Genomic DNA, 71,234 nt, shown 5'->3' with positions numbered 1-71,234 from the left:
GACCCTTTCACAAACCTACTGTTTATATTGTAGATAATTGAACTCACCATTTCTGCATATTGTGACAAAACTGTAAACATTTTAATAAAACTATTTGGTTTAAGGTTGTGTATTGTTTGTATTGGGATCTGTTAATATTGCTCTCCCCTTAAAGGAGAGGATTTAGGAAACTGCAGGGCACTAGAAGCCTATAGGGTAGAAACTGTAACACCTCAGGTCCACAGAGCTGGAAGGGAGGACACATGAACAACATGAACACACAAGGGAAGAAAGGCCCCCAACAAACCAGGACACTACATCATCACAACCCATGGCAGCCCCGCAGGAGAAGTGACAGAGAAGGAGTCAGGATGTGCATAATCAAAACATTCTGTGAACTAAAGGATGATGTAAGAGAGCAAATACAGGCAGCAAAAGATCATTTCAATAAAGAGCTACATAAGCAAATAAAGGAAGCAAAAGATGACTTCAATAAGGAGATAGAGGTTCTGAAAAGAAAACCAGAAATCCTTAAAATGAAAGAAATAATAAACCAAATTAAAAACTCAATAGAAAGCCCCACCAACAGATTAGATCACTTGGAAGACAGGACCTCAGACAATGAAGACAAAATATATAATCCTGAAAAGAATGTTGACCACACAGTGAAGATGGTAAGATACCATGAGCAGAACATTCAAGAATTATGGGATAGCATAAAAAGGCCAAATTTAAGAATTATTGGGATAGAGGAAGGCATAGAGTTACAAACCAAAGGAATACACACTCTATTCAATGAAATAATATCAGAAAATTTTCCAAACATGAAGAATGGATTGGAAAATCAAATACAAGAGGCTTACAGGACACCAAATGTACAAAATCACAACAGATTCACACCAAGGCACCTTATAATGAAAATGCCTAACATACAGAATAAGGAGAAAATTTTAAAGGCAACAAGAGAAAGGAACCAGATTACATATAGGGGGAAACTGATTAGAATATGTGCAGATTGTTCAACCCAGACCCTGAAAGCTAGAAGATCCTGGAACAGCATATACCAAGCTCTGAAAGAAAATGGGTGCCAACCAAGAATCTTATATCCAGCAAAATTAAGCTGTAGATTTGATGACAAAATAAAAGCCTTCTATGATAAGCAAAAGTTAAAAGAATTTACAACTAGAAAGTCTGCACTACAGAACATCATCGTCAAAATATTCCATGAGGAAGAAATGAAAATCAGCAAAGGGAGGTGTTACACTAAAGGAAAAAATCAATCAAAGGAGAAACCAAGTCAAGTTAAATAACAAAAATAAACAAAAATGACCAGGAAAACAAATTATGCTTCAATAATAACACTGAATGTTAATGTCCTAAACTCATCAATCAAAAGACATAGACTGGCAGATTGAAATTTCAAAAAAGACCCAACAATATGCTGCTTTCAAGGGACTCATAGGAAAAGACATCCACAGACTGAAGGTAAAAGGTTGGGAGAAAACATACCACTCACGTGGACTGTGGAAACAAGCAGGGGTTTCCATCCTTTATGGAATAGCATAAAAAGGCCAAATTTAAGAATTATTGGGATAGAGGAAGGCATAGAGTTACAAACCAAAAAAATACACAATCTATTCAATGAAATAAGAAAGTAGACTTCAAGCCAAAGTTAATCAAAAGGGATAAAAAAGGACACTTCATACTGCTCAAGGGAACATACACCAACAAGACGTAACAATTATAAATATATATGCCCTAAACAAGGGAGCATCTATGTTAGTCAAACAAACTCTTCTCAAGTTCAAGAGTCAAATAGACACAACAAAATAATTCTGGGTGACTTTAACACACCTCTTTCACCAATGGATAGATCTTCCAAAAAAAGCTAAACAAACTATAGAACTCAATATTATGATCAATAACTTAGACTTAACTGACATATATAGAATATTTTATCCTTCAACAAGCAAATACACGTTCTTCTCAGCAGCACATGGATCCTTCTCTAAAATAGACCATACATTATGCCACAAAGCAACTCTTAGCAAATACAAAAAAAAAGTAGAGATACTACCCTGCATCATACTATCCAAATCATAATGAAGTAAAATCAGAAAACAATGATTCAATAAAAAAAAGAAGCTACTCCAACACCTAGAGACTAAATAATATGCTATTGGATGAACAATGGGTTGCAAAATACATCAAAGAAGAGATTTAAAAATTCTTAAAGGTGAATGAGAACACTGATACAACATATCAAAATCTCTGGGACACTATGAAAGCAGTACTAATAGGAAAATTCATTGCATGGAGTTCATTCCTTACAAGAAGAAAAAGTCAATAAATAAATGACCTAACATTACATCTCAAAGCCCTAGCAAAAAAAGACCAAATCAACAGGAAATAACTAAAATCAGAGCTGAAATCAATTAAATTGAAACAAAACAATTAAAAATTGACAAAACCAAAAGTTGGTTCTTTGGAAAAATAAATAAAATTGATAAACCCTTAGCCATGCTAATGAAGAAAAGGAGAGAGAAAACTCAAATTACTAATATCTGTGATGAAAAAGGAAATATCATGACAGACACTACAGAAATACAGAAGATAATTAGAAATTATTTTGAAAATTTTTACTCCAATAAAATAGAAAATATCAAAGTCATCAATAAATTTCTAGAGTCATATGATTTGACAAAATTGAATCAGGATGATATCCACAAGATAAACAGATCAATTTCAAGCAATGAAATAGAAGATGCCATCAAAGCCTACCAATCAAGAAAAGCCCAGGACCCAATGGATACACAGCTGAGTTCTACAAGACCTTCAAAGAACTAATACCAATACTCCTCAAATTATTTCATGAAATAGAAAAAGAGGGAGCACTTCCAAACTCATTCTATGAGGCCAATATCACCCTGATTCCAAAACAGACAAAGATACATCAAAGAAAGAAAACTTCAGATCAATATCTCTAGTTAACACAGATGCAAAAATTCTCAATAAAATGCTAGCAAATCAAATACAAAAACATATCAAAATGAAAGTGCACCACAATCAAGTGGGGTTCATCCTAGGGATGCAAGGTTGGCTCAACATATGGAAATCAATAAATATAATTCATCACATCAATAGACTTAAAGAATCATATGATCATCTTAATAGATGCAGAAAAGGCATTCAACAAAATACAGCACCCCTTCATGTTCAAAACACTAGCAAAACTAGGGATAACAGGAACTTATCTCAACATCATAAAAGCTATCTTTGCTAAGCCCCAGGCCAACATCATTCTAAACAGAGAAAAACTGAAGGCATTCTCTCTAAAAACTGGAACAAGACAGAGATGCCCTCTTTCACCACTTCTTTTTAACATAGTTCTTGAAACTCTAGCCAGAACAATTAGACACACAAAAGAAATTAAAGGGATATGGATAGGAAAAGAAGAATTCAAACTATCACTATTTGACAATGATATGATTCTATACCTAGAAGATCAAAAAAATTCCACCAGAAAATTTCTAGAACTAGTAAATGAATTCAGCAAAGTAGCAGGATACAAAATCAATACTCATAAATCAAAGGCATTTCTGTATATCAGTGACAAATCCTCTGAAAGGGAAATGAAGAAAACTACCCCATTTACAATAGAATCAAAAAATACTTGGGAATCAACTTAACAAAAGAGGTGAAAAGACCTCTATGATAAAAACCACAGAATGCTAAAGAAAGAAATTAAAGATGACCTTAGAAGATGGAAAGGTCTCCCTTGTTCTTGGATAGACAGAATTAATATTGTCAAAATGACCATACTACCAAGAGCATTACACAGATTTAATGCAATTCCAATTAAAATCCCAATGACATTCCTCATAGAAATAGAAAAAGCAGTCATGAAATTCATCTGGAAAATAAGAGTCCCAGAATGGCTAAAGTAATCCTTAGCAAGAAGAGTGAAGCAGGTGGCATCACTATACCAGACCTTAAACTATACTACAGAACAACAACAAAAACAGCATGGTATTGGTACCAAAATAGACTGGTAGACCAATGGTACAGAATAGAGGACACAGGGACTAATCCACATAAATACAGTTATCTCATATTAGACAAAGGCGCCAAAAACATATATTGGAGAAAAGATAGCCTCTTCAACAAATGGTGCTGGGAAAACTGGAAATCCATATGCAGCAATATGAAATTAATCTCCTATGTCTCACCATGGACAAAACTCAACTCAAAGTGGATTAGGGACCTAGGAATTAAACCAGAGACACTGTGCCAAATAGAAGAAAAAGTAGGCCCAAATCTTCATCATGTCAGATTAGGCCCCAAATTCCTTAATAAGACTCCTATAGAACCAGAAATAAAATTAAGAATCAATAAATGGGATGGATTCAAACTAAAAAGCTTCTTCTCAGCAAAAGAAACAATCAGTGAGGTGAATTAGAGAGACTACAGACTGAGAACAAATTTTTTACCACACGTACATCAAATAGAGCACTAACCTCTAGAATATATAAAGAACTCAAAAATCTTAACCCCCCAAAACAAATAACTCAACCAATAGATGGGCCTAGGAACCTAACAGACACTTCTCAAAAGAGGATATACAATCAATCAACAAATACATGAAAAAATGTTGAACATCTCCGTAATTAGAGAAATGCAAATCAAAACTACTCTAAGATTTCATCTCGCTCCAGTCAGAATAGCAGCTATGAAGACAAACAATAATAAGTGTTGGTGAGGATGTGTGGGGGGGGGGAGGTACACTCATACATTGCTGGTGGGACTGCAAATTAATGCAGCCCATATGGAAAGCAGTATGAAGATTCCTTGGAAAATTGGGAATGGAACCACCGTTTGACCCAGCTATCCCACTCCATAGTTTATACCCAAAGGACTTAAAAAGAGCATACTACAGGGACACAGCCACATCAATGTTTATTGCAGCACAATTCACAATAGCCAAACTGTAGAACCAACCTAGATGCCCTTCAGCAGATAAATGGACAAGGAAACTGTGGTGTATATACACAATGAAGTACAACTCAGCATTAAAAGAGAATAAATCATGGCATTTGCAGGTAAATGGATGGAGTTGGAGATTATGCTAAGTGAAGTTAGCTAATCCCAAGAAGCCAAATGCCAAATGTTTTCTCTGATGTGTGGCTGCTGATCCATAATGGGAATGCAGGGGAGCATGGGAAGAATGAAGGAACTCTAGACGGGGCAAAGGGGAGGGAGGGGAAGGGAGGGGGCACGGGGGTAGGAAAGATGGTGGAATGAGATGGGCATCATGACCCTAAGTACATGTATGAAGACACAAATGGCGTGACTCTACTTTTTCTACACCCAGAGATATGAAAAATTGTGCTGTGTATGTGTAATGAGAATCGTAATGCATCCTGCTGTCACATGTAACAAATTAGGATAAATAATTTAAAAAAAAAAAGAACAAAGGTGAGCTGACAGACTGGACTAGTGACTGAGCCACGCAAGCCATAGAGTATTATCTGGCCACCTGCTTCACTCTCATGGCTAGATTTTGAGAAGCTGGTCCCGGTTCCCCGTGGGCGTCAGAAGCACCATCCTGCAGGTGTCTTCTCAGACTCAAAGCCTGAACTAACTCTGTGACACCAGTACCCTGCTCTTGCCCTCCTTGCAGACCAGTGAGCCACATTCAAGCAGGTCAGGTCTTTTCTTGTGACCCAAAGCAAGGTCCAGGGCCTGGCACACAGTAGGTGGCTCAGCAGATGGTTACTGTGTAACACACAAGCCCATTTAGGAATTAAGAAACACAGACCTCTTGATTCATATCTCTTAGAAATTTTATTGATTTGATCTAGAACTTAAGGTTATAGCTCATATTATGTTTACATTTTGAATTACATTTATATCCATGTGATTTTCAAATCAAAATTTCTATGATTGATTTTTCAGACTTCATGTGGATTTTATTTTCTGGCTTTCATGATTTTAACTAAAAACCCCAGAACTTTCCTTGAACTTGTATTGCCAACATAATGGAGTTTTTTCCTGGCATAGGAAGGTCGGCAGAGGCCTGGCTTTAGGGGATCTCCTCGGGTGGGCAGTTGCAGGCTCAAAATTGAAGCACTAAGCCCCAATTCCAATCTCCCTTGAGCCCTGAAAACCCTGTCTCCTGCTCAGCCCGGTGGCACCCCCAATACTGTCACACACACACACACACACACACACACACACACACACACCCTGCCCCAGCTCACACTCATCCTCATCTTTGTGGGGCGCCTCTCCAGAGGAACAGAGGAGACACTCTGGGCTCTCCAGGACTAGAGTAGGCTGCCGGGCAGTGTGAGGCCCAGAGAGGGACCAGGTGGGAAAAACGCCCGCCCGTGTCCCAGTTGGAGGAAACTCCTGTAGTTTCAAGAGGTATTTCAGGAAATTCCTCCTCATCAGGAGACGTCTCCTCACCGCCCCCTGGTGGCTGTTCCAAGCACTGCTCCCCTGCCTGTTCTTCATCTGTGACATTCTCCCCTTCCTCCCGCCTCCAGCCAGGGAGCCGACTCAAACCACTGGGAACAACAGGCTTCATGGGAGGAGTGGGGAGGAGGAGGAAACAGCATCCCAAGGCTGGGAGAAGGCAGAGTTTGCTGTCTTTAGCAATAAAGATGTGGTCAGGGAGGTGATGTGAATCAGGTCAGAAAAAAATAATTAAGATCATCATCTCACTGCCCTGAGAAATCTGGGAAGAAAGAAACTTGGGATTTCCCACTTTTTAAAGTCAAGATACTTTAACACATATTGGCTTCTCAAAATCTCAAAGAACAATTGGAAAAGGGCAGGATGCAAGCCAGAAAGAGCGCTCCCCTCATTCCAGTGATCTTCTCAAGCCCACAGAAGCAGTAGGCTAGGAACCAGCAGCTGGAAACGCTGGCCTGCCCCGGCCACACAAACCAAAAGGCCCCAGGGAAGGCCTCTGTTCTCTGTTGGTTTCTAGAGGCTGAAGCTCCGAGGGGTCCATTGATTAGCTGCAAGAAAGTCTGTGAATGAGGTGTCATTCTCGTTGGATCCGTGGAGAGTAGATCCTCCTGAGTCTGTTGCTCCCTACAGTCGCTGGAAAGGAGGGCGGGGGTGGGCAGAGAGAGGAGTTGTCATCTTCGTGTCCAGGTTGAGGGTGTCACTTCTGCTTTGGTGGGCATTTCTGCTGGCAGGGAGGATGCTGCACAGTAGGGCACTTCTGCTGGCTCAGGCACCTTGGGAGGACAAGGTTGTGGGACCTGGGGAGGACAGGGCTCAGGGACCAGTGGAGGAGGCTGGCAGGGGACTTTGCACTGTTGCTGCTGCTGAGAAGACATCCTTCCTGAGTGGACAAAAGACTGCAAGAAACAGGAAACACGCATTTTTAGCTGCGACAGCTGCATATGCCAACCATTCCCAGGAATTACCTCTGCTTCTACCTACCCTGGCCTTCATTCCCGGCCTTCCCGTCTTGCTTACTGCCACGATGCCCAGACCCAGAGCGTAATCACGGTTGACAACAAAATGTTCACAAGTGGTCTGCCTATAGACAAACCTCACCCAGAGAACTGGGGCCCTCCTGGGCATTGTCTTTTTAAGAACATGCTCACAATAGATCAGGGGAAGGAAAATAGGAATGGCCTGAAAATAAAATACTAGATCATGAAAGACATGGGGATGCTCATCTTGGGAAGAAAATTGGGGGAGGCAATAGTGCAGGTGTGTTCTCTGCGAGGGCTGCCCCTCATGGGGAGCAAGACCAGCCCTTGGTCGGCAGCATGGGAGGGGGCAGTCAGGAAGGAGGTCTGTCCATCCTGGGCTGGCCCAACATGCGGTCCCTGTGCAGGAATTATTTTTCTAGGCCCAAAAAAATTCAATGATGTGCTAATTGGCCTTAAAGTCCATTGACACAGAGATTCCAGCTCAGCAGAACTGACACTGTGTTCTACAAGTTTTTCCACTCTTTGGAAATTTTTTTGGAAGTTTTTGCAGGCCCACAATCCACAGCAGACATTTCTCTCTCCCTGCTGAATGTCTCTGCTCTGTGTCTCCCCTCTGTACTCTCTGGTCTCAGTAGTAAGTGCCCATAGTACTGGCCAAGTACTCAGAAGTAAGGACCAAAGGCGATAGATCCCGGCCTCTCTGTCCAGATGCCAAGAACACATCGCATCCCTTCATAACCAATGTCTGATGCCATCTCATGCTGCGGACAGGGGCAAGAAGCTCTATGGAAAACCACCATCCAGGGATGAAATGGGGTCTACGAAAGAGACATTACTTGTCCAATCTAACCCCTGTGATGTGGTACACAGCCTTACTAAATGGGACTTCTCTCACATTAAAAACAAGACCTCCCTCACATTCCATCCATCAGGTGATTTGCTCACCTACTGCACGCTCACCACCTCTCTTTCTTTCTGTAACTATTCTCCTGTGGATTCACTGGGTCTTCCCATCCCAGCCTGTCTGTCAATCTGTCTCTCCCTCCTACTCCACATCCATAAATCCTCTGTTTCCGTAAATCCTCTCCACCTATGAAATCGCTTCATTGTCAAAAAAAAAAAAAAAACCAACAATGTCAGTCCATAGGCCGTGGTTAGGTCAATTCACTCACCTGCTTCTCCTCCTGCTCCAGGACCAGGGATCCAAGTGACACAGATAGGGCCACATTGGTCCCTTTTATTTTAGGTATAGCTGGGGAAAAGGAAATAGAGGGGGATGTCCTAACAGATTCCTAGTTCTTCTAGATCTCACTGTCTTCCTGAAAACAGCTGCAAAATCCCCACACAGACACTAAAAATTCCAGTTTGGTGGCTATCTGGCAATTAACCACATTTTCAAGCACCCGGAAGTACTTCCTCGGGGTGTGAGAGAATTAGATTCTCACAACTTTCCTCAGTTGTCCCTGGAATCATCAGTCATCAGGAAGGATGGGTGTGGGGACATAAGTCAAAGAGTCCTAGAGTTCCGATCCCTGGGGGCTTAGGACTGGGTTTCCCCATCTCTCTCTCTCTCTCTCTCTCTCTCTCTCTCTGCCCCTTCGTCCCCTTCCCCTTCCTTGGTGCATCATTCTCAGAAGCTTTCCCTGCCTTCCCAGCATTCTGTGGATAGTAATACCTTCTCCTTCCTCTTATTTCCAGGGTCTTCCAGGCCTCAAATTTTAAGTCTCATAGAGAAAGGAACAATTGTCATTTTTTGCTAGTTTTTAGTCCAGCCAGGAGGAAGTCAGTGGTCAGCCCACAAATATTTATGAACTCTCTTCTATGTGCTGATTACTGTTCCAAACACTGGAACACACAGCATCTAACTTTAAGGCATTTGTATTTCAATGCGGAGGGCAGAACATAAACATGACATACATAAAGAATAAGCCATGCCGTGTAAGGCACCTTCCGTTGTTTCTGATTGCAGGATATTACTTCCCAGACCAGCAAACACTTGACAAAACCAGACGCTGAGCTGAAAAGTCAAGTTGGCAGCTTCCCCTTAGTGACAAGCCTCGTATTTCCCCTGGAAGGTCCTTCTGCAGGCAGAGATCTCCGAGGAGTTGAAGAGATGTGAAGGAAGAAGGGGGTGTCCTGGGGGCCTGAGCCTTCTGGCACCAAGACCCATTTTTCACTCTCATACTATCTTCTCAGAATCAATAAGGTCACAGACAACCCCAAACTTCTGCACCTCTGACACCGAGCTTGATGTAAGTGTTCATCTGGGTCATTTTGGAAACGGTTCATGGCCAAGAGATGGGCCAAGAGTGAGCACAGGGATGTGAGGGCAGCCCAGCCCCTGGCCAGAACCCACAGGCCAGTAGGAGGATCGCAGAGAGAAGTTAACACACAGTAAGATGAGACAAGGACAAACCATAAAATTATTCTAACCAAAGAACCAACCTCAGCATGGGGCAGGGGGCCACTTCTGGAGCAGATTTGCCCTGAGGAGGGTGCGAAAGGATGAACGGCCTTGGACATGGCACTGCTGCCTACCTAGGCCTCCCTCAGGGCAGCAATGCCCTGCAGAGCTGGCCCAGGTTTCAGAGCCCAGCCTCCGTCCTTCCTCGGAGCCCACGTGTCTCTCGCCTCCTCTGCAGCCACCCCTCAGGTGAATTCCCCCTTTCATCCTTCTTCCTTCAAAGCCTCCCTGGACGGATCCAAGGAGCTGGACCGACCCCTCTTCTCACAGCTTTGTGGTCATGCAGCAAAGGAAGCCAGCACTTTCCACTGACCTTGCTGAGCCTTGTAACTGCCTTCTGGCTCCCAGCTGCAGGCTCAGAGCCACACCCTTCCTGGGAGGATCTTGCAGGAGTGCAGGAGGAGGAGAGGGGAGACTGTCCTGGCCTGCTCTGAGAAGAGCATTGAGTCAAAAGTGATCCGAAAATCTGGGGCCAAAATCTCTACAGACTCCTGAGCTTCATGAATAGTTCTTAATCATTGAAAATCATAAAGAAAATCAACTCTGAAAGGTCAAAATTGGGTGACTCATACCAAGTATCAGAAGAAGACAGAGAAGAGACGGCACCTTGTTTTTGTACTTCTCTATGTTGTCAGGTCATAAAACCAAAGACCAGAGCTGTCCCTGGAATTAAGAACCCCAAATGCTTCTGCAGTGTCAATAAGGAAAAGGAAAAAGTGCAGGGCAGGCCCAGAGTCACTTCCAGAAGTTATACATTTCAGTCTTGCTGTTCCACTAGGCTTGACCCTGGAATTCGTGGTGTGTGTGTGTGTGTGTGTGTGTGTGTGCATTTAGCAGGGGGAGGCTTAGGTCACAGTAGCCAGCTATTTGGTCAAACATTACTCTAGATGTTTCTGTGAAGTTATTTTAGATGGGATTAACATTTATATCAGTAGAGTTTGAGTAAAGCAGATTGCTCTCCCTAATGCCGGTGGTCCCTGTCCAGTCAGCTGAAGACCTGCATAGAAAAGACTGACCTCCCCCAGGGGAATTCTGTCAGCAGACCAGCTCTGGATTTGAACTGCTACTCTTCCCTGGGCCTCTAGCTTATCAGTGTACCCTCAAGATTTTGGACTTGACAGCCTCCACAATCATGTAAGGCTGATTCATTGATCATTCATTCCTTACAATGGATCAATAAGAAACTATACGTATATAATATATATGCCAATCTATATGCACATACATCATATTGGCCCTATTTCTCTGGAGGACCCCAACTAATACACCACTGGAAATAAAAGATGGAGAGGCAGGTGTTTGTCGAGTGATTACAAAGGAGACTTGGTCACCACACAGAGGCAGCAGCGCGGGACGTGGAGAGATGAGTAAGTTGAGGATATGGCCCAACTTCCAGGAGCCCATCACTTGATGACCTTTCGTCTGGGGTTTCAACACTCAAGCAAACTGCTTTTCTGTAGCCTCAGAGGATAGATGGAGGCTGACACATGTGAAACCTTTCTCTCTCCCAACGTGTCCTTCCCGAGGAGAAGGAAACGCCATTAGTCACCAGGCAGTACCAAACACGAGTTTTCTGCACAGAGGAGTTTGACAGGTGTTTCCAGATCTAGAGAGCTACACCTAGAGCCAGGAAGCTGGGAGAAGGGGGGTCCCTGTGGTCCCCCAGCCCAGGCTGAATTCATAACAAAAGGGCCAGGGACAAACTATCCCAATCCACTTGGAACCATCTTCTCAGGACAGTTGTGCTGGGAGAGGAGGTGAGTGACATGGCTCAGCCCTGTACCTGCCCACGGCCTTTGGAACTGCAGACAGAGTTGCAGATGGTGGGCCTGAACTGTTTACCAAGCGTTTAAGGGAATGGAACCGTTAATTTTGGTAAAAAAATGGATGAAATTAATGGATAGATACTCATGCATCTTATGAATGGAACTAACAGAGATTTTTCCCTGAGAAACTTAAAGATCATTTACTCTCATTAAAAGTGTTTCAGGTGAGAAAAATGCACACTAGAAATGCAAAGCAATTTATCCAAAGTCCCAGGGAGAATACATGGCAGTTTGGGACATAACCAGTGGCTAAATGTCCCCATTTTCAATCCAGGGCTCCTTCTTTTTTGCTTAGCTTAGATAGCAGCACATGAAAAACAATAAAATGGACTTAAGGATAACCAATAAGTTTAAAAATTAATAATAATGTTAAAAAAACCGAGATCATGGACTAACACTCCTTCATTCCAGGGTTAGGAGGTCAGTTATGAGGCTTCCTTACAGCCTGGTTGAGGGGAGGGGAGGACAGAAGTGAGAGCAGCCTCATCAATTGTAAGCTTCCTGGAAAATGAGCAGAGGAGGATGTGGGGATGTAACAACAGGGGAAAGGGGACAGAGACTGGACAAGAGGAGGAGGTGGGCACTGGATTGATGAGGGCAGACCCAGAGACTCCTCAGTCAGGACAACCAGGAGCCCCCTGGGGACCTGATAACACCCCACCCTCCTCAACAGAAAGAAGCTTAATGGGTCTCCATCAAGGGGTGCAAATCAGAGTTGGGGAACCTTCCTCTGTCCTCAATCCCATGGAAGACATTTCTGATCACATCTAATGTAGGTTGCTCTGATCTTTCTGCTGGAAATGTCCACACAAACACATGTATTATTTCTGTTTCTAAAGTGGGCAGACTTCCAGGTATGGACAGGACGCTCTTCCCTGGCCCCCGCCCCCAGCCACACCACCTTCTCCACCCCTGGGTGGCCCATGGCTCTTCAGTCCCCACACACACCATGGTACAATTTCTGATTCGTTTCTCGGTGTCTTCTTCCTTTGGACGGGCAATGAGCCCCCACTACCACCTGCCTCCCTGGGAAATTCATCCCTTTAATTCTGACAATGTTGGGACTGGTCACTGTTAAGCCCACTTACAGGAGAAGTCGGCCTCTCTTCACACAGCACAACTTGGGGCCAGAAGTCTCTCTGACGTAAACCCTCTGCCTCCTGCTCCACCCTGGCACCCTGAAGCTGAGCTCCTAGTCCCCCTCCCCTGAACTAAGCACCATGCAAGTGGCAGGGCCCCGTGGGCCACACCTGGAGTGTTCCGCTGAGGCAGAGGGTCCTAAGGGATTTCCTCCCGTGGCAGCTGCTGCCATTGCTGGGTGCTGCAGAGGTCGCATCTGTACCAGAAAGTTTAGTGGGAAAGTCGGCCCTGAGGGACAGGATAGAGCTGAGGGGGGTAATTGAGAAGCTACCAAAACAGAGCAAACAACACTGTTGAAAACTTTTATATGCTATTTCCTACAGATTCTCTTCAACCAAGAAAGGATGTCCTGCCGGCAACAGCAACAATGCAAAATCCCCTGCCAGCCCCTCCCAGGGTGCCTGAGCCATGTCCCCCCAAGATGCCTGAGCCCTGTCCTCCCAAGGTTCCTGAGCCCTGTCCGCCAACCCCCCCCAAGCCAGAAGAAGTGCCCCTCTATGCAACATCCCCCATGCCAGCAAGAATGCCCACCAAAGCAGAAGTGACACCTTTGAAGCCACCCTCATCCCGACCTGGACATGAGGCAGCTGGATTCTCTCCCCCTCACTGCGACTCTACTTCCACCCAAATCGTGAAACGATATACAGCCCAGAAAAGGTTACTTCTCCTCCCACTCCAGGTGAATTCTGAAGCCTCCACAGTTCATCAACCAGATTGTCCCCTCTACCCCACAGACAGCAGATTGGACAGCTGTGGCACGTTCTTGGGGCGCTCCTTCCAGCCAGGACAGGCCTGTGCTTCTCTCCTTGCCACCTCCTGCAGACCCACCCTTCCATGGCTGCACCCTTTACCCACAATGCTGCGGGTCCTTCCCTAGGGCATCCACCCCAGGAGACTGAAAGGAACCCACGTGGGGAGAACAAACAAGGAGATCTTCAGATTTCCTGCAGAAAGACAGGACTCGCCTAAAGGAGTTCACAGTTCATCTGAGAAGTCACTCTCCCCTCCTACAGGTCACAGAGAAGGCATCCAAGCCCCTGCCTGTCTGCCCCTTAACTTCACCTCCTCCCATCTTAGCGCTGGTTACACCAACGCTCCTCCTGCAACGCCCACCCCCGGTCCTCAGAAACAGGCTGCGGTTTCTTTGATCCTTTAAAGACGTTAACGTAGAGGAATCTTGATTGTGTACAGTTAATGCCCAGGCTGTTATAGGGGCACAGGGTGGGGGGCAACTAGGGAACAGCAAGTTACAGGAAAGGGACCCAGGGAACTGAGAAGGAGCCCCTTTCCCTCGCCAACCCCTTTCCCTGGTCACCGGGCTGTGAGCTGCTTCCCTCGGCCACCCTCTCCCTCCACGATGTTCAGCCTCACCTTGAGCCCTGAGGAATGGAGCCCCCCTTCTATGGACTAAGACCTCTGAATCTGTGACCCTCCAATAAACTTTTCCTTCTTTAAAAATATTCTGGTCAGATCCTTTGGTACAAAAGCAAGAAAGCTAAAAGACCTTTGAATGGTATTGAAGTACTTAGGCCATGCTTGAGCTTCAGTACTAAATGAAACAGGGGATTCCAACAGCACGTGGGCTCCGTGGTACACACACCTTCCTTCCCCCATACTCCCTCCCTGGGCGCCCCACAGCCTTCGAGACTCCAGCTCTTCCAAGCTCCAATATTAAAACCATCGCAGACCACTGGTTTCCACAGTGGTGGGTGATCCTTCCCAGATCTCTCCCAGGAAAAGCAGGGATCAGACAAACGTACTCTCGGGATCTCCCTGGAAGCCGAGGGTCCCATCCTTCCCCTTCTCTGCTCTCTTTCCCGGTCGTGGTAAGAACACGTAAGGTGAGATCCAGCCTGTTGACAAAATTTAAGTATGCACTGCATTATCGATGACTCTTGGCACGATGATCTCTAGAGCTTATTCATTTTACCTAACTGAAAAATTTCCCACTCCCTGAAACCCCTGGTAACCACCATTCCAGTCTTTGATTTTATGAATTTGATTATTTTAGGCTGCTCATACAAGAGGAATCATCATCATCTTTCTGTGTCTGATTTCTTTCACTTTGAAAAAGATCCTCAAGGTCCCTCCACGTCATTGAATATGACAGAATTTCCCCCTCTTTTAAGGCTGAATGGTATTCCATTCCCTGTTAAACCCCACATTTCCTCATCCCTCCACCTGCAGGTGAACATTCAGGCTGTTTCCACCTATTAGCTACTGTCTGAACTCCTGCTGCCTCCTGGTGGCAAAAGCAGATCATTACAAAAACCAAGCTCCTTTTGTTAGAAACAGGGAGATCTCAAGCAAAGCTGTTGAAGAAACTGACCAGAACTCTCCTAATCACCTGAAAATCCCTCCAGAATCTCCTCACTTTGCAATTTTACATTTAAGGCAGGAAACAGGCCCGCTTTTTCATCCTCCCTGCATGCACAAAGATTTCTCCCTTTGCACTCTCAACCTGCTGAAAGTACTTGCAACATGTTCAGGGATTTCCTCTTCATCTCTGCTCTCTCTATTAAAGCATTTCCCCAGATAATATCCCAGCTTATCCCCCTTGCTGGAAGATAGGAAAGTAATAGAGCCACAAGAAGATAAAGCAAGCAGGAGCATCCTGGGAAGCCTTAGGGAGCACCTTGAAGTAGAGTGTGAATCTCAGCTTCCCTCAACAGAAGGACCCCCATCTCCCCAGTACATGCCTTCCTCTCAGGTCCCTGGCCCAACTGCCTCCCTTCCAAGTCCACAATCCTAAGTCTTCCCTTGCTCCTGAAGAAGTTCTCACCAAGCAGAAAATGTGTGTGTGTGTGTGTGTGTGCGTGTGCGTGTGCGCGCGCGCACACATATGTGTTGGGGGACAGACTGAAGATTCAGGGCAAAGGGACACTAGGCCCAGAGAAGGGGAGATTGATTCTCAGGCCTGAAGCTTAACACATGAGACCATCTCTGCTTGGAACCCCAAATCTGATGGGGGCTATATTTTGGACAAATTCAGCATGATCTAAGATTCCTAGCCTACAAGACTTGATAGTGTCCATCCTGGGCTTTGTGGGCCTCATGGAGATATACTGATGATGAGAGCTGATCCTAGGGACAGATCTCCACCTACATGAGCTCAGATCTCCATCCTCTGATAGACAGTTATTTGATTCTCAACGCCTCTGCTAACTTCTGTCTTGCATATCCATTCATGTACTCCCCAAACATTCATTGAGCATCTCTTATCTATCAGGCCCTGGGCCAGCACTGAAGATGCAGAGAACAAGAAGTCCCTTCCTTGGAGTAGGGCACTATGTGAGGCAAGAGACAAATGGACACAGCCACTGCTTCCCAGCTGGATACGCAGGGGAGAATCTGGCTTTTAGGAGTGGGGTGGGGATGTTCAGAGATGGTATCTCTTAACTACAAAGGGGTAGGGGATTGTACCTACTGTATTCCAGGGAGTTCTGCATGGAAGGCGGGGTTTCCAAGTTGTGCCTAGAAGATGAGAAAATAGATATGATCAAACAAAAGATGGGAGGACATTCCAGTTAGAAAGAAGAAGAATTGCAAAGCTATCAAGATAGTATTATTTCACCTCCTCATTGACAATAAGCACTCACTGTTGAGTGAGTAACATGCTGGATCATGCACTGGAAACTGGGGGTACAGAGATAAAAATAAGTGGCTACTGATCTCTGGGCCAACCCATCAGGTGGGGTAAATAGATTGGGAAGTAAATAACTACAAAGCATGGGACAAATATCTCAAAATGCACTTGGCTAAGGAACTAACAGCCTGGGGAAGTCAGATAAGTCATGTTCAGGTAAATTCCCTATGAGTTCAAGGTTGAGGAAGGAGGAGGAAGAATGTGAGTGGCAAAGAAAAACTACAGGGTTCCTTAAAAAAATTTTTTTTAATTTATTTTGGGAACTACAAGTTATTCAACACCAGAATCAATGGCAAACGTAGAAGACCAAGCTGAAAGCAGGAGCCAGATTAGTGAGGGTTTTGTAGACCTACTTTGACCTCATCTTCAATTTGAGAGTAAAATTATATTTTCGTAAACTAGGAACAAAGCCACCATAGGATCCAGCTATGCCACTCCACAGTATTTATCCAAAAGAACTAAAGTCAGAAACTCCACATCATTTACAACCACAAGAATGGGGTACTAAATCATACTCCATATATGCATAACATGCCAGAATACACTATGCTATCATGCATATCTGAAAAGAACAAGTAGAATTTTAAATTTTTTTTAAAAAAGAACTGAAGTCAGCATTCCACAGGGATTTATACATACGCCTATAGCAGCACAACTCACAGTAGCTAAGTTATAGAAACAGCACAAATGTCCATCAACAAATGGACAAAGAGAATGTGGTATGTGTGCACAACAGAGTTTTATTCATCCATAAAGGAGAATGAAATTATATCATCAATGAAGATGGATGGGAACAAAGTATCATATCATTAAAACAGACTCAGAAAACATCCTGCCCTTGGTTTGGGGGGATTGGCTTATTTTGCTTAGTGTGATATTCTCCAGCTCCATCCATTTACTGGCAAATGCCATAATTTCATTCTTCTTTTTTTTAAAAAAAAAAAAAAGAAAAAGAAAAACCATACTCAGAAAGTCAAGGGTTGTATGTTCTCTATCATATGTGGAAGCCAAAGAGAAAAAAGGGGAAAAGTGTATGAGGGGAAATATTCTGAAAACAAGAGGCAGACCTGTCGAGGGGAGGGGGGGGNTGGTGAGGAGTCGCAGAGACGCAATCACCTGCCCAGGCCCAGAGAATGAGCTCAGAGACACAAGGTACAGGGGGAAAAAAAATGAGACTTTAATGATGGTCTTGCAGGATCAGGTGCCTGGTGGTGAGGCACGCCCCTGGTGGTCACAATCGGTATTTTCTCCCCTAGTTGGCAAGGCTACCTCCCCCAGTTCCATGTACTCATTGGCTGAGTACTATGAGGTACAGGCTTCCAGAATGTCGCCTAGGTTTTACTGTCTCTTATTGGGTTACTTAAAGAAATATACCTTTAACTGTCCCCACCTCCCTTTGTGGTGGGAAAGATCCCTAGGGTGAGTGCATTCTGACATGTATGCAGCTCTCTACCTAAATTACTATTTCTTAATAGAGAGATTCCTGTCTCTGTCAGTCACACCGACTGACCCACCTCCTGTTTGTCAAGGGGCCATTCAGGTGCACAGACTGTGGATCTGCCACATCCATAGGCTGTGGGGCTATTGTGTGAGCTAACTGCTTGGCACTTTTCATTCTGCTCTACGTCCTCTCTGGATGCCTTTCTTACATCTCAATTTCATGTTTAAGGCTCAATACCGTCTATTCTGAAAATGGACCACCAGACTTCCTATTTCTCACAGAGCCTACTACGGTTTAGGAAGTAAAATTGGCAAAATTTTACTGGATGGAATACTTAGTGTGGGGCTGAGTGGGAGGCAGGAGGCTGCAATAATCCCAGGTTTCTGGTTTAGACGGCTTAGCGAATGGAGATGCATGCTATTCACAGAGTTGGGGCTCACAAAAGGATCCTGTTAAGAAAGATACTGAAAATGATGAACTCTGATTTTGTTAAATGGGTTGAAGATACCCGTGTACATCCAGCGGACGTTAACATTTGAACCCAGAGGACAAGGAAGAGTATGGGCTTTGGAATTCTTGGGTGTAAAGGTGATAGTTGCTGCAGGGTGGAGAATGAGGTCAGCAACACGTGGGTAAGGAGCACGGAACCCAGAGAAGTTGAAAGGCTTCGGCAGAGGAGGCAGAGCTCAGGAAGGAGAGTAGAAGAGGGAGGGAAGCACTAGGCCATTTAGGCCACAGAAGACGTAAAGAGAGGAGGAAAAAGGAGCCTCAACACCCTCAGGCACTGCAGGAAAGCCAAACAGAGTCAACACCAAACCGCATCCTGAGGGTGTCCTGGGCCTCCTCCCCTGTACATAAGGAATGAGCGTAACTGTTGGGGGAAAATCTCTAGTGGTGATTGATGAGGGATGAAAAGGGAAACCACTACTGGTCCCCATGGTCCACATATGGGCTGTAGGGGAGGAAGAAGAGCCTTCCCACCATGTTTTAAAAAATCCTGTCCAAGGGACCCCCACAGACGAGTCAGTCCCAGTCCCGAGAAGCTGGAGAAGAACCTCTGAATGCCCAGGCACTGCAGGAGACAGCTACGAAGCAGACACGTCGGCCAGTGATAAAGAACCAGTCAAAACCCCTGCAAGGCCTGGGACAGGATTGGCAGGGGAAGCTACCCTGAAGATGACATCCTTCAAAAGAAAAAGGTCCGCTGAGAGCACCTGCCAAGCCCACAGAGGCCCCAGGTCCATTCAGAACATCTTGGATCCTTCTCTCTCACCCTGTTCAGGTCTTACCCCAAAGAACCAGTGGCCCCCAGGGGACAGAGCGAAGGATTATAGAGACCCCAAGCAGCAGAAAGGATGCCCTTTTCCCATGGAGGTTTCCTGCCTGCAGGGGTCCCAGTGGGGAAAAGGAAATCCAACACCCAATAAAATCAACCTTCTAATTAGTGAAATAAGATTGGTCATGCAATCACAAGTGACCAGAGAACATATTTCCTAAAAGTCGATGACTTCTGCTAAAACTTTCCTCCCAAGAGAAAAAGAAGAGCCAACCCCTCAGAGGAGGTTTTATTTTTTTTTATTATTTTTTTTTTTAATATTTATTTTTTAGTTTTTGGCGGACACAACATCTTTGTTTGTATGTGGTGCTGAGGATCGAACCCGGGCTGCACGCATGCCAGGCGAATGCGCTACCGCTTGAGCCACATCTCCAGCCCTCAGAGGAGGTTTTAAAAAGCATCAAAAGAAGGACTAAAATTGTCTTCTGACTTTACCCTTCAAGTGCTGCTTGTTCAACAAGAGTTACTCAGAACAAGAGTTATACAGAAAACCAGAGAAAGACTTTGCCAAACACAGAGGGAAATACCAGGGAAGTTAAAACCGTTGCCGAGCAATGATGCACGCCTGTAATCCCAGGGGCTCAAGAGACTGGGGCAGGAGGATCACAAGTTCAAAGCCAGCCTCAGCAACTTAACAAGACCTTGTCTCAAATAAGAATTTTTTTTTAAAGGGTTGGAGATGTGAGTTGAGCACACCTGAAGTCAATCCCTGGTACCCACCGCCCAAAAAAAAATTGCTGATATTTGAATCTCCTTGGTCTCATAAAATATTGACACATGCACAGGGCCTTTGGGTTTATACAGAAAAACCAATGAATAATTCAATATGGTTTTGGTCTTAATGTTTAAATTAGTACTTTTATTAATAACATATCAATTCACCCTACTCAGAACTGAAATCTTCCACTAACAGTTAATATTGAAATATCTAACCTTGCTCTGAACGCTAGAAAGCAGCAGAGAAATGATATGAAGAAGAGGTTCAAGGAAAAGTGGGATTTCGTAGCCAAGATCAGAAAATGAGAAATGGAGACAGAGACAGCCAGCAAGCGGAAGGATGAAGAAGCCTGGCCAACTCTGTCAAAAACAATAACTCATATGTACAGCGAACATGGAGCCTCATCATGCATAGTATCTCTAATCTTTACAACAGCCCTGTGGATACCGTGAGGTAGTGCAGCGGAGGAGGCACAGGATTTACACTTGGAAATGTGCTTGGCGTGTTATAAGGACTCAATGTATTATCCTAAGACATTTTACAGATAGAGAATTGAGACTTAGAATGGTTAAATAAATGACCCGAAGGTCATTAGATAAGTAAAGGATGAAAGCAAGATTGGAACCCAGGAATCTGACACTTGGGTCCCTGCTCTTAGCCCCTGATCTAAGCGAGGCTTTGATGCTCACTCATCTCCCTTTGCAGCGTCTGCCCTCTGACCCAGACACCTCAGAAGCCCGTTCTGTGTTTTATCTCAGTAGTGCTTTGCTGCCAACCAGCTGTCCATCAAACCATATGTGAGACCGATAGCCAGGATACTAAGAAAGGAGTGTTTGAAAGACTGAGAAGATGTTGGACAAATTATGTTCCGTTGAAAGCCCAGTGGGTGATGAACTGTCATTGAAAACTTCTTGAGCAAGAAAGAGGAGAGGGAGGGAAGGAGAGAGGAAGAGATGACTAGTAGAAATCATCTCTTATGACATTGCTGTCAAAAATGGCTGCCCTCTGCATATCCAGATGGGTAGTTTGGGTTCAGAGATGCACAGTAGGTGGAGCTGGGTCTCCTAAGTTGGTTGCAATGATTTCTTTTCAACAGCTTTGGGAAGACAGAGCTCAGGAACAAAATTACAGAGGAAAGAACATGAGAAATGGTTTGCGCCCAACTTTGGCTCTAACACCAATTATCCTAGGAAGTTAAATTCTGGCTCATTCTCCATTACCGTTTAGGTTCATTGGGTTTTTTTAGTTGTATACAGCCATCTTCACTCTCTGTGAATACCAAGTAGCTTCTTTGTTAGGATTCTACATCTATGTCTAAGTCCCCACTTAATTTTCCACCCTGACCTCCCCTCACCACCCAGAAGCATCCCCATTACAATCACAAAAATCTAGTGCCCAGCCTGTGGAAAGTTCAGGAAGGAACTCTGAGAAGCAAAGCTTTCTGTCCTAAGGCAGCACCTGGGTTTACCTCACTGATCAGGAGCAGTCGGAGAGCATCAGACCGGTTTTCTACAACACAGAACATTTACCTTGGATTTCAAGGAGCGGACACTTGATTGAAAAGATGATCAGTAAGTGACCCCCACCCCACACACACAAAAAAAAATGAAACAATTTGTTCAGGGACATTTTTTAAAAATGTGCTAATCCTTAGAATCTCACATTGGAAAAACTGGGAAAAAAGGAGAGTCAGAATGGCTGTGAGCAATCCAGAGGGATTTTTCCAGAAGGTTGCAAGAGGATCAAGGGTCTTGGGAGGCTGGGGAGGCAACAGAGGCCATGGGTAAAGAGTGAGCCAACTTTCCTGCTCCCAGAAATAACGATCCCCTGACCTTGGAGCTCCGGAGTCTTCCCTGCTGCTGCCTGGTTTTTCCAGCACCGATCTTGAGGAACCCAGGAGTGGGTGGGAGAGTCAAAGGGTGATCAATCCTGGCTCTATTCTCAGACAAGGGCTTGAGGTGAACTTCGAACCCTGGAGTGACCCAACAATCGCTACTTGTGATGCTATGATGAGGTCGCAATGGAGCCTGCCCCTATCCCATCCGCTCAGTTCCTAGAGCTGCACAGAGGAACGAGGGGGAAAATTGACCTTCCCCGTCACATCAGTCGCCTACTTCTCAAGTTCACTACCAACACAAAGGGGTGAGTGGCATCAGGACAACTGGAAACGGCTGCTCTTTTTGCCCCTCCTGTTCTGACAGTGACCTGCAGCACCCCAGGCAGCGAGCAGGGTTGGGAGGGATTTGTTTGGTGACAGTTTCCTGTCCCTTGCAGTAGCAAGAAATTCACCTTGGAATAGAGAGCCTGAACAATTTTTAGAGTTCGGCCTCCCCCAGAGAGCCGAACTTTTGGGGAAAAGAAAGCTAAGTTAGATACAAATTTTATTTTTTATTTTATGTTTATTTTTATTTTCTTTACAGGAACTCAAAGGCATACCAATTAGATCCGATTCGAAGTACTGTCAAAGATTGGAACGCCCTATCCATATCCAGAAACTAAACTTTCCTTAGACAAACACCTAGCTAGGGGCAAACCCAACAGAGGAGGAAAGGAATTCCCGTCTGGAAATCACACTCTGTGGTTCTAACATTCATGTTTTTGAGAAATTAAACTTTCCTTATCCCTCTCCTTCTCTCTTCTTCTTCCCTTATCCTAACTCACTGAGCGGAATCTGGGTGGAGGCCGGGGAGGGGGCCCATCTAGAGTGGCCATGGGGTTTGATTACCTTCCCTGGCTCAGTCTTCCAGAGAAGAAATTAATTTTCAAGATTTGGGCAGCTTAAGTAGGACACAGAATTGAAAGAAGAGTCTTGAATTCCAAAGTCCACTAGTGAACTTTCCATTTATCTCCCGAGGGATGGGGAAGTGGCCTTCCAGAAGTTCTTTAAAATCTTTGCTGTGCCAGGAAGACTTTAGAAGGACCATCAGACTTATGGATCCTTGAAATAATGGTTTAAGTGAATTCCCTAAAACACATGATACCAACTATGTGGAAATATAGTTCTCTTCATGGTACTGGGAACTGAACCCAGGGCACTTGACCACTGAGCTTGATCACCAGCCCTTTTTTTTCTTTTTTCTTTTTTACATTTTGAGACCTGGTTTGCTAAGTTGCTGGAGCTGGGGGCTGCGGGTGTGTAACACTGCACCCACCCAGCTGGAAGTACAGTTCTCGTGGAGGTGGGGTGTGGCACATCTCAGCACCCCAGGTTAAGAACTCCCACTAGAGTCTCTGAAATGGAAACAGGATAAGAAAAAGCAATCCGAGTCTGCGACGAGGGTGAGGACAGCTCTTAAACGAGAGGTTCTAGAGCCCCGGCCCAGGCAGGAAGAGTCCTTCAGAACCAGGTGGGAGGAGGTGTACGGGAGCTGTGCCAGTCCTCTCCTGCCGACAACCTGTCTCGTGTTTCTTTGCAGGGCCTACCTACTCAAGAAACCATGTCGAATGATGATAAGCATAGATCTAGCGAACCCAAGTACTGCGATCCCAGGTGTGAACCAAAGTGTGAGTCCAAATGCCAGCCCAGCTGTCTAAAGAAGCTGCTGCAACGCTGCTCCGACAAGTGCCCGCGAGAAAAGTGCTCACCACCGCCAAAGTGCCCGTGCCCCCCGCCATGCCCCCCGCCATGTCCTCCGCCATGCCCCCCACCATGTCCTCCACCATGTCCTCCCAAGCCCTGTCCCAAGCCCTGCTCTCCCAAGTGCCCACCTCCTTGCCCACCTCCTTGCCCACCTCCTTGCCCACCTCCTTGCCCACCCTCAGACTGAAGCACTGTGGGCACCACTAACACCACCACCACCACCACCATCACCATGTGCAATGATCTGGGCTGGACCTGAAACCATGAAGTGATGACGTGACCAGTAAACTTGTTCCTCTGCTGCACAAGGTGTCTCGGTGTTTGGTGGACGTCAGTCTAGCTTGCTGCTGTTTTAAAGCACAGAGCTACCAAGAGGCAATCCCTGGGGAATGAGGCCAGAACCCCAGACCCTCCACTGCCATGCAACCTTCAAGGACCAGCCCCCTCTTTGTCCCTACCCATCTGTGCTTAGAGAGAGGCGCCTCTTCTGAAGGGTGTCCCCAGGGAACACCAGCCAAGAGTGGGAGAATCGTAGACATGGCAGAGGCTGGTAGAGAGTGTAACCCCAGGAAGCAAAAAAGAGAGGTATGAGGAGGAGAAAGGGGTGGGATGTTGGCAAAAGATCCAGGAAGGCTCAGGAAAAGACCTGGTACCACTTTTGCTGTTGGTGGTCCCACTGCCTAGTGCAGGGATAACACTCATCACACCTGTACTTGACTTCTCTGTACTCCTCTTCTTGGTGAGGCTGTGAGTCTTCTGAGCACACTGGTCATGTTCTAATGCACCGCTGTGCACACACAAATAGACAGTCTTTAAAAAAAAAAAAGAAAGAAAGAAAAGGAGTTGTGTTAGTTGCCTAGATTTGGTACTGAACTATATTTATGTAACATGTCACTATGGAGAGAATTTTTCAGTGAAGGGTACATGGGACCTCTCTATTTGCAATTTTCTGTGAATCCATAATATTTCAAAATAAAAACTCAAATACAAAAAAAAATAGCTTTGCATTTGGGTAGACCCCAATTAGGGATAAACAGGGAAGGCATTCACAGCCGCCATGTTAGTAGGGATCATTTACAAGGAGTTAAAGTCCATGCCAAACTGGCTTAATTCACAAAAGGGAATCTATTGGTCCATATTACCGAGAATGATATTGGAGGAGGACGTAGAATGAGAACTGCAGAAGCCAGGGCTTCAGGGCCTGGGTGAGTGGATTCACCCTGCCATTTCAGTCTCCCTCGTCCTCCTCAGGTGCTTCCCATTGTCTTCTAGTGCCCCCGTCCTACGGTAAGGTCCTTGACCAGCTGCAGACCCAACGTGTGGACAGGCCGAACACCAGGATGCTTTCCTCCAGGAAAGGAACCTGACCACCTAGAAGGTCATGAGCCCACCCATGACCAAGATAAAACCAGCCATGAATCACTGCAGCCCACAGTATTTAACAGGAAAAAGGATTCTCTGCTGTCATGGTAAGAGGTCATGAAAGAGCCCGCTGGTTCTCCATGGAATCAAGGCACATCAATAGCTCTCCATGCTTCTGAGAAGAGTGGACACCTGCGAATGGTTCAGGACAGCACAGAGTGTGCTGGGGACAGATGGTCCAAACTGTGCCTAAGAAAAAGATAGCAGAGACCCCTCCTGACCCAGGTCATGGAATCAGCTAGTTGCAGAAGACAATTTTAGCACAAGAAAGCTAGACAAGGTCTTCAGGATGCTGCCCCCTTGTTTTCTAGATGTGAAAACTAGTAGTCACTTTCACTACCATGAAGAGACCCTGGGCTTCAGGGTCTCCTGGCACAGATGGGGGCTGGACCCCCAGGTCCCCATACTCCAGAGCCACATGAAAAGGACTGCTGGAGGTTGGGGACCTCTGGCTACCTGGGTTAGGGCACTGCAGGACTGTGGTCAACTGTTGATAATAACAGGAGGAAAACACACCTACCCCAAAGGAAATCAAAAAGAAGGAAAGAGGAAGGAGGGGAAGGGAGGAAATGGTAGAGGGGAGGAGGAAGGAGGAGGAAGAGAGAAGAGAATAATGTGACATCCTTTAGCATCTGTTAAATCACTTTTAAATAATAACCCCAGCCCCCAGTGTCTAAAAAGTGGGCCACTGTTGAGTGGCATGTAAACAAATCCTTTTAGAAAACTCTCAGGCAGAGTGTGGCCCATGGCTGTAATCCCAGCAACTCAGGAGGCTGAGGCAGGAGGAGCTCAAGTTTAAGGTGAGCCTCTGCAATTTAGAGAGACCCTGTCTCAAAATAAAAAAAATAAAAAATAAAAGGACTGGAGCTGTGGCTCAGAGGCAAAGCACCTCTGGGCTCCATCCACAGTGCCAGAAGAAAAAAAAAATCATTTAGGAAACAATTTGGCAAATATGGGAATGAATATTAAGAGCATACCACAATCCAGTCTTTGGTTCCCACTTCATTAAACCTAGGCAAACAAAATAATAATAATTTCAAAATGCAGGGGAACTATATTTAAAAAGGTGATCATCATCAAGTAACTTAGAAACAATTTAAATATCATGGTTTGATTACATAAACTTGGACCTGTTATTTAATAGAATATTTCATGGTTGTTAAAAATGTTCTAAAGAGAAAAAAGTAAGACCTCAACTGGACATACAGCATATAGCAATTATCTTTAGCCAGAACTTCTGTCAATAATAGCAACAAGGAAATTTGTGGGTGTTCTCATTATTGGAGGGTTGTAGGTTATGGATGACAAGTATTTTCACTTTCACCGATTCCTGGATTCTCATCAATGTGCTTTCATTTGTTTTGTAACATGGATACTTCAGAGGGGTCCCCCAGGAGTCCTGGAAAGACTTGGGGAAGAAGATCACCTAGGGAGCATGCACCCTGGGGAAGGGACCTCACCCTGGCTCCCTCCTTCCTGGCATAGGATCTCAGCCCCGGGCCTCCAGGGGGGTTCCCTGAGAACACGGGTCAGAGGCTGAGGCCTTCCGGGTCTGAGAACTCCGGGCACAGACTGGGAGGAAGCCAGTTCTAAGAACATGAAAGTGCTCCTTGCCAATGTCGTTCTTATTTCTCTCTCCCGTGTCCATGAAACCAAAGATAGACATCTTCTAATGGCTACTTTCCCAGGAAAGAACTGGATCAAAGGCAATTCTGGGGAAGATGGCTAGAATGCGATGAGGGCTCCACCTCTCCACAGAATGCTGTAATTACTCCAAGCCCCAGCGGCGGTCACCAGGGCTCCGCCTCAAACAGTAAAGGTTGTGTAAATAAGCAACACCTGAAGAGTGACATCACCAGATCTGTGTAGCACCAACCGGATGGTGCCCAGATAACGAGGCAAGGCAGGACTAGGCTCCTCCTCGCGTGGCAAAGCAGTCGTGAGGGTCCAGCCAGACAGTCCCGAAAGGAGACACCACCATAGGATCCCCTGGACTGTACCTTCTCAAGAATCGGCAAGAATAGAGCTGGCCTGGATGAGAGGCCTTCCAGGCTTTTCCAAACCTGGACAGCTGGAGGCAACCGGCTTAGAGGTGAGCCAAGGCTCTCATAGGGCTGGGCACAGTGTCACGAGAATGTCTGGCTTTGAAGCTGAAAGAGACCTTAGTGGCATCTGCGAGGTCCACATGCGAATGGCACCTGGGGAGATGGCAAGATAGAGGTCATTATCACACCAGCCCCTAGTTTTCCTGCCCTGCTTCCACATGACCCAAGGTCCCAGCTCAGGGACACAAGCAAAGGCCCATTCTGGAAGACTTCACTGATAATCAGTCATACCTGCTTCTATGTCACAGCTGTTGGTGCTCAGCTAAAAAAAAAAAAAAAATCGGTAAATATGGCAAAGCCATTTGCCAAACACAAAGATTCTTCAAGTCTCAGAAGGTTTGAACTGATGGTAAAATATAGGCCAGGATATGTCTTCCAGATGTATGAAACCTACATCCTCCTCTCACCTCCTGAGCCATGTGCTCTCTCCTGGGCTCAAAGGGAATTCCACTCAGACAGAGGATCGGTGGCTTCTTCCAACAGGAATGCCCTCGTCGTCTCTCACCCACACCACTGGAAGCTCTTACCGGCTTTCAGTGCTCACCTTCCTCCAGCTCTAGCTCCACTGAGTCCAACCAAGAAGCATTGCTAAGGCTCAAAACCAAGCACAACACTCTCCTCCTAAATTTTTAAGGAGGCCCCCTCCCCTTTGCCTACAGAGCACTTCAAATGACCTGACCCGGCCTACAAAAGTCTTCAGGCGAGGGCCCCAGCCTCCTTCCACAGCCTTAGCTCACCACTTCCCCATCTCCTTCTAGAACTTGGCAGGCCAGGGGCAGGTTTCTGCTGACATTTCAGACCCACGGCAGAGTCTCTGGCCTTCCTGACTTTATATGTGCTTCTCCAATTCTTCCTCCACTGAGTCCTCCTGTAAATGATCCAGATGAGCAAATCCTCATCTTTTAACTCAATTCGGGGGTCCCTTGCTCCAAGAAGCTTCTCCGCCTCCCACCCCCAGGGCAGGCAAGAGGTCCCTTCCTGAGCCCTGACAGCATCCACACCTTCCTCCCTGGGATGCTTCTCATACCACGTTCTGGTCACCTGTTGATCATCTGACTCTCTCCCTAGACCTAACCTCTCCAAGATGACAGCCAGGCACAGGAAGCCGACAGTCAGTAACAGTAAATGAGTAGGTTCTCAGTGGCACTGGGGGGCACTTTCCCAAAAAGGGGTGAGTGGCCCTGGACTAAGCTTCTGTCCCCTGTGCTCCCCGACCTGACTACATGGTCATCCTCAGAATCTGGCAGTGGGAAGACAGGGGAAGGAACTGACTATGGGGGCCTGAGGCTGAAAGAAAGGCAGCCTAGTCTTGGTCCCAGTCCTGTCCTTGGCCACCTTCTCGTTAGGCCACAAGATGCTGGTCCTGCCTGGCCCTCTCCAGGGACGACCGTGCAGGCTTCCCAGAGCCCTTTCTCCCCTGGGAAGGCAGCAGGGTGAAGGGAAAGAGCGTGACATCACACAGGTATCAAGTTAGCTCTGCACTGACCCACTGTGTAGCCCCGGAAAGTTGTTCAGCCTCAGTGAGAGGAAAGGTCTCAGCTTCTTCACCTGAAGGATGAGACAGAAGTTCCATCGAGGGACGAGAGTGGAGTGATCGTGTGAAAAAAAAAATTATGCACGGGAAACTGAGCTTAGAACGCCAGGTGCCAATGGTACCTGAAAACCTGAGTCAACGCAAAGTCCTGCCCCGTCTACCTAAGCAAGAGCTTCTTGCCATCTGCTGTGCGAAGCCACAGGTTGGAGGAGGAGGGAATTCCAGGAAGGGGTGACAAATGTCTTTGAAGGCAAATAGAGAGCCCTTCCCTCTACTCCATTCCCAAGTTAGGCTCCTTGAGGAGCCAGAGGGAGACTTTTGCATCTCTGAATTATCAGAGCTGCATGTGGCATTTAGGACTCTCTGTGACCGAGGGAGGAAGCTAAGATCCAGAGAGGGAGACAACTAAGTCACCGGGGAGTTGGTTGTCAGAAGAGTCTAAGATTTCTAACCCAGATTTAAGATGATCAAAAGGGAAAAGAACGAAGTCCAACAGCAAACCTAAGCCATTTGGAAATATCATTTCGCCCCTTTGCCTGTCTCAGGGGCCCTTAACCTGGGGTCCCTGGTCCCCTGAAGGTGAAGACATGTACATATGTTTATCTTCTCATGTTCCCCAAACTGTTAGGAGCCACGGTTGGTCTGCATCCTTGATGTCTTTTTGAAACTTAAGACTCCCCAACTTAGCGATGCCCGTTGTCCAAACCAGACACGAGCTCTCGACAGGACCTTGAACGAGGCCTCAGCATTTGCGGTGATGGCTCGTTCTGTGCCTCTCGTATAAAGCACGTGCTGGGATTGCAACAAGGAAGTGGAATCAGGTGGCCTCTTATATCCCCCCTGGCCCCAGGAGCCTGTGACCCGCGGCTGTGACTCACACCCCCTGTGTAGGTGACACAAAGAGAAGGGAAGGGAGAGGAACAGTGGATTCTCGCCCAGGAATTCACAAGCTGGGTAAGCTCTCCAGAGGCACCTGCTCCCCGGGAGACAGGATGAGCGGCATTCTGTGCGGTTCGGCTTCATCAGCCCACTACCCTGTAATATGCAGCCAAGTGAATCAGAGGAGTCTGGGAACGTTTATGATCTCAACAAAGCAGATTTGATGGGAACAGGGGGGAAAACAATGTCCTGCATACACCTGAGTCTATTCTGCTGACCCTAATTAGGCCCTGGCTCCCAGTAATGACAGCTCCAGAGTCTGAAATCTGAAATCTCAGATGGCATTAAATCAGATTATCCCAAATCTCCCTGGAGGGCTGGGGACAGCCAGAGAAACTAATTAGTCATCTCATCTTAAGATGTTGGGGGCAGGGCGATCTCCCCAAAGCTATTCAAGCCACAGCCCCGATACTGGGCCACTAAGATTGATTCTTGAGGGGCTTAAATCCCAAATACTCCCGTTCTGTACCTAGGAAAAGCCACCTGGCTGGGCCCCTGCTGCATACAGAGGATGAAAGACTGGGTCTTTCTGTGGGAACATTATAACCCCATCAAGGAGGAAGGGGCCATACACACACGCATCCACGTACAAAGTCACACAGATACCTGGGTTCGCCATTCATGACCACCTTGTAGTGTCACAGAATGTCAGAGCTGGAATGGATCCTTCTAAAACTTTTGTATTTGAATAACAATAAAACTGCGGGTGTAGCTCAGTGGCAGAGCGCTTGCCTACCTTGCACAAGGCCCTGAGTTTTATTCCTAGTACTAAAGGGGAAAGAAAATCCAGACCAGAGAGGATCAGGAGCTGGCAAGAGTTCATACATCTTACACCGATAGAGCCAGGTCATACACTGTCTAGGCATCACATTGATTAGAAAAGTACAAGTCAAAGACCAAATGTTGAAGTGACAGTAAAGGACATAGAACAAGGAGAACTGGGGCAATCAAGACAGACTTCACGGAGGAGGTGAGTCCTGAACCAATAAGATTGCACTAACATCCTGTATGTAGCTCTATGGCCTGAGTGTCAGTGTATATGTTCTCTAATTGATTGCTCACAAAAAAATCTATGAAATGGTATTTTACCTTCTCCAAAGGAAGAAATTGAGGCTCTGGGAAGCTATATTCAGTATTACACATACTCTATGTAATAGAGCCAGTCCTGGGCCCAGAATTCAGTTATTTTTCAAGATGCCTGTGTCTCCTTTACCAAAAGCTAGCCTTTGACTGAGGGTACTGCTGTGACAATAGAAAATCTACTTAACTGAGGGAATGCTAAGATGAGATTTCACTTGTTTACTGACTTCCCCCTTCAGAGTTCCCAAGAGCCTCAGACACTGAAGATGTATGTGTTCTTACTGCTGCTATAACAAGTTATCACAAAGGGAAGGGCTTGAAACAACAAGAAGGTACAGTATTATAGCTCTAGAGGTCAGAATGCTGCTGCGGCTTCTGGAGATCCATGCTGTCCTTCCATTTTCAAAGTCCGCAGTAGCCAGTCAAGTACGTCTTTCACATTGGACACTGACTCTTATGCCCCCTCTTTCCACTCTATTTTCCTTTTTGTTAATCAGCGCATCTCAGTTAGACATAATTGTGGGATTCATTTTGACATATTTATAAATGCATATAACAGAATTTGCTTCGTTCCAGTCCCCAGTATGACCCCTTCCCTCTCCTCTTCCGATTCCCTTCCTCTATTCCACTAGTCTTCCTTCTATTAATTTTTTAACATTATAGTTGTACATCAAAGTGGAATCTGTTGTGGTCTGCTCATTCCTGCACATAGCACAGTTTGGTCAGCCCCCTCCCACAGTTCCCCCCTTTCCCATCCCTCCTCCCTCTCCCTCGTTCCTCTTTCTTGACTCCCTGTTCTCCCTTCTGTCTTCCTGGGACACCCCCCCCCTTTTTTTTAATTCCTTATTTCCCTCTAGCTTCCTCATATAAGAGAAAATGTCGACCCCTTGGCTTTATAAATCTGGCTTCGTTCACTCAGCATGGTGTTCTCAGTTCCATCCACTCACCAGCAAGTAACACATTTCATTCTTCCTTATGTCCAAGTAAAACTCATTTTAAGGATCTTTGTGAGTACACTGGTCCCTCCTAGATAATCCAGGATAATCTCTCTATTTCAAGGTCATAACACATTCACAGATTCTAGGGACTAGTGTGCGGACAACTTTGGGAGGCCACTATTCTGCCTTCCACAGGACTTTTGGGGTCAATTTTAAGAATGTTCCATCATTAATCAATTCAATGCGAGGCAGGGAAGCCTTCTAGAGAAGTCACACTCTGGGTTTTATCTAACTGGATTCACCCCACGACCTGAGCACATGAGACCTGGTTGCTCCATTGTTCTGCTCATCACTCCTTCGCCTACTTTTCCTTGGGCTCAACCAAAGCCACAGAAGTGTATGTGACACAGCAAGGTCATCTCTCTTATGCATCTGCTTCAGAAAATTCTGGAAATCCTAATCAGGCCTCCCCCACTCATCACCCATGCCTTTCCGAAGTCAGCCTCGGATTCTCGTTTCCTCTCACCTGGGCCTCGGTACTTCAACAGCCTCCTGACAAGACTCCTTCCTTCTTCGAGGCTGATTGGAATGCCCTTGTCCGCGGTCCTTGCCTAGGTGATTCCTACTGTCCAGTAAGACATAGCGCATATTTCTTCTCCTGAAGTCTTCCGGGACCTTCCACTCAAGATCAATGAGGGGTTTTCCTTCTGAGACGTGGGGACTGGCCTCTTCCTATCTTCTTCAGGAAACTGTGAACTGCTTAAAACCCAGGCCACGAATGACTGAAAGAATAAATTAATAAATTCAGTGGTAAAGAATCTCCTGCCCTCTAGGACCCAGGAGAGTTGCTCTGTGTCTTAAACCCCATTCCACAGAAAAGACAAAGGAGACAGTGAGGGAGAGAAAGAATAGGGGAAAACAGGAAAAGGATGGGAGGGAGGGAGAGAAAAGAGAAAGGAGAAGAACCTCTCCACCCTGTGCAGCACCCCGAGTCCCCAGCTGACCTTGGATCTTCAGATGGACCCACAGGAATTCCACATTCTTCCCCAGGCCTCTGTCTCCCACCGGGTCACCAAGCGCGGCCCATCAATCCTACCTGCACCAGTCCTAAAAGCCCAAAGTACCACTTGGTCTCCCCACCTTTTAAGAACTTTTCAGTCATCACGCATCCCAAACCAATAAAAACGTTCAAAGGCACTCCTTATTTTACCTATTTCTTAGGAAACGACCTAAACCGACCTCTTTCAAGTTAAGGTTTTAATTGGACCTAAAGTTCATGGGAGGAGTGGAGCATCATCATTTATAAAGTCCCTGGGATTTGGTCAAAGTTAGCAAACACAAAGCCTCTACTTTGTGGACGAGGGGCGTCTTTCATTACTAATCTTTAACCATTTTCCATTAAAGGAGAAAGTCCCCTATTCCCCACTGTCTCCCACACCCTCCCATTCCTTCATTAATGCTAACCACATCAGTACTCATCTGCCTTCCATCCTCTTCCACTGACTATACCCAGGGCATAGCTTCTACGCTCTGGAAACTTACAACCCAGGAAAATAATACGATCTTGCACACAAATGACCGGAATTCCTAATAGCAACAATGCATGGCATAAAAATAGCACAAACACGAGATGCTCTAGGAGTTCGTGAAGACAGGAATTTATTTCTGGTTTACAGAAACCAGAAAAGGCTCTTGGGTGATGATAGACCCGAGTGGAACTTTCAGAATGCTCAGCGTTTCAGCAGACACAGGGAAGGACAGCACCTCGGGTGGACTCAACCAGGGTGTAGAGGTGGAGAAAACTGGGTGTGTTTGCTTTGAAACTTTTCCTTTCATCCCTTGGATTTTATTGACCTGAATTCCAAGAAAAAGCTTTCCAGAAAGTAAGGAGACAGACTGACCTTGTTCCAACCTGTCTTCTGGGTCACTATGAAAACTCCGTGAGCAACTCCACTTTCAGAAGTCTGTCATAAATCAAGGTTGAGAAGATGACGATGGCCTGCCCTCTCCCGCCTTTCTCATCCCCTCCACCCCACTTCCCAGCCCAAGAGCAACAAATCACTCCAACTTCCCTCAGGACCTTTATGCAGAAAAAGCACTCTATCCAGAAGACTGTCGGCCCCTGGTTTGCTTGGAACCTTTGGGTCTGGAAGAATAACTTTCCAGGCTCCATGAAGAGGCATCCAATGGATAGGCCATGTAATCCCCTGGCCCAGACAGACCCCGGGCCTTAGAAAAGTCTTCCCATTGGTGAAGATGAGATGAGCAAGGTGGATCTTATCTTTCACCACATCCGGAGCCAGTTTGGGCAGACCAAGAACTTCAACCCTGGTTTAACAGACTGAGATAACATTTGATGAACATTCTTTTCCTGCTGCCACTGATGGAAAAGATCTGAGAGGTGCCCCTCCCTGCTGAGGTCTGGTGAGGACCCAGAGGCCAAAATGCAGGCTGATTAACAGGCATCCCAAGCAGTGACTCAAACCGTTCGTGATTTCAGAGGAAGCTCGTTATGGTGACTCCACAATTAGGACCTCAACCCACGTGGCCTGTCGGTCCTGCAGGAAGCCAGACCAAGGACTATATAAACGTCCCCATCTTGCCTGGTTCTGCCATCCAGATCCTTGGTTGAGTCTCGTTGAAGACAGGTAAGTGGGGGTATCTGTGCGCTCGCTCTCTCTCTCTCTCTCTCTCTCTCTCTCTCTCTCTCTCCCCCCTACTGCATCTTTGGGAAGCCCCTGTTCTGCTCCTCCCTTGCAGGGTATTTTCTTCTGATTTTTGAAGTGGTTTGCCATTTCTTGGGCTTCTCAAACCATTCTGTCTAGTCTCTTTCACCTGACTCCAAAAGGATCAGTCAAGTTGAATAGAAAGGTAAGTTCTATGGGGAGACTAGGGTTTCGGGGTATGACTATCCAAACAAAAATCTGTTTCCAGCTCAGAGACAGGTGTCACAAGGAACTGAGACCTCGATAGAAGGAGAAATAAGGATTAATGATCATTCATTCCCCGTCACTGTCTCAACTTTTTATGCCTCGCCTGTTTCCAGTCTGGGACTTTTAATGCAGAGCATTTCAAAGCTGGTGTTTGTTTCAGATCCTACAAATCACCCTAAAATGTCCTTCAGTGGCCAGCAGTGCAAGCAGCCGTGTGCACCCCCTCCGTGTCTGCAAAAGACCCAAGAGCGGTGCCAGGCCCAGGCTGAGGTGGTGTGCCTCCCCCCACGCCAGGACCCCTGCCAAGAGAAGTGCCCAGCACAAGCTCAGGATGTGTGTCTTCCTCAGTGCCAGGAGTTAAGCCAAGAAAATTGCCCACAACAAGGCCAAGACCCATGCCTACCTCCATGCCAAGACCAGTGTCTGCCTCAGTGCGTGGAGCCGTGCCAGGAGCCTGCCCAGACGAAGTGTGTGGAGGTCTGCCCACAGAAGGTCCAGGAGAAGTGCTCATCCCCTGGCAAGGGGAAGTAGCTGCTCCTATGCCATCTGGGGCCAAGAAGATGGCCCACAGAAAAAATCCAACCCCAGCCCCTGCTCTGGTGACCTTCTCCTGTGGGTGTCCCTGTGGGCAATGTACCCTCTGGCCTTCTGGCCTCCTCAGTATTCCAGGACTTGATCCCTGTCTCTGAAGACAGTTCTCTCCGTGTTTCATCAGCCTCCATGAATAAGTATTGTTCTCGGCCATCGTGGAAGGGCTCAAATGTAGAAAAGGTGTAGTTAACAAGGGACACCACTGAAGCCAAGCACAGTCCTTTGAGCCAAAAATCCACCTAAACCTGGGCTTGTAATGACCAAGAACTCCTTCGTCTTCCACAGCGGCAGGCACTCATTCAAGCCTCAAAACCATCTGAACTTGACGGACTTTGCACTTATCATCACCACCACGACCATGGGTGTCCCGAAGAGGAGGTTGGTGGTGGTGCAGAGATCAAAAACTAAGTCATTTTGTCTCTGCATCCTGAGAGCCAGTGATTGGACATTGCAATGTTGGGTGTGTTTTTTTTAAAAAAAAAATGAAACAAAAGTATGTAAACGATTGAGTCCAAATAGCCCAAAAAGAAATACAAATGGGATGTTTGGGTCCTTGCCAATCTTTGAGCTTCCTAGCAGGTCTGTTTGGGGCCCTTGATTTTCACCATGTACACTCTTTACGGATGTGATTTGTGTCCCTCTGATATGAGCTGGTCTGCTCTCCAGCTTCCTTACCTTCTTCTCCCTGGTGAAGGTAACGTACATACAATAAAGCTGATCCTGAGTCTGATTCTGACTTGACACGTGCTCGTTCCTTTCTACCTCCCATCGCCTGATGTCCCTGTGGTCATCATTGTATTCCATTTGGGAGGGAAATCCAAGTGGGAATAAAAAGTAGACATCACAGGGACAACAAAAGGCCTTCCTCCAGGTCCCTGGCCACCCCACAGAGCCTTCCTCCAGGTCCCTGGCCACCCCACAGAGCCTTCCTCCAGGTCCCTGGCCACCCACTCACCTCCTCTTCAAGGCTCACCCATGAGGAAGCTCAGCATGAGGCTGGGACCAGCCACCCTCAGCCCAGACCCAGGGTCATTTCTTCTACAACATCTTCCCTCTCTGAGTCTTGATTTTCCGAGGAAAGGGCTGACATGGGGAGGAGGGAAATGGCAGGGAAGCGGCACCCCAAATCCACCCACACACCTACACGCACAGCATCAGTGTGAGAGGGAAGAACTAAACATGCCTCTGGGGAGAACAGGCTTGAGGACCAAAGTGGTCTGCCCTGCCATCTGGCCAGCTTTCAGAAAAGCCAGACAGCCTAGGTCACCTGGCTGTACCCTGTCACTCTTCTGCCTGGGGAGGAAGCATAGGCTGCGACCTCGGGTTGTGTGAAAGGGCTGAGAAGTTCAGGCCTGACCTGAAAGAGCCAAATATCTGCCTCCTCAGCAGTGTCCACAGGTGTGACCTGGGCCCAGAGGAAGGGCCAGGTCAAGGGCCAGCCTCCTGAGGGGTGAAGGGGCCCTCCTGATCCATCCCCTGGCCACACTCCCTACCCAGTCCATGTGAGGAGAAACCGCAGGTCAGCCTCTCCCTGAAGGCTCCTGAAGCCCACGTCTCAGAGGTTTGGCTGAACTGAGGACCTTTCAGCTCTGAGTCAGACTGGCCTCCCCATCTTAGAGATCATTCTGGAATAAGATAGAACCGTGGCATTCTTTGGGGGAAGATTTCAAAAGGCAACACGGAGCATCCCACACTCCCTGAGTCTGCGGGTGGCCGGGCCAGGCCCTGAGCTCTGGGGACATCCTCTAAGGGAATCCTAACAGCGGCTTCAGGGAGTTCCGCTGGTCTGGTTCAGGGGTTTGACTGGCCTCATAAAGCCAGGGAGTGATGAAACCACGTTGCTATGACTCCTCCGCAGAGCCCTTCCTTGCCTGACAAAAGTGCCCATGACACACAGAAGAGGTTCACAGTAACTGTCTCCTCATTGGCTCATTCTTCCACCCAACAAGTTCCCTGATCACTCGCCAAATGCCAGGCACGGTTCCAGGTGCTGGAGATGGTGAACCAGGTGGCCAGCATCCCTGTGCAGAGCCAAAAGCTCTATTTTCTGCAGGCCACACCTTTCCTCAAATCTCTGGGATATCTCAAATCCCTGAGTCATTCTTCTCTGGCCTCCCTGGCTGGTGGGAATTGGTTTTTCCATTCATTTTCCAACCTCCGAATAAGCCTGTTGCTCTCCAGGACCTAGCTGCTCCCAAGGTCCAGCTACTCCTCGGGGCCCAGCTACTCCACAGGATCAAGACCTGCAGAAAGACTCTCCTCTCAGTGAAGCTTCTCATTGGGCTAAGGGAGGCTCATAGACCCAGTCTCTAGCTTAGCTCAAGCCCAAAAAATGTCTTTGTTCTCTGACACTAAAGACAGATTGGAGCCCAAGATCACACAACCACAGTGGAGAGAAGTGTAGACTGATGGGCAGGGAGAATCTAGCCGTATCAGATAGAGGGGCAACCTGGTGATTACGGAGGAGGCCTCAGCAGATGGAAGGGGACGGGCCTGCTGATGGCAGATAGGAGAACAGACTCCAAGCGGCCAGCTGTCCTGGGAACTCCCCCACCTCCCTGCGCTCACAGAGCTCTGACCCAGCCCCTGCCCAGACTACTGCTGCAGGTCTGACTCTAATGACATAGACTCAGACCACAGCTACAAAGTCCAGAGGCCACAGGTGACAGCTGGAGCCCTTAAGGGGGAAGGAGCATTACCAGGAGAGTCCCAGAGGTCAAAGGTTCTAGTTGACAGTTGATCCAGTAGGTGATCAATAGCGGACCGTGGGCTCCGCGTACCAAGAGAGAGAAATACAGACGGACACAAGTTCAAAGGAGGGCGACATGGATTCACCCATCCATTCAGCAGGTATCTATGAAGAACCCCCTGGGCCACGGCACCCTGCCCCCTCTAGAGCCCCGTGACAGCATGGGAGGGGCAGACAAGTAGCACAATGGCCTGAAAGATCTTCATCTCAGAAACTGCTGAAATATATTTAGTCTGAAGAAGAAAATATCCTAGGGAGCATGAGAGTTGTCCTCAAATATTTCTAGTGCCTTTTATTTCTGTGACATGCTAAAGGACAATGTTTTGGTCAGCTGTTTCACTTCTGTGACTAAGAGACCTGACCAGACCAATTGTAGAGGAGGGAAAGTGTATTTGGGGGCTCACAGTTTCAGAGGTCCATACCTCAAGGCTGGAGGTGAGGCTGAACATCATGGCAGGGAAACAGCTCAGATGAGGATCAGGAAGCAGAGAGAGACTCTACTTGCCAGGGGGAGAAGACATACCCCACCGCCACATCCCCGGTGACCCACCCCTCCAGCCCACCCTACCCGCCTTCAGTTACCACTCAGTTGATCCCATTAGAGGGGTAACTCACTGATTGGGTTAGGGCTTTCGTAACCCAATCATCTCTCCTCTAAACCTTCTTGCTTTGTCTCTCACGTGAGCTCCTGGGGAACTCCTCCATCAAACCATAACAGAGTTGGGACCCATGGGCAGATGTCATAAATTTTTATTCAGTTTAAGAATTTCCTTATAAATGAGATCCGTTTGATGGTGGCAGGAGCTGCTTATAGAAGCAGTACCCCATGAACAGGAGTGTTCCCCAAAGTCAGGACACAGAAGGTTCATAGGCTTCTAGAATACTCCTGGGAAGCTCTTCGGAGGGCCCAAATTTAAGACCGTGTGACCAACAACTTGAACACTAAAAAGTAAGAAGGACAAGTCAGTGAAGTAACTCCCCCGGTTTTGAGCTTTCCTAATATGTTTGGGGCAACCACAAATATTTCAGCCTTAAATAGCACCTTAGGTTAATTCCTCACTGCCTTCCAAGACCAATCTTCTCAGCGGGGGTCCATCTTAGCCTCTTCACCCTTTATTTCTGTTTCTCTGTCATCTCGGTCTCCTTCCTCCTCTGTGCCCAAGGGACCCACCTCTTTTTCCACCCAACAACCCACTTCAGCCTCCTTCAGCCTGCCGCTCTCCAACCCAGGGATCACACCCCCACACATGTCTTGTGTCTGCGAACCCACAGGTTTCAGAGTTGCCTCCTCCAGAGAGCCTTCCATGATGTCCAGCCCATTTCCTAGGTATACAGGAAGGCAGGTCCCTGTGCCTGTCGCTTGGGCTCCATGCACCTGCTCTATTCCTGGAGGTCTATGCACCCCCCCCCAAAACTGCGTATGTGTGGATGACAAGGACAAAGGAAAATTCTCATCTGTGGAGTCACCTGGGAACCTCTCTTATTAATAAGGCAACCAACTCATCTCGGTTTGTCTGGGGCTGTCCCAATTTTCACACTGAAATTCCTGCATCCTAGGGACCCACTCACCCCGACACACTGAGGTGACTGGTTGCCCTAATCTCATGCCTGTGTACGAGACATGATGCTGGAGCACAGAGGGAAAGCAGGCTACGCTCCCTCTGGGGAAAGAATTAATAGCCCCTGCAACTCTTCTGTAACATTGCCGTCCCAGAGGGGTTAGTGCCCAGGTGCTGGACCATTCAGAGCCCCATTTACCATGGGTATGGGGAAGGGGACACTAGATGAGCAGGCAGGTCCTGTGGAACATGCACTGGCAGATCCCAACTCAGACAGGGGGGATACTCAAGGATATTCCCACTTTTTCTACCCCACTGCCATCGTTAACCTCAGAACATATGGGCAGCATATCTGGACTTGTCCACTCTTGCTCTTCTTTCTCTCCTGGAGATGCTGGGGAAAGAGGCAGGTAGCTGCATGGTCTCCTCATTCCCCAGCTGGTTGCTCTCCTATGGAAACCACTGGGAATGCTTTTCTCTTCCCAACAGCGCCCCCTAATGGCCATAGATATACTCTGCCTTCTACTGGCCACTCCCAGCCTGGCCTGGTCAGAGGCAGCTGCACACACTGGGGCCAATGTAGGGCACTTGCAGAGGCAGGGCAGCAGAGATATGGAATCTGCCACAGTAGAGAGGAAGGATATATGCGCAAAACAGAGTTCAGGAAGTGATGACAGGGAGCAATGAGCATGAAGGCTCGGACCGACACAGGCTCAGGAATCAGGTTGCAGAATTTAAATCTAGACTCCACCACCTCAGGATTTTCCTTAAAAGTGGGCAGGGGGGTTGAGAGCCTTCTGTGTGCCAACCTCTGTACCCAGCACTGGAGGTGGAGTGGTGGACCAGATGCACGGTCCCTGTCTCCCAAGGCTTGCGTAAGCAGGGAAGGCAGTCGAGAAGCAACTAAGGAGGTTCATAAATAAGAAATGAAGCAAACAAAATAAGGTGGTCAGAGCAGCCAGAGAAGAAACTGAGTCGAAATGTGATTGATAGAATAAAAAAGAGATGCATTAAAAATCATCAGGATGAACCATATGAAATTCCCTTTTATGGAGGTCAGAGCCAGCCATTTGAGGGTCTAGGCAAGTGTGAGCAGAGAGAATAGCAATGACAAGGAAGTCCTGTGGATCAGATGGCCTTGGGAGCCCCACTCCAGATGCTACAGCGTAAGGTGGACACTGACCAACTTTCAGTGCATCCAAATGAGTGTGAGCAAAAGGGCAAGACCCCCAGGTGCCTTGTCGTGTAAGCAATGGCTAAAGGATGGGATATTTCATTCAGAGATAAGAAGATGTAAAGAGGCACACAGCGCTGCCCTCAGACTTCCCAAAATGTTAAAGAAGCAGCAGTGGACTTCGTGATCAGAGAAGACTGTGGATCAATGGTTGAGGGCACAGAAAAGCAGTTTTCTGCTCATATCGGGAATAAATCAACCCAGGAAATGAAATGGGGTGCTCATGCTTGAATGAGTTCATCATTACTGAAAGTGTACCAACCGAGGACAAATGTCTAGCCAAAAAGATTATAGGAAGTTTGGGCCGGATTTCTTTTTAAATCTTTTAAGTCTCACACACTCTTGTGCTTGAACTGCTTACAGATTACCACCGGCTTCCTTTCTCTCTGAATGCTGTGAAATAGTCTCAGTTGACCAATCGGTAAAGGGATGGCAGGGTCTAGAAACATCACACAGGGCAGGAGAGAACTGGTCCTGGGCACAGCAGAAGCTTCTCCTCAAACCTTGGACAGAACCAGCAAGGTCCTCACCTGCCCCTCCATTTGCCCCTACTTCCAGAATCCTGTCCAGCACAAAAGAACGAAATTTCTTCTCCCACAAGTGGTCTCAGAAGAAAAGTGGTCTAAGTGATCAGAAAGAAATCTGTACTCTTCCCAAGCCCCAAGTTTTTATGTTGCACAGCCTAGTAATAAAAATATTTCAGCATGAAGATCAAATAGTGGTCATCCTGTGTTGGGCATGGGATGGTAGCAGGTAGAGGGAATAGGAAGGGGACAATTGTCCCAGGGGAAAGTTCTGATTCCTCACATTGGGGGGGGCTACTTACCTCATATGTCAGCTTGTGACAATTATTGAACAGTATACTTAGATATGTCCACTTTTCTGAATATACTTTAATAAAAGAGTTGAAAGGTTTATTTAAGAACATTCAAATAATAACTAGACTTTAAAAAAACAATAGATATACACTAGCATCCTAACATTGTATAAGTTAGAAAACAAACATGAAATACAGAAAAGTTTTCCATTTTTTCCTGTTCACAGTGGATATTCATATGCACCCTCCATGCCAAGCAGCTCCCTCTGGACCTTTCTCTTTTTCATGGAGAACTGGGTTACTTAATAGCTTCATGATCTTGGGCAAATCTCCCAGCCTCAACTTCTGCATCTGTGAAACTAAACTGATGCTCACCCACTCACGCTCGTCCTACATGGAGCAAATATTTGTGGAAGTAGGTAGTGACTGGTAAAATATGGAAGGTTAATCTGATGATTACTACTAGTAGAGAGTTACTGTTGACATTGAGCTACATGCCAAAGAAGGCAATTCTAAAAGAAATGGATTAGAATGTCATTAGCAGTGACTCATGATTTCAGGGGAAATATTCCCTGTTGCTAGAATTGCAAGACTTTCTGCCCAAGATGTTGCAGTGACTCCTGCACCCAGGAGAGAGCAGAGACAATAATCAAAATAACAGTGATAATGATGGTGGTGGCAAATACTAAGTAGCTGATATTCTCTAAGCACTTTGTGTATATTGGCTTCTATTATAATCCTCCCAACAAGCAAAAGAAGTAGATCATATTAGTATGATTATTTTAGAGACAAGAAACCTAAAAAGGAAATAACTTATGATTTCACAGATAACAATTCAGAAAGCTGAGCCTCAAATCCAGGCAGTTTTCAGAGTCTGTATTATACTTGAAATCACTTAAAATCTCCCCCCCCCTTTGATAAAATTTGGTCTAATAGTGAGGCAAGCTTCCTGCATCAATCTATTGCTCAATATGCATTTTTGAGCAAATATTGCATGCCAAACTTCATCCCAGGTATTAGTATGCAGTGGTAAATGGGCAAACACCGTTCTGCACTCAGAGCACACAATCTGGCAAAATATACAATCAGTATAACAAACACCAGTAAAAGTAAAAACATAATTCTAAATGCTGTCACATTGGATGAAGGGGCATTCCAGGGTGTAGAAAACAGTGAATTTAGGAATTGCCTAAGTGAAAAGAAGATGAAAAAATTACAAACAGAAAACAAAGCATTCCAAGGTACTGATATGGGAGGAAAGTCTGCTTTTTGTAAAGGAACAAAGAGAAAGAGAATGAGACCCAAGATGGTGGCAGGAGGTCTGTAGATGGACACAGACCCCACATGGCCTCAGAGACCACAGTAAGGAAATTTTTTTTTTTTTTTTGGACTAGGGATTTAACCCACCTCTACCACTGAGCCACATCCCCAGCCCTTTTTAAGACAGGTTCGCACTAAATTGCTTTGGGCCTCGATATGTTGCTCAGGCTGGCCTTGAACTTGTGATTCTCCTGCCTCAGCCTCCCAAGCCACTGGGATTACAGACATGCACCATGGCACCTGGCACAGTAAGAATCTTAACTTTTGACCTAAGAGTAATACGAAGCCTCAAAGATTTTTAAGAAGAGTGTCACGTTCAGATTTGCATATTTGAAATCCTACTCCAGTGAAAGTGTGGAGACTGGATAGAGAAACAGGCAAGAAGGGGAGCAGGAAACCGCTGAGGACCACGTTGCTGTAGTTCAGGTTTCTAAGACAATCACTGCAGATCAGCAGCTGCCATTTGTGGAACTAGAGAAGACTCAGGTAGGAACTGGTTGGGGAACAGCAGGCTAAGGAGAAGACCAGGGGCTTGAACACATTAATTTTGAGATGTTTATACAGCATCCAAGCCAATATAGAACATGTTCAGCTCTATGATTCAGGAACTCAGGAGAAAGTCAGAATGGAGATCTAGATTTGGAAACCATCACAATACGGGGTAGCATGAATGCTTTGGGGGTGGGTAGATCATCCAACCACAGAGGAGGAAAAAAAGAAGACGGAAGAGCCTGCCCTCCGAACTCCAACACTACAGGCTGAGTAGGAGAAATGACCTTGACAAAAAGATTGAGAAGAAGCATGAATGGCTTAAGAGAAAATTCAAGGACAGTCTGAGTGTCACTGAGGATCAGGAAGGGCTCACACAGAGTGGGAATTCTGAGTGGAGGTGTCATGGAAGAAAATCCAGCCAGGCCAGTCATCCAGAGGTTTCTCAAGTACAAACACCATGCACAATCCTTGCCACAGTCAATACTGCCTCAGATTCGGGTCGATGGTAATGAGTTTAAAAAAAAAAAAAAAAGGATGAATGAACTCCTTTTTTAAAATGAAGATTTTATCCAGCCAGTGAGTACCAGTGTCAGAGCTTAAATCCAGCCCATCTTATCCCAAAGCCCATATTCTTCATCTAAATCTACAAGCTTGAGCCAGGGACAAATAGATCTGATGATACATTCTCAGCCAGATTCAACACCATACTTTGAGAATGATTACATTCATCTCTAAAACTGAATTTGCTGCTCAGGAATTGAGGAAAGGGAACCGGGCACAGTGATACACGTCTGCAATCCCAGTGACTAGGGAGGCTGAAGCAGGAAAAATTGCAAGTTCCAAACCCCAACAATTTTAATGAGGCCCTAAGGACTTAGTGAGAACCTGTCTTCAAAAAAAATAATAATAATAAAACAGGCTGGGGATGTGGCTCAGTGGTTAAGCGTCGCTGGGTTCAATCCCTGGTACAAAAAGAGAAGAAGAAAAAAGAATCTGGGAAAGGAAGTGAATCTCATTGTTAGGTATAATTATAATTTGCCAATTAAAACACTGGAGCCGGGGAGTAGGTAGTGATAGTCATCCCCTCATATAACTTGTCCAGAGTGTAATACACCTATGAATAGCCCCTGATGCTAAGTGTATGGTTTGGGTTACCTCCTTGAGATCCTGTCTCAATGTGGGAGAATGAGAATGTGGCAACTCAGAGGGGAGCGCAGCATTTGAAGCTGTGGATCAGGGTCACCCCTGGTGAGTTACCTACTGGTGCGTGTGATCAGGGTCAGGGCAACAGAGATGATGGGTGACATGATCATAATAACGAAAGGACATGAGAGGTGAGACGGGGTCCTGAGGAACCCCGTCTTTTCTTGGACATGAATTGGCTGGCAAAATGTATTGTACCTTGCCATGTTGGCCTGTCACTAGATTCTCCACCTGAGGCCTTTGATTTCTAAATAGCCAGAATGGCGTAGCCTATCTATAGATTACTTATTGTAATTGCTTCATGTATTCATTCTTTCACTCAACAAATCTTTTTTGAGCAGCTATTCTATGCCAGCTCCTCCTTAAGGATCTGGAGATTTGGCAAGAAACAGACCAAAAACTCTACCTTTGAGGAGCTCAAGTTTTAGAGAACATGAAAGGTCTCTCTGTTGCTCCACTGAGGTCTCACTGAGCACCTGTTTAAAAACAGCTCTGTGCCAGACATGAATGGGTCCCAGTCCCCAACGATAAGGCTGACCAAGAGCAGAGACACATGACCAAGGTGAACATGGACCCACACACGTAGAGGCTTGCTCACGTGAATAAACACGTGCCTGCCCACCACGTATTCCACCAGACTTCAAACAGCATGCATACAATTTTAAAATATTTAGAATATTCAAAGTGCACCTGGAAGATCATAAAGGGTTTTAAGCAGAGAAGAGTTGCTTTATTTAATTTGAAGTTTCAAAATATCAGCCCACTGAAAAGTGAATAAAGAGCAAGGAAGAGTGGGGAGGAAGGATTCGTTACCTGGTTCCAGCTAACCGTAGTAGATGGCAGCAGTGGAGACAGAGAGAAGAGTGACCTAAGTATTCTGGAGGACCCTAACAGGAGGAGCAAGTGAGTCGGTGCACAGGGAGAAGGAGGAGAGAGAAAGCAGAGGTACTCCCAGGGTCCTGACTTGGCCTACGAGGTGGGTGGTGGTGCATTGACAGAGAGTTCCATTCGAGTCTGGAAGAGGGGACAGGTGGACTATTTGGACATATAAGTCGAGAGCATGGTGATATTTGGTCCAGCAATAAGCACGTGTGAGGGTTGTCATCCCATAGAAGATATTAAATATATGAGAGTGGCTGAGATGACCCCAGTCAAAGAAAAGAGAGTCCCGCCGAGCCAAGGACGTCAGGGGATCTCAAGTTGAGCAGTGGGGAAGGAGCCCAGGGAAGGAGAAAACAAAGAGGGTCAAGTCTGCAAAGAGAGAAGAAAGGTGTTCAAGAAAGAAAGGAGAATCAGTCGAGTCCAACAATCTGACAGATCAAGAAACACAGAGCGGCCCGTGACCTTAATGAGAGTAGTCTGTCTGGTGGGTCAGAGTCAGAGCAGAGTGGAGTAGGCGGAGCATCCCAAGGAGGTGCCAAGGGGGGTTCTGGATTCAGCTGGACTGAAAATCCCAGACCGGACCTACTCAGGGATGTAAGGGGCTTCGAGGGAGAACCTGTGGCTGCAGGGCTCTGGGTGTGGGCAGGCTGGGGGAAGGAGCACGGCTGAGCATCAGCTTCCCAAAACCAGGAGAGAAGCTGACCCTGAAGCCCAGGCTTCCATTTATAGGGCTTCCATGGGTGGACCTGGACTACTCACATGAACACCCTGCCCCAGTTACAAAAGTCACCGCGCCTGAGCCTCTGCACCACAGAGGCTGAATCAGGTCCAAATGGCAATTGCACAGTAGGCCAGGTCAGATCCCATGTGGCCCTGTTCCATAAAGTTCACTGAGCCCAGACTTACCTCTCTGACCCTACCACATGTTCCTGGTGAAGGAAGCAACCCCTCTGAATTACCCTCTAGAACCTTACATGCATGCAATGTGCACATGACACCCTCTCTCACCATAAGCCACACACACACACACACACACACAGCCACTGTGATGACCGCTGATGCTGGGACCATGCCTCTCCCTGAGCCCCTACCAAGTGCTGGGCCGGAAGCACAGGTGGTGCTAGAGCCACAAGGCAGAAGAATAATGACATTCTTCCCTTGGTTAACATACCTTGCCATGTTTGCGTATCACTAGATTCTCCACCTGAGGCCTCAGTGCCCATAATTTCATCTGGTACTGGGGGAAGCCCCACCAGATGATTCAGCCCCTACCATCAGGGAACCCCCAGTTTGGAGATGGGACATAGCTAACTTCAGGGAGAGCCCGATGAAAAGAAGAGAGACCCAGTGTTATCCCTAAGATCAGCCCCGACTTGAGGGACAAGGAAAAGCCCCCGGCCACAGAAGACCCATACACACCCACGGATACCCCACAAAATCTGAGGATCCATCCCACACATCCTCGACCTCACTCTTTCCAGACTTTGGTTTTTAAAAGAATCTTTTTAAAGCTAAGTAACTTATTCACATTTAAAGAGCTCTGTCCAAAATATGGCAAGTGTATTTTCCACTCTGAGTGTTCCACTGAGGTCTAACCCAGGCTAAAACGAGAATTAAAACATTGACTCTGACCAGTTGCAGCCTAACATATCTGCCTCTGAAACTGTCATCCCATTTACCTGCCCCCAGTTTCAAGTGCGGGAATTTGAGGTTCAGAGGAGGCTCCGGGGTCAAGAACAGGGATGTGCCAGATCCCCAGAATGTGGGCCCGTGCCATGTTCACACAGCCCTAGGAAAGCCTCGCCAAGCCACCACACTGCAGGTCCCCACCCTTGCCCCCAGCTCTCCAAACCCAGGTGACATTCCTCATGCCACGCCTGCCTGAGAGATGACAGGGCTTGGTGGAGCTGACTCGTGGAAAGAGCCGCCCAGTAGGGCAGTTTCACAAGGTGTTTTGACAGGCTGTGAGGAGGCCGGATGGGAGGCGAGGAGGCCGGGCTCTCTGAGTGATCATTATCATACTTCTGCTAGAATCTCCAGAGGACAAGTGCCCCTTGTGTCCACAGCCCCAGATGTTGCTAAAGCCAAAGATGGGTGGGTCTCATTGACTAGTCTACCCAAGGCCACAAGCAGTATAAAGGGTCACTGTGCTGTGTGCCAGCCTCCTATGAAATCAAATCACCAGTCCCATCTGTCCTCTGGGTACCAACTCCAAGGTAGGTGCATGAGCTAGGGGTCAGAGTTCATCCAGGCCCCCATCTGTGAAAGGATGGAGTTGGACTAGAGGCTTTTTAAGGTCCCTTCCAGCTCTGACATCCAGTAGCTCTGAACAGGAGTCACAGGGACCTCAGGAAACCACCCCCCTACATATGTGAAACAAGAGAGGAAATCACCCAAGACAAGGAAGAAGGCTCAATCACCAGCTCCACACTACAGACTAGCGGCCGATCCCCGGTATAAAGAAGCTTGGCAGCTGAATACAGATGAGACGTCTACTCATCAGACTGGCATGGTGTGTCCTATCATCTGCTCATTCACTCAATAAGCATGTGATGGAATTCTTCTGGGCCTGGTATTGAGCCAGGCCCTAGAAATGCAGAAAATAAGATACAGTCACTGCCCTCAAGGGCCTCAAAGCTTACAAGGAGAAGCAGATGCAGAAATAGAAGGAAAAAAATTACAGCATGATGAAAGAAACATGTTTGAAAAATGTGTCACCTAGAAGGTGGCCAGCAGAGGGAGCGAGATCTCTGTCCAAGCAGAAATGACATCTCTCAATTAGGACGAGAAAGAAACTGGACTTGGGATCCTTGCTTCAACTTGGCCTCGAATTCAGGGTATATATAATGTTTGTGTTCTCAGTCTCCTGATTAATAAAAATGAAAGTAATGAAATACATACTCACAAGCTTCTATCCAACTCACAAAATTCTATATATCAAAAAAATCAGTGCAATGACTCCAAGTCCAGATAAGGAGTCAAAGATAGAATCAGAACTCATGTTGATTACAATAGAACTCAGCCCTCGGTGTTTGGCAATAATCACATCGCAATACAGCAGTAATATTTTAGATAGTAGGACATTTCCAAGTATTAGCAAATATGGCCCTGTTTTCACACAAAATGAATTTATGCCTTCCCATAAGAATTGAAAGATGGATGTAATTCTATATCAGGATTCAAGTAAAGCCCTAAAGGACTGGGTCCTAGAATCTAATTATTATCAGAGGGTATGGATCAACATTAATTAACCATTCATGAAAATGATTATCTTTGGCAAATTTCTTCCAAAATTCAGCAGACTCAATAATTCCATGATGCAAGTTTGTATATTATCCTGGAAAGGGATAGTGATAGAGATGGGAACAGGAGACCATTTTGCAGTTAATTCAGAACAAAGAGTCCTGAGACAAGCCAGATACTTATGGAAGAGTCTTACAGAAATTTTTTTCAGTAACCAAGAAACCTTTTTGTTTCAGGATCTAATAACCCACTTGTGCTACGGGACACAAGACTAGGGCCTCAGCTAAAGACCTATAAGGGATAAAGCTGATCCTAAGAAGCTTCCTAGAGAAAACCCAGCCTTACCTGTGGTGACCCTAAGGCCTGGTTCCATTCAGAGGCAATTAGCCTTCCATCTAGGTTAGAGCTCCAGCTTGACATCTTAATTTGCATACTAGATTATCAACCCTGCTACCTACCGATCTGTGTTCAGAATATTTGCAAATACACTCAACAATGCCTCAGGCTTGTATCTGAGAGAATAACTTCTAACCCTCAAGGAATCAGAGTCCATCAGAAGACTCAACGTAAAGAATAACAATTCCCATAACTCACACCGTTACTGGTTTATGGTGTACCATCTCATCTAACCCACACAACAGCTCTCCCCAGTAACTGCTCTTTTCCACCATCCTGAGACTGGGAGTTAAAAGTGTAGAATGGCAGGGCCAGAGAACTAGCGAAGAAGTGGAGCCAGGATTTGAACCCAGGCAGTTTGACTCTAAACCTGTCCTCCTAAACATTGGGAAAGATAGTCTGAGCGTGTCACTATCTACCACTCTTCCCCTTTAAGTTCTATCTGCAGGACAAATTGGACCTCTGTAAGACTAAATAATCAAATGCATTAATCCAGATGCTCAAAAACAAATCTTCTTGGACTATACATAACACACCATACGTTGACCTGGGATCTGATGCAGATCGTATGAAAGTTGTCCATGACCGGCTCTTTCCATGTATTTCCCACGGTCTTGATGGAGTCTTGATGTTCGCCGTGTCCCTCAATGTCTCTCAATGTCTTTTCTTCAAGGTCATACCATACCGATAGATGTTTCCCCCCACCCCACCCCCTTTCTATTCATCTATTCTATTTACTCTGTCTATCTATCTCTGTCTCTCTCTCTCTTCCAGTACTGGAGATTAAACCTAGGGGTACTTTACCACTGAGCCACATCCCCAGCCCTTTTTTTATTTTTTTATTTTGAGACAGGATCTTGCTAAACTGCTAGGCTGGCATGCAATCCTCCTGCCTCAGCCTCCTGAGTCTCTGGGATTACAGACACGTGCCACCACTCCAGACCTAATAGATAATTCTTAGGGGGAAAAAATGTCTCCCTTGAGGAAGACAATCTTTCTTTCTGCCCTAGCTGCATTAGAACAATGTCTGATCTGCTATTGAGAAAAACATCAGACCTGAGGAACATTCTGAAAGACCTGAGCAGCACTCCTCAAGACGGTCAAGATCATCACAAACAAGAAAAGTCTGAGAAACTGCCACAGTCTAGCAGAACCTCAGGAGACATAACGACTAACGTGGTGACCTGGATGGGAGGCTGGGACCGAAAAGGGGCATTAAGGCCAGGCATGTTGGCTCATGCCTGTAACCCCAGCAGCTCAGGAGGCTGAGGCAGGAGGATTGTGAGTTCAAAGCCAGCCTCAGCAATGGCAAGGCACTAAGCAACTCGGTGAGACCCTGTTCTGAATAAAATACAAAATAGGGCTGGGGATGTGTGTGGCTCAGAGGTTGAGAGCCCCTGAGTTCAATCCCCGGTACCCACCTCCAAAAAAAGGGGACAGTTAGAGAAAACTAATCAAATTCAAATAAAGTAAGGATGAAGCAGAATACAACAGACACTAGGATGGCAATATGTAAATCAATGGATGTGTAACTGATGTGATTCTGCAATCTGTATATGGGGTAAAAATGGGAGTTCATAACCCACTTGAATCAAAGTGTGAAATATGATATATCAAGAACTATGTAATGTTTTGAACAACCAACAATAAAAAATTTAAAAAAAAAAAAAGATCAATTGAGATTGAAAATTGCGAATGCCAACAGACTGTTCACTATTGCCAGGGAGTTTTATGTGTATGAAAATAATGAAATGATACCTTAAAATCTTCCCTCTGTCACAGGTAGGTGACTTTACAACATCTGTTGTGTGTCTCAGCCTACATTTGTGTCAGTGAATTTGAACACCCAGGAAAAATTGCCTCCTCTTAGAAGCCAACCTTAAAATTCTCCTAATCTCAACTACAGGTCTATTTGGCAGATATTATAGGTTTGGTAAAGAGAATATTGCAATAAAATGAGTCACATCAAAATAAATAAATAAAGTAAGGATGTTAGTTAACAATAATATATATCAATATATTATTATAGATCAATTTTGACTCAATGATTGTGACAAATGTACTACAATAATGTAAGATGCTATTTAATACTGGGTGTGGGGTCTTCTGGGACACTTTACTTAAGTTTGCAACTTTTCTGTAATTCTGAAACTATTCTAAAATAAAAAATGGTTTTAAAGTGTCTTGATTAAGTGAGAAAGAACTGTTATGTTTCTAGATAGGAAAGTATAAAAGTGGTAAAAATATCAATTTTCCCCAAAATAATTTATAAAAATGAATACAAGTTAAGTCAAAATTAAATGACAAAATTATTTGTTTACTTATATAAATTAAGATGATATTAATAGCCAAGAAAATATTTATTTAAAAATTAGCAAAAATCTTCCTGTATCCACAAATATTAAAATATTTCATAAAGCTACAAGAAAAATTAAAAATATAAGTATAGGAAAATATAGATATTAATGGAACAGATGAGATAATGAAGAAACAACCAAAAATATCTAATGAGGTAGATTAAAAATTAATCGATAAATAAGCCAAGAGGTGGGGAAATTCATTATTAAAATTCCAAATTAATTTCATTTGTATTAAAAAAAAAAACTGAAAAAAATGATTAAAGGTTGGGAAAAGATAGGTAACTTGGTGGGCTTCTGAATGTGCAAGAAGAAGGAAAAACACCGTTTCTAAGTCCCCAAAGAGAAGCACAATCAAATAGCACAAGAAAACTAAAACCTGTATTTCCATTGACTAGTAAGAGAGTAATATTCATAATACATTAAGTAAGAAATGAATGAGAAAAAGATGAACAACCTACCAGAAACATGAAAAAAGTCATAGATGAAAATTCACAAATAACAAATACCAATAAAGATGCCCAAAAAATGTTTGTCACTAATATAAAATAAATAAAATTAAAGCAACAATTTAGACTATCAGGTTGGAAAACAATGAACTAATAAAGGAATGATAATACCCCGTGTTTACAAAGGCGTATGAAGACAACGCTCTCATACAATGATTGTAGGAGTGTGAATTGGGACAGTCCCAAAGGAGGACAAGCTGCCAATAACAACAATAATAAGGATGATCACAGCCCAGAGTTCTGAGCTCACTGGGGTCAGGCCATGATCTAAATCCTTCCCATGCCTTCAATCGCATGCATCTCATCGCGACTCCGTAAAGGAGGAGCTACTATTGTCACATTCACCAGGCAGGACGCCTTCCAGACACGTCCTCCCAGGCCATTCAGTGGAGGCCAATCCTAAGTCATCTGCCCCAGTCTGTGTCCTCACACATACAGAAAAACACTATACAGGTACTGTGACCCCAGGATCCTGCTTCCAGGAATTTACCATAAGAAAAAATCAACCCTGTTTACAAGTAAACAATTGGGTTTATGGCAACCATTTTATAAAAGTGGGGTGGAGCTATCATAAGTTATTAGTGGAGAATTAATTAAATAAGTAGAGGCATATCCACACAATAGAACACTATTAAGTCATCAAAGCAAACGACAGCCAGGCCTGCTGGCATATACCTATGATCCCAGAGAATCAGGGGGCTAAGGCAAGTTCCAAGCCAAACTGGGCAACTTAGTGAGACCCTGTCTCAAAATAAAAAAGAAAAGGGGTTGTGGATGTAGTTCAGTGGCAGAGAACCCCCTAGGTTCAATCCCCAGCACCAGAAAAAAAAAAAACTCTATAGTAAAACAATGATTATTATTAAGTGAAAAGGAGGCTTTAAAATAATAAATATGAAATTGTATACTCTGGGGCTGGGGCTGGGGCTCAGCAGTACAGTGCTCGCCTAGCACATGCGAGGCCCTGGGTTCCATCCTCAGCACCGTATTAAAAAAAAATAAAATAAAATAAAGGTATTGTGTCCAACTACAACTAAAAAATAAATATTTTTAAAAAAGAAATTGTATACTCTAAAATAATAACAATGTTATCTAGATATACATATTATTTTTCTTTTATTACTGATGCTTTCTAGACTTTACAAACGTTCTAAGTAAGCATGCATTGCTTTTATAATCAAAAGCTAGATATTTTATTTAAAAAATTGACCTTTGGAGTGGATCAAGTACCTAGGAATTAAACCAGAGACCCTGTGTCTAATAGAAGAAAAAGTAGGCCTAAATCTCCATCATATCAGATTAGGCCCCTACTTTATTAATAAGACTCCTATATTGCAAGAATTAAAATCAAGAATTAATAAATGGGATGGATTCAAACTAAAAAGCTTCTTCTCAGCAACAGAAACAATCAGTGAGGTGAATAGAGAGCCTACAGCTTGGGAGCAAATCTTTACCACTTGCACATCAGATAGAGCACTAATCTCTAGGATATATAAAGAACTCAAAAAGCTAGACACACCAAAAAAAATAAATAAATAAATAACCCAATCAATGAATGCAGCAAGGAACTGAACAGACACTTCTTAGAAGAGAATATACAATCAATCAACAAATATATGAAAAAATGTTCAACATCTCCAGCAATTAGAGAAATGCAAATAAAAACTACTCTAAGATTTCATCTCACTCCAGTCAGAATGGCAGCTATTAAGAATACAAACAACAGTAAGTGTTGACAAGGATGTGGGGGAAAATACACACTCATATATTCCTGGTGCGACTGCAAAATGGTGCAGCCAATATGGAAAGCAGTATGGAGTTTCCTTGGAAAACTGGGAATGGAACTAGCATTTGACCCAGCTGTCCCACTCCTCAGTCTATACCCAAAGGACTTAAAAACAGCATACTCCAGGGACACAGCCACATCAATGTTTATAGCAGCACAACTCACAATAGCTAAACTGTGGAGCCAACCTAGATGCCCTTCCGTAGATGAATGGATAAAGAAAATGTGGTACATATACACAATAGAATATTACTCAGCATAAAAAGAGAATAAAATCATGGCATTTGCAGGTAAATGGATGGATCTGGAAAGTATAATGCTAAGTGAAGTTAGCCAATCCCAAAAAAACAAATGCCAAATGTTTTCTCTGATATAAGGAAGCTGACTCATAGTGGGGTTGGGAGGGGGAGCATGGGAATATTAGACGAACTCTAGATAGGGCAAACTCTAGGAGGGGAAGGAGGGGGCAACAGGGTAAAAAAGATGGTGAAATGCGATGGACATCATTACCCTAAGTACAAGTATGAAGACTCAAATGGTGTGAATATACTTTGTGTACAACCAGAGATATGAAAAATTGTGCTCTATGTGTAACATGAACTGTAATGCATTCTGCTGTCATATATAACAAATTAGAATGAAAAATCATTTTTAAAATTTGAACTTTGGAGATTTTGAGTTTGAGGGGTTTTTTCCACATTATTTTATTTTCATTTTAATTAATGCGTTAAAAATTTTATATATATATATATATATATATATATATGTGTGTGTAAAACATGATATTTAAGGTTTATATATTTTGAAATGCCTAAATCAAGGTAATTAATTTATGCAAAAACATTGTCATTTTTTTACCTTTTTTATTTGTTCTTTTTATGTATACATGACAATAGAGTGTATTTTGACATTTTATACATTCATGGAGTATAACTTCCTGTAAAACCTGGTCTTTTGATTCCCATGTCTGATCGTCTTCCTCTCCAGGGTTCTGAACATCTGTTTCTATCTGATAAACCTTCTAACATAACACACATACCCTTTGCTCTGGGCTCAAGAACAGGATATTAATAAATAAACAAAATAGGATACAAGTAAAGATTCTTGACCTAGACATTTGAGGGACTGGGAGGTGACAGTCACAATTACAAATCAATGAACCAACAGTTCATCATGAAGACCCTCCATCTGTTTCCACATACTTTGCTTCTCAGATCTTTGCACACAAATCCAGGCAAGCAGGAATTCTGGACCAGGAATATCAGGGCACTCCCCTGGCCCACCCCAGGGACCCCAGGACGAGGAGCCACCATGGACCTGACCTTCCTCTGCTTAGCATCCACTGTCCCAGATCAGAACTCTGAGGGAGCTGTAATGGGGGAAGAGTTATGGGAAGGGAGTCCCCAAACACATGTGAGAATTGGGCGTCAGTATTGTGCTCTGGATCCTTGACTAAGACCACCTACCACCCAGCTCAAGTATGTGGGGAGGCTGTCACCAGGGAGAGCCTTAGCCTTCTGGCCACACGGGGCAGTGTCACTCCGCTCTGCAGTGTTCTGGGCCTTCGTTCCTGCCGGATGTTAGTCCCTGGAGGCATACGGCTCTCTATGGTCTGTCACACACCTGCATGCCTATTATCCCATTGGATGCTGCCGGCAACCTGCAGAGAGAGGCTTCACAGGTCCCTGTGCCCACTGGGTGGCAATGGGTATGGCATCAAATGGACATGAATGTCAATGGACATCACAGATTCTGATCTCTAAAATGGAGACATGAATACCTCCTTCTGAGGGTTACTGGAGATCAGATCAAGTCCTGATGTAAAGGTCAAGGTCAGTGGCTGATATGTTATCAGAGGTAAATGAAAATACCTGAATAAGCAATGAATTGAAGTGTGGGGCCCAGGAGTCCCAGGGCCTCCCACCTTCCTGAACATAGTTTGCCAATGACTCGGAGTTCCCAAGCCCCCGGTCCTGATGTGGCCGGGAGCCTGGCAGGGGTGGGTGGGGTGGTACCCCATTTCACCATAGCCCCCTCCACCCATTCACTCTTATAGACAGCAGTTAAGAAACCCCTTTTCCTTGTCATAAAAATACAAGAAAGGCAACCCCTGCAGGGCCAGGTTGCCAAACCACGCGGCTGAGATTTAACAAGCAGAGTCAGGCCTGTCCTGGGAGGGAGCGGTTTTGCCAGAGGGTGATGTATTAGTGCTGACCTGGCCCATCCCTGTGTTGAAAGCAAGGGGTCCCTAGTCCCCCCACAAACCCTGCAGGCCTCACCTGCGGCCTCACCCGGGGGAAGGGCTGCCTCCCTGAGATCACACTGGTCTCTAGCTCTCCTGCATCCCTCCTCCCCGTCAGACCCCAAGCAGGGCCACCAGGCCCACGGTCCTCTCTGGGCATAGAGCAAAGGCACAGGACCTGGGGTCTCTGTTTTCCACAGATGCACAAAGTGACTCTCCATCGTGGCATGGGGAACGCCATATCTTATTTCTCACTGTCTTCTGAAGACAACTACGGGTGGGAAAAGAGCCCTGGAGTGTGCAGGAGCCCAGATAAACACTCTAGCACTTACTAAGTGTCTGAGCTCCTCGGAGCCCTCCCTACTCACCTCAAGTTGGGAGTGGCCTCGGTGCGAAATTCACAAGTTATTTTAAGAATTACATGAAATAACTCTGTGACAACTGGTCAGACCGAAGGTATTCCGTGATTTATCTGTTCCACATGACACTGTCAGACAGGCCAAGGTAACCGGTCAAACTCAGTCATCCTGACCAAGATCCGCCTTCTAGCCTTTCCAAGGCCACTGCCAACACAGCATGGTTCTGATCCCGCCCAGCTGTGCTCTCTCTCTCCCCAACAGGTCGGTGCCGGCTTCAAGGCCTCCGGATGCCGGTATTTGAGGAAATAACTTACCTTGTAAAATCAAGATATGTTATGTTCTTTATGATCTGAAAATCCTATGGTTGCTCCTCACACTCTTTAAGATAAAAGTCTAAACTGCTTAAGGCAGCTTTCGGGGACCTTGGTGACGCAATCCCTCTCTTCCACCTCTGTCCCTCCAGATCCCCGCAGGGATCCCCACAATGGTCCCCGCGGGCCTCAGTGTCATCGTCACACCTCTGCACAGGCGCCTCTTCCTCACTCTGTTTTGACCCTCTGACATATTCTGAAGGCTCCTGGCTCCAGCCTTCTTCTCCACCAAAAAGGAAGACACTCATGGTGTCCCCTCCATACTTTTGAGCACCCCAGAGTATGTCCACGTGGACCATCCTGTCTTGCAATCCTTCCTTTACATTCCAACCCTCCTTGCGAGCAGGTGAGCTCCTTGAAGGCAGGGGCTCTGTCTTGCTCATCTTTGTATCTCAGGCTTCTGTCACAATCCATGAATGAGGGCCATTTCTCTCCAGCACAGTTTTCTGGATCAGAAGGAAGTCCCTGTCTAGTTGGCCTCCAACACGCCAGCATCTCATTCTAGCTGGTCTCTCCTCCAGGCCCCAGATCTTTGCCCCATACCCCCAGCCCCACTTGGTCTCTTGTCCAGGCATCTGGTTAATCATCCGTCAGTTCCTGCTCCATCACAAATGAGTATTCATGTATCTAAATTTGCATTCGACTTAATTCGCACTTATCTTATGTGTGGACAAACTACAGGGCTGCTAATATGGACATTGGTCCACAGGTCTCCCGAAAGTTGAAGAAGGTATTCTGTCATTATGGAACGAATAAAGCAGATGGTTCAACCAGAGCTTGAAACCATGCTTCATTATCATTTTGTTAGGACAAACCCCGGAGATGAGCCCCATTGCAGTCTGAGGGTAGCAAAGGTAATGGTGATAATGATTTTGTAGCCCTAGTAATCACCAATCAGCCTAGAATAATGTGGCATCTGTTGAATGCTGTTTCTGTGCTGAGCAGAATATTAGAGTATTATGCAGGCTGATGACATTCACAACTGGACACAGGATCTACCACTTAGACCCATGGGTCCATTTGCCTCATTTCCTCACAAGTAAAACAAGGATAGTCCTGGTACCTACATCATCAGGATGGAATTGTTTATTACATATAAATGCTGAGAAGAGGGCCCAGCATGTAGTGAGACCCCCAAAATGTGACCCCTCCCCTCCCGTGAAAATAATCTGAATCTGAGGTTATGAGCTCTAACCACTAGGGTCTCCTGCCTCAGAGCTTGCTGCTTGGCTCAGGCTGCCAAGAGGGTAGAACAAAAACCAACAGGTGGAAGGAACAAGAGAGAGATGTCTATTCACTATAGTGGTGTTTTTCTAATAAAGCCTTTATAGTCATAGAATGCAGCAATTTTACTTCTTATCCACCTTTAAGAAACTTCCATGTGAATAAGGAGGCATAGATAAAGACAGCCTTAAGCTTTGTTAGAAATAGTGGAAATCAGAGCAGCCTCTATATCTATCACTTTAGAAATGGCTAAATAAACTGTGGCAGATCCAACCTATAAATTACTAAGGAATCCTGATGACTAATAAAGTCACTTTATACCTGTCATCAGTGTGTGCCAGGCATGGCTCCAAGTGCTTACATAAATGAATTCATTGGATTCTCACAAGAACCCTGTGAATAGAGGTATGCTATAATACCAGTTTACAGAGGAGGAGGCTGAAGCCAAAGGAGGCTAAATAATGCAGATCACACAACAAGCAGGTGGCAAATTTGAGATCTGAATCCAGGTGTTCTGGCTCCAAGATCTTTCCTCTTAACCACTGTGCTAATTTATTACGTGAAAAACACCAAGGGCTGGGGCTGGGGCTGGGGCTCAGTGGTAGGGCGCTCGCCTAGCATGTGCCGGGGACTGGGTTCGACCCTTGGCACCACATAGAAATAAATAAAAAAATAAATAAAGGTATTGTGTCCAATTACAACTAAAAAAAAAATATTTAACAACAAAAACAAAAAATCATCAAGGACTGGGAACACAAAGTATACCATTTAGGTAAAATATACGCATGATACAATGTCATGTTGCTTATAAATATGCACAGAAAGGTGAGAAAATGTTGAGCAAAAAAATATTGTCAAATTACAATCTTAGTTTCCTGTTTCCTGTGTGAAGGGGTGAAAAAAGCAAAGATTGGAATAGTGACCAGAAGGAATATTTCCCTGACCTAAAATGTCTTACGTGTTTAAAACAGAAAGTATTCCAGTACTGTAAAATGATGAGTAACTACTAAAAATAGTCAGAAGGAACCAACTACTTCTAGATTAAATGAGTTCCTAATGCAAAAAGAATTAACTTTGGTTTCTACTCGTAGGGGACTCAGACATCCGTGAGCAGTTGGAGGGCCACCCCAACTATGTCACCTTAGTCAAATACACTCCTTGTGCGCCAAGTTTAAAACATCATTATTTATCCCCAAACTTCCACCTGTATCCCCTAGGCCCATGAAGGACATTGCTAACATTTACTCAAATGTGATCGTAATTCTTTATAATTTCTATTCATTTTTCTAACTCTAACTTATTTACTGATATAAAGCAATTTTAGCTATTTTCTGAAGCCCCTTAATCATGAAAATAGGGCTAAATATTTCATGTGTCTTCTCTTCCACATGCTGGTTGTGGTAATGATGGTGATGAGAATGACTGATAAAGGTGATGGCGGTGGTGGTGGAAGTAATGGTAATGATAAGAATTCCTCATGGCAGCCGTAAAGTGGAGGTGGTGATGTTGGAGTCAGTGATGGAGATGATGATGATCAAGGTGGTGGTGGTAGAGACGAGAGTGATGGAGGTGGTGGTGGTTATGGAAGTGGTCGAGATGAGAGATAGAGGTGGTTGTGATAGTGATGGTGGTAATGACAGTGGTGCTGGTGACAGAAGTGATGGTGATGATGGTCATAGAGGTCGTGGTGGAGGTGCCGAGGTGACAGTGGTAGATATGATGGTGATAGAGGTGATGGTGGAGGTGGTAGAGATGGTGGTAATAAAGGTGGTGGCGGTGGTGAAGATGGTGGAGGCGGAAGTGGAGGAAGTGGTAGTGGTGCTTGTGGTGCTGGTGGTTGTGGTGATATGGGAGATGATGGTGGTGGTTCATGGTAGTAATATTAGTTGATGATGAGAACAAGTAGAAGCAGCACCATAATGGCACTGGTGGCAGTAGCAAAAGTGATGGTGAGTTGGCAACGGTGGGGGCTACCGATGGTGGATGTCTTACCGCTGGTGACAGAGATGGTGGACGTGGTGGTGGTGGTAACGTTGGTGAGAATGAGTGGAGGTGGCATTGGTAGCCCTTGCGATTGTGGTGATGAAGAGCTGGTGGTGAAGTTGAAGGGGTGAGTGGTACTGATGGTGACAATGAGAAGAGGCACCAGTGGCAGTAGTGGGGACAGTAATGACGGTGACGATGCTACAGACAATGACAGCAATAGGGTACTCAGTGTTTGGTGTAATATTGAAATTAATGTCATTACAGACATGGTAATGATGGAAATAGAGATGTCTAATTCAAACTAGGTACAAAGAAAAAAGCAACTCTCGATATATTGCTAGATACCTGGCCACTCAGACCAAAGTCCGTGGAAAGCAAATAAACCTACAGACAGCAAAGATACTAGCCCGGATCCCCGTGAGACTTCACGGGCTCCTTCCCAGCCACCACAGTTGGATCTGATCTCAGCCCTTCATGTCTACGCCATCTTGGATCTGCCCAGGAGGACAATTTTCAATGTGCTTTTGAAAAAAAGAAAACAAAAAGAGAGTAAGGTAAGGACGCCAAGGCAGGGTCTTGGAGGTGCTCTTAGCCCACCCTCATTAAGCCTGGGCCAGACCGTCCAAGTGGAATTGCCAGGACACACTAATTGCCAGGTGGAAGGTCATCAGCTAGGAGTGTGAGGCTGCATTCCATGGTGGTGGCAAGGCTCCACCAGCCACACCTGTCCCAACCTCCCATGGACACAGAGCCCTCCCTGCTAAGGGACACTGGCCTGTTCTGCCACAGATAGCAAGGTGAGCAATTGGGAGAATGAATCGGAAAAAAATTATTTTTAAAAAATGAAAAGAAAAAAAGCGGTTGTGCCTACAACAGCCTGCCCAAGCCCACAGTCACCACCACAGCCAGGGCATCTCTGGAACTCAGTGGCACTTCTGACATTCACTCCAGCAAAGACAAGAAATAATTTGGACTTGAACCAGGATAATTCCACCTCCATGCGCCAAGGGTTTGGCTGAATCATGTCCATTGTCTCATATTTGATTTACTGGGGATTAGGCACAATGAGGGCTACAATTAACCTCACCCTCTCTGACACCTCCCTGGTACCTTCCTCCAAATTTCACTGAGTCTCCCAGGTCTGACATTATGCTGATCGAGGTTAGGGATTAAGTGTGGCATCCATACGTCCTTAATCAATTCTGAAATGAAGAAGATGATGATGGTGATTGTGAAATAACCTCTTCCTAAGGTTCCAAGATGCTACGCATCTCCTAAAACGAACACTCTTTCCTCATATGCTTCTTCCTCTTCTCTCAAAACTCTGGCCACCTGCTCCCAACTGGGTAAAATAATCACCCCAGTTAGGATTTTCCCCGAGTTCTGTGTAGCCCACATTTAGTGGCACCACTATGTGTCAGACACTGGACTAATCACTGGAGATCTGCAAGTTTTAGTCCTGCTCTCAACAAGTTCTTAGTCCAGCGAGGTAGACAGATGTGCCACACATAATATAAGCCCAGTATGAAAAGGGGGGTTATGCTTTTTTTTAAAGTTTAAGATCAGAATAATATTGGGACACAAGAGGGGCACACAATCTAGTGCTAGAAGAAGTTTCTTGGGAGAGAGAATATCTGACGTGGCAAGAATCTCCTTTCCATCCCATCCAAAGAAAGGTTGAGTAGGGTTCCCAAAATCTAGCATTCCCTGCTAAGGGGAGTTACAATAGTCTCCTAAATTCTATCATGGAAGCTTAATAAGTTAGCTTTAATTCCAGCTTCTAAAGGTTTTTAATTTTCTAGGTTCCTTAGAGATCTCAGGCTGGACTATCCCCAGGGTTAATGGACAAAAACTCAAAAAAAAAAAGTGACTCTGTCCAAAATCCTTTGGGGCTGAGCTCCCCACGTTCCCTCCACCCAATGCCAGTGGCCGCGATGGGAAAGTGTCCATCCGACAGTGGACAAATCTGCCTGCCAGGGATTGTGGATTAAGAACTGCGAGAGGTGAGAAGCATCTGATCTTTTCCTCATTTGATTTACAGCTTTATCAAAGCCAGAAGGCACTTTAGCGATCAGCTGTCTCAGCGCACTCATTGTATAATTGCAAAAGCTAAGATTGACAGCATGGCGCAAGCTGCCCAGCGTAAACCCAGCCCCTGGCCCTGAGCTGAAATGTGAGCTCCACAAGGACAGAGACAGGGGATGATTTCTGTCTGTTTTGTCTCTGTCTAGAGCAGTATGTAACAGCTAGAGAGCTCTCAGAAAGGATTTGCTGACCCTGATGCTGATGTAGCATTGTATCAGAACGGATATCGGTGTTGTTAAAAAAAAAAACCACAGGCTTTGGAATCAGACAAACCCGAGTGTCAAAATGGATGGGTTACTTTGGAGTGTGTGACCTCAGCAAGTTCTTCATGCTCCTCACACCTCCCTCCTGTCATCTACAAGATGTGGACAGTAGTACCACGGAGAGTGGTGAGTGCAGGAGTAACACGGTGCGAGCACAGAACACAGAGCCCGGCGCCCACTGTGTGCTCCACAGATGGCCGTGGGTATCACCGAAACCCACCAGAGACAATGCCCTGACCACCTCCGCACCCCCTCACTGAAGCCTGACACCCTCCCATCCTCATAGGCCCATCTTTGTTACTGTCATTGTAACCCCCAGGTGGAGACCCACTCAGAAGCACTCTCAGATGCCGATGCTCTAATTTAACTGAATTGCACAACCTTTCCTGGATGAGCTCAGCAAACACCAACTCTTTCCCCATAGATTTCCCATGTATTATTTAATCCTCATCAAAATCCTCAAAATATAAGCAAATCAAACTCATTTTGCATATAAAGACAGGTTAGGGCTGGGGATGTAGCTCAGTGGTTGAACGTATACCTGGATTCAATCTCCAGAACCGAAAAAAAAAAAAAGCAGATTAGGTCCCATACCGTGGCCCCACCGCTGGGAAGGAATAGAACCAGGCTTCCTCCTCAGGTTCCCGAACACCAATTCAGCCACTAACGTCGCACCACAACCCAGGGGTCAGTTTCAAAAGTGAACTAGAAACAGGATGGAAGAGGCTGGGGCACTACAGTAGGACCAGGGCCTGGGAGGACAGCGCGCCTCTGGTCTTCTCTAAAGACACCGGCTCTGGGCCAACTCCTGTGCCTTGGGCTGCCCCAGGTCCAACGGCAGGCTGCAACAGAGAGATGGACCTGCTCTCAACTCCCAAGCCTCCTCCCTGCCCTTGGCTGAACCCAGGGGCAGCTCCTGCTCCACACATCTGCATGGCCCAGGAGGACGTCTGGAACGCTCCTCGGGGAATCGGCAGGGCCTGTGCTTTCATCTACTGTTTCCTACACCTTGATAATCCACCTGTCCCCATAGGGTCTCCCACATCCATGCACCGCCTGTATTGTACTCCTTTAATACCTTTCTCTAGATCAATTCACTATTTTTACTTTGCCAAAAAACACTTTAAAAGACATTACCACAGCCAGGCCCAGTGGTACACACCTATAACCCCAGCAACTCAGGAGGCTGAGGCAGGAGGATCACAAGTTTGAGAGCAGCCTCAGCAACTTAGCAAGACCCTGTCTCAAAAGAATAAAAAGAGCTCAGGATGTGGCTCAGGGTTTCATTTCCTGGTACCAAAAAGTAAAAAGACATTACCACAATGCTACCTTTTTTTTTTACCTCATCCTAAGCAATAAGAGCCATAAAATCATAAATCTAAAGTGCTCGTCCTAATGCACATCAAAAACAACAATGGCTGTCAGAAAAAGGAAGGTCCGTGACTCACTAGCAGCAAGCACAGTTCACTTGATGTGACCCTCCTGCAATCCATAGAGGATCCACTAGGGATTACATGGAGTACAATGTCCTAATTAGTCAGGGAGTGCAATTAAATGCAAGGAATAATTTCATCAGATTCAGATATCACAATCATGTTGAAATAAATAACACCAATAATTCAGAAACCTGTGTGTCAGCTACCTGCTTTAAAACTTCCAAAATGCTACATCTCATTTATCTCCTCCCTTGGGGGCCAAAGAGGCCTTAGAACCTCTTGCGGTTTCTGGAATTATATCAGAGAGCCCAGAGTAGGGGTGGGAGGGTTATTCTCACTACACTCAGACCAGCATAGTTCCGAATCTGGTTACAACTCTTCTGTCCTTCCTTTTCTCTCTCCCTCTGTCCTTCTTCTCCCTCATTCTTTCTTTTCATCTTTTCTTTAACACCCACTGACTCATTGCCTGATGTGGCCCCGGGCTCCAGGCTTATTAAGAGCTGCAATGCCATCCCAGCCTCCAGAATAAACAATCTTGTTGGGGAGGGAAAGAAGGATGAAGACCTAATACCCTCCACACCCAGGCCTCAACGTCTAATATCCAGGTCACTGGCAACGCAGAAGTGGGCAGAGGTCCATTCATTCATCATTCATCCGACCAGCACTCACCGTGGGCTGTGCCAGGGCTGAGCTGGGTGCTTGAGATTCAGGCCAATGAACAAGACCTAGCAGCCCCCTCCTAGGAAACGGGATCACTAAGCAACAGGCTGAAATGCTTCCTCAGTCAGACGGGGATGCTGAGGAAGGGTTCTTGGAAGGGCGCATCTGACGGGAGTATTGAAGAGTAAACAGAAGTTAGACAAATTACGAAAGGGGAATTCACCAACGGGGCGGAAAGCCCAGCAAAAAATATGAAGGCATCAGATACACCTGTCTGGGGGGCAAAGTGAGGTTGTCCACTTTGGGCAGAAAATGAACAAGGGAAGTCCCCCTGGGCTAAGAAATCTGGGCTTCATCATGATATGGAGCCGCTGAAGGTCTGCAGCAGAAGGATGACTTCATCAGGGCGAATCGGCAGCACTGGCAGAGCTGCAGGTGGAGGGGAATGGTGTGGGCCCCTCCACAGCCATCACTGCCGTGCAGAGCAGCCCCTGGGCAGGGAGGAGGCCGGCAAGCCTGGGAGAAAGGGAACTGGTTCTTGAGAAAGAGTGGGTGTGGGGAGAAATACTAAGACGGAGGAGGGCAGGAGTTAGGAGGAGATAAGACGTGCACATACACCAACACATGTACACACATGCACATCGACACGCAAAGCACACATGGAAACATGTACATGCATCACACATACACAGACACATGGGCAAATAGCACCTACACACACAGGCATCTCACACACATGCACATAGACACGTACACACATTACACACATCAGACGCATAGACACATGTACACACATACACATGGACACATGCATACACATTGATATATGTGCTCATCACTCAGACATATGCATGCGTTACATGAATGCACACAATTAAACACATTCACACGAAAGCAAAGGGAGAGCCAAAACCCAGATGTGAAGAAACCTATCTCCCGTTGCAGTTTTGCAATCCTAATAGAAAACTCAGCTCCTCTAAGAGGTCCGTCCAGTGGCTCTCTTCTCCTTCATCCCCATCCCTCAGGCACTCAGCTGCCCAACACTCTAGGTGACCTCTTCAAAACGCCTCCCTACACTGTTTGCTCCCTCTCCTTCCTGTCTTCATGCCCCTCCACCATGCACCAAAGGGGTTACTGCAGAGCACACACACCCAGGGAATCTGTCCCAGAGCCTGCAAAGAGAACGTGACACTTAAGGAGACAAGATGAGGGCTGGGGGTCAGCTCAGTGGCAGAGTGTTTCCCTAGCATGTGCGAGGCCTGGGTTCAATCCCTAGTATTTCACACACACACACACACACACACACACACACAGAATAGAAGAAACAAGATAAAAACAGCTTCTGGGGGGAAATTAAGGATTCTGTGGAGCTAGACAGAGTCTGAGGCAAAGTTATGAACAAAGAAGTCAGGGAAGCCGCCATAAAGAGGGATTGTGGGAAGTGTATTGGCCACAGAGGAAGACGCAGTCCCTACTGGCAGCAGGGCAGAAAGACAGCCAAGACCCAAAGAAATCAACAGAGTTCTTGGGGTGCAGGACAGCAGGAAGGCCTAAGTGGTAACAAGGGAGCAGGCAACAGAGTAATGGCCACTAAAACTCCTGGTTTTAGCGGTCACACAGTGACATGGGTGTTGTCACTAGGCATAATGACAGTGTCACATGGAAGGTCAGCATCCAAAATTAATAGTTTCTATAAAATGAAAGTATAAGTTAAAAATCAGCAGAAGAAAAGAACAAGATAAAAATTCTTACCAGATAGTTAATACCAGTCATATTTGGACACTGGGATTAGAGGTGACTTCTTTCTCTTTGCTTTTCAATTTTGTAATAAAGTTGGTGGGGGGGGGGGGTGGTTTTTGGTTTGTTTGTTTGTTTCCAGCAGAATGACTTACTAGAGAGTGAGGGGAACCAGCAACTCCACCTACCATCAGAGGACTCACTGCCCTGTAGCAACACCCATGTGCATAGACCCAGAAACACACACCACACACACTAATCCTGCCTCGGGGGTGCAAAGTGCTAATTGCAGGAGGACCTAAAGCAGCTGCAGTCTACCCACACGTCTTTATTAACCCTATGAAACTGCACCCACCTTAGTAATGACACTGCGCAGGTTATTCACCGCACTGCGGTGTTCCTCCCCAAACTCTCTTCCAATGCTCCTCCCTACCCCTCCATACTCAGCTCCAGGGGGGAGGGGAATGCTATCCAAAAGAAAAGCTCCCCAAATTCCTCTAATTAGAGGCTCACAACCAGGGAGGCCTGGGATTCTCCTATGCCACCTAATTTCTTCTCTGTCACTGCCTGGCCAGAGAGGGGACATGGGAAGGAAAAGCCAAAAGGACTGGAAAGGGAGTGAGTTGCGATGACTTTCTAGGTAGAGACCCTGAGGTCCAGGGGACAGAACCTTGCCAGAGCTCACAATTATTAGCGGTCAGAGCAGGCTTAGAATACTGCCTTCCCCAAGACCCAAGACCTCAGCAGGAAAGAGTCTGGTCCCATCCTCGAGAACAGACCAGAGACTAAGGAACCCCACAGCTCCCAGCTCTGCTTCAGGCCTGACACAGAGAGCTGACGGCCGGGCCACAGGCAGCCAGGGTGTCTAAGAAAGCATGACTCAAGGGATATTCTGAAAAACGAAAAGCAGGAGACCCAGGAGAAATGGGAAACCTCATGAAAAGTGGGAGATGGCTGGGGAGACGCGGCTGGAGTGGTCGACTTGTTTAAACTAGTTTCCATGGCAAACTAAATCAGATTCTAGTTTCCCTGAACTATGAGACTCAATTCTTACCTCCTTGGTTTATCAACAAATATTTGTCAAATATTTACTCTTGGGTCTAGCCCCGAGTTAGATGGGGAGATGGGGATTCGAGGGGATCCCGGGTTACCTGAGCTTCCTGAAACAGAAAGGAAGGGGCTAGGAACCAGATGTGAACTGGCATCTCTGAGCACATGAACGGGACAAAGAAAGAAGTCACTAGAGACCCACCAACCAAAATGGGGTGATTCTCACTTTTCTAAGCAGTGGGAAGGTTTGTCCCCAAGTCATCCACCTGACTTCAACAGGCCCAGTGACTGAAATCAGAAGTATGGAGAATGAGCAAAAATTAAAAAGAATCAACAAGTCTGAGGACCAAGGTTTACTGGTCAAAACTGAGACTGGACACACACACCACACACACCCCTGCTCCTAACATTTAAACCTGAGGATGCAGGCCCTGAGCCTTCAGCTATGCAGCAGTGTCCACCTGTGAAAGCTGGGCCTCACCCCTCAGCAGTTGACTTCCAGGCCCAGAGCCAGCTCGCCCAGCTCACAGCTTCCCTTGGCTGATGGGGCTCAGCTGTGAGATCCTTACCATCATTTCTCACTGTTCCCGCCTCACACTACTCTGAGAGGCGCTCTTATAAGGAGAAAGATGAATACCACGACCCAAACCTACGGTAGTGGAAGAAGTTCTGAGTTGGGTGTCCAGGAAGCCGGCTTCTAGTTTTGACCCTGCTGTGTGGCCTTGGGAAATAGTTAATCCTCTCTGGACCTTGGGTTCCTCATCTGCTTTCACAAGTGAGAGAGGGTTGGTTGGAAGATGGCTACATGCCCTCCCAAAACCTGTAGTTCATCAGTGCATAAAACTGTCCCAGAGGAGTTGGGGGCATCACCCTCCACTCCCTGTCTGTCAGAGGGCACGAAGCTGTGCCTGGCCAAAAGACGGCCCGTTTGAGGCCATACGTCCTGATGAGATCCCAGGGTACGGGGATTTTAGGATGCAGAGTAAATGACTAAAAGGAGCCTGCCCCAAGCGCAGCTATAACTTGTGAGAGACAGATTCAGCAGAGGTGTCAGTCGTTACCTTGGATAAGGGAAAGAGATTTGGGAGATGGAATCAGCAACTGGGATGAATCCAGGGCAGTTTCCTGGAGAGAGAATTCCACAGCAGAGCTGCTCTCTCCCCGACCTCCAAGGGTCCTCCCACTTAACACCCAACAGCAACCACCCCTTCAAACTGCAGGCCAGGAGGGCTGAGAGAGCAGGGAAGGTTGCCTGGGCCTCCCAGAGACTTCCTGGGCCAAGACTGCAGGAGAAAATGTTCCCATTCCACATAAACATATGGGGCATCCAGAGTTCTACTCAAGTCCTGCTAAGCTACCAAGCCCTTTCCTGTGTGCATTCTATTCTTTCCAAACCACCTGTGACCCTGTTAACTTTAACTACCTAAATGGTCAGCACTGGTCACGAGAATGCATGTGTGTAGCTTTGGCTACTTGAATATGATGGTGGACAATCTTGTATCAGAAGGCAGCTCCCCAAATCAAGAGCTCCTATCTTGCCTCAGTCTGGGGCCCCGGAGGACAAGAGCTGTGTGCCTCCCATCAAAGAAGCAGCCTTCTGATTCCTCCCTTCCTACGTCCCCTCCAACAGAGCCTGTGAAGACACCGGTGCTCCTCACGCTGTCTCCACTGCCTCCTCCTCTCCTGCTCTCAGGAAGGTGCCTACAGAGGAAGGTGAGAAGCGAGAAGAAGGCCTCTCCAGCTTTGTTGAGGTTCATGCATCAGAAGCTGAGTCTTCTCCAAAGGACGTATCTGTGATCATAGATAAGCCCTGATGTCTCCTTAACACTCCCAACTGCCACATGTTTCTGAGGAATTGCCACCACTCACACACACACAAGCAAGCATGCCCACACCTCCTCTGTGGGGCCTGCCCATCAGACAGATACTGAAAGCAGCATCAGAAGAAAGATGAAACCCCACTAGCAAATGTCGCTTCTGAGGCTGACCCTGGAGTCTCTGCACAAGGGCTGGGTTTACCTGCCGTTTCAAACCGAAACCTTTCAACCACTGTCAGTCAATAGGCCTCCAGAGCTTGCTTCAGCTCCGGTGGAACTTACTGAGCACTACTGAAATGCCTGTCACCACACTGGCACTTTGAAACATTTGCTTTAAGGACCTATCTCCTCTGCACATACAGGTATAAGCAGGAACTGAGTCCTAAACTGTCACGCTGCTGCACAAGTCAGACGTGCTAGCAAGTATGCATTTCAGGGTTAAGTGTCTAAGGGCTATAAATCTTTAAAATCTGGCATACCAAGTTTTACAAAATCCTAAATACCTATGTGTCATAATCCTATGAACACCTATCATTTCCTCTCTGATATGATTAAAGCTGATAATCAGTTGCTGTCCACACAGATATGCCATCAGGACTACTTCTGGTCTTGAGGGATAAAATGGAAAATAGACTTGTCCGTTCACACCTCATGCAAAGCTAGCTCAGGGCTGGGACCCACCAGACCTGGGACCACCGTCAGTGTCATGCCATATCTGCCTCCTTTGTTTTGTTTTTCCTGATACTGGGGACTGAACCCAGGGCCACCTGACCACTGAGCTACATCCCCAGTCCTTTACAATTTTTTTTTTTAATTTTGAGACAGAGTCTCCCTAAGTCGCTGAATTGCTCACTGAATTGCTGAGTCTATCTAGCCTTGAACTGAAACAATCCTCCTGCCTCAGCCTCCCAAGCCCCTGGGATTACAGGCATGTGCCACCTCACCTGGCTGTGGACATTCTTTTGCTTAGACTTTATAAGGACTGGTGAACCCTCACAACAGGAAAACCCGGGCCACACAACATCAGCGCTGGGAGGTGTGGTCCAAACGTGCTCCTCCTCTCCCTCGCAGCCCCACTAAGCAAAACGGTTCCTTTTTATACCTATGGTAATCACAAGTTAGGTACCGTTTCCCTGCAAAATCTCCATGGCACCTCAGCTTCCAGGGGAGAAGTGTGCCATCTCCCACAGAGCCTGGCTTCTCCCTCCTGGTTATTCTCTAAGGAGAGAAACACCCAGGTTCTCTTGGGTCACCTGGGTTCATGCTGTCCAAACTGAAACTAGTGCCACAAGTTTCTGAAGGCCACAGTCTAATCAGGATCATTTGGATCATTAAAACTCCACCATAATTAACAACCAATTCTGACTGAAGCTACTATTTCAACACATTGCTAGGCAGAACAAAGTTCAAGTGTGGTATCCTCAACAACAGCAACTGAGTTCCGGTGATGAAAGAAAGGGGGCCTGCTTTTCCTCGTACGCAGAGCGGATGCTGCCGGTCCAGGGTCAATAGGAAAGTTTTGAGTCAATCTCCTAGGAGTAGAAGAGTTGAGCTTGCCTCAAGCCACCCAGGGACTCTTTCCAGGCCAGAGTCCAAGGGCAGGCCAAGTTGAAAGTCAGGATGTGCTGTTATATCAGAAAACAACAAAAAGAGAGCATCTCCTTCTAGACTGTGCACTACTATGCCCTCTTTCATATGCCTGCAAAATAGATATTCCTATTCCTACTTGGGAGACAAGATGATGGTCATTCAACAAATACCTGCTGAGTGTCTCCTCTATGCAGGAACTGCATAAAGTGCTATGACTTTGCTCAAGGTGACACAGGTGGCAGGCAGCAAAAGGAGCACCCAAACCAGGTCACCTAATCTCAAGTTCATTCCATTCCACAGCTGCCCCTCTGACTGAGGTCAATGTCACATACCCTATGACAGAACACCAGAGACAAAGGGCCATGGTAGAAAGAACTACATGGTCCATCTCTTTAGTCTGTGCCTCTGCAAGGAAAGTCGGTATTGATGATCAACCCTCTCAAACACCAGCTGTCTCAACAGACAATTCAAAGTAGCCCCCAATATCACATTAGTTACAGCACTGTCCCTGGTGAGCCATCCAGACCTGGGAGCTGGGAGCCCATGCACCCTCACAGTCCAGTAGGCAAGACAGAAACACCCCCCAGCAAAGCACTCATGAGACCCCAGGATAGAAATTTTGGCAAGGGCTGGGGTTGTGGCTCAGAGGTAGAGCGCTCGCCTAGCGTGTGTGAGGCACTGGGTTCGATCCTCAGCACCACATAAAAATAAAGATATTGTACCCACCTAGAATTGAAGAAT

At 46.1% G+C, this 71,234-nt stretch overlaps 2 protein-coding genes and 1 long non-coding RNA gene across 3 annotated transcripts; 2 read left to right on the top strand and 1 right to left on the bottom strand.

Annotated features, from left to right (window-relative positions):
* Positions 1–23,444: 23,444 nt before the first annotated feature.
* On the top strand, positions 23,445–23,756 carry Lelp1 (late cornified envelope like proline rich 1; the record flags this gene model as incomplete). Its single annotated transcript, XM_015502659.2, has 1 exon — positions 23,445–23,756. A coding segment is annotated over exon 1 (312 nt), but the record flags the coding sequence as incomplete, so codon positions are not given.
* Positions 23,757–26,063: 2,307 nt separating this feature from the next.
* Positions 26,064–33,619, bottom strand: LOC125620269. The gene is made up of 4 exons (XR_007351885.1): positions 33,507–33,619; positions 32,610–32,712; positions 32,132–32,387; positions 26,064–27,207 (listed from the first exon to the last, which is right to left on the bottom strand). It is a non-coding gene; the product is annotated as an uncharacterized LOC125620269 (long non-coding RNA).
* Positions 33,620–34,099: 480 nt separating this feature from the next.
* On the top strand, positions 34,100–35,110 carry Prr9 (proline rich 9). Its single transcript, XM_015502684.2, has 2 exons — positions 34,100–34,253; positions 34,699–35,110. Exon 2 carries the CDS (start codon positions 34,719–34,721, stop codon positions 35,067–35,069), a length of 351 nt encoding a protein of 116 aa, XP_015358170.1. The 5' UTR covers positions 34,100–34,253; positions 34,699–34,718; the 3' UTR covers positions 35,070–35,110.
* The last annotated feature ends 36,124 nt before the right edge of the window (positions 35,111–71,234 follow it).

The sequence above is a fragment of the Marmota marmota genome, unplaced genomic scaffold (genome assembly GCF_001458135.2).
Source record: "Marmota marmota marmota unplaced genomic scaffold, marMar, whole genome shotgun sequence".
NCBI lineage: Eukaryota > Metazoa > Chordata > Mammalia > Rodentia > Sciuridae > Marmota > Marmota marmota.
This window is presented reverse-complemented; position numbering and strand designations above follow the sequence as displayed.

Coding starts and splice junctions, on each gene's coding strand:
- Prr9 (XM_015502684.2), top strand. CDS start 34,719: ATGTCCTTCAGTGGCCAGCAGTGCAAGCAGCCGTGTGCACCCCCTCCG.